Raw genomic sequence first — 72,089 nt, forward strand, 5'->3', positions numbered from 1 at the left:
ATACCAGACTAATCGTAATTTTTTCCAGGCTATGGAAATCTAAAAATTTATTTTACCAAGCTCTACTGGAGATAGATATTTTCAATGGAAGATAAGCTTAAACCTTAAGTCAAATTTGTAAATATCGCGGAACAAACTAATTTTTAGGGTAATGGAGCATTACTTTCACAATATGTTGCGAACTTCAATGACAAATATGACCTTTCCAGATTTTTTTTCCATTATCTCCCTGAAATTCCAATTATTTCCAAACATTATGGACTTATATGACTTATCTTACCTTTCCACGTTTTACAGAAAGGTGGCAACTTTGCTTTATGATGTAAATATTAAATTATACTAATAAAAAAGTAAAATAATATTAGTTCACCGTAGCCCTTCATGCCTCCCGTCCTAAATCTAGTTTCTACGGCTCTAATATGTAAGCCTGGTTTATACTACAAATCCAATGCTGGAATACGATAATTATTTCTAGCAGTCATACCTGGCTATTGCGATAAATAATATCTGGGCGATAACTTTCGCCATTTTGGATCCAATAAATAAATAATAATAAAATATAGTGATATGTTTTATAATTACTATATTATCTATATTATATCTATAATAACAAATATATCACTATATTTTATAACTATATATACAAAAACTGTCTTCCAGTAAAAAAAACATAGAAGTATTTCACCCAAAAAAATTCAACTCACCACATTTTGGCTTATATCCGATGATATATCGAGACATTGGATGCCCATCAAAACGAATTTTTAAAATATTTAATCATGGTGTATACGGCTTCCTTTTAATTCGGCATTATATTGTGGTTTGAAATTATAATTATCATGAATTCTGCATATATTCCTCGCAGAGATAATCTTGCAAAAGTGGGGAGCATACAGGAAATTTGTTTAACCTGCAGCAGGTGAGTACATATTTATACGGCTAAGAAAAAGTGTATAAATCTTTTATAAATATTTATTGACTGCTCTGTGAGATTAATAGATCTATTCCGGGATGTGAAGTCATTGTATGTGGGTACATTTAAACGACCACGCGGTAATCATATCTATCTCTCTTATCGACCACAGTTGTCAGTCAAATAATACGTAGTGAATTAGTAATCATGGAAGGAGTAGACAGACACATAAATAATTCTTGAATCGTGACCCACGGAAAATACGGGTCAAAATTTTAAGTTTAGCCTTGACATTCAGCAACCATAATAGGCATCTTAAAGCAAAGTGTTGAATATAGTATAGTGTTGAATTTATCTTGCCTAGAAACTTTTATTTTCCAGCATATTCCTCATTTTTACTCCACAGTTTAATCGTCATGTCTCTTTATTAAGATCATTCAGATGAAAGGGATGCTAAAAAACAACTACGCAATGTTTAACAGTGAACTGTTATGAGAATTGAGCCTCTTAAATTCAAATTCAGATTTGCTTATTTGCGATTGATGATGATTTGTTAGTATGGAACATATTTTTATGCTCGAATTCCTTAATTTAAATATTATTTCTATCAGTGAAATCTGAGGATAAACGGAATCGTTTTTGAATTTTTTTGGCATCACAAAACGTACAATCATTACTTCAAAGAGAACTGATTATCAATCATTTTCTCTATCCATTTTACGTATCTAAATTCCACGAACATCAGCCAAAAAACTGCCTGCATATCCATATCAGGAGTGTGTCGTTGCACCTAATTTTTTTTCTTGTCTTGACCTCTATTTGTTAATGATCAAAAGTTCCTGGAGTTTAGGACAAATGATGAAAAAGTGTTTTGCCGACGTTTCCATTTATTTGTAAACCATCCTTATGGCTTTAAATGAAAAACAAGTTTACAATATTGATACATGTATAAAAGGTTACAAGCAATATTTTTACAATAGTATAATAAAAAGAGGGTAGACACAAGAATGTTGACATACCTAATTTTTGCCCAGGGTTGTTTACTGACATTAACTAAGTTATTACCTAATTTAGTTACCATTAATTTCGATTAATTAAATAGAAATAAATTTTACTAAAATAAAATATAATATTTTTTTTATTTGGCCTAAACTAGAAGAACTTTTGATTAATATTGCACCTAATGTGCAAAGAACATCTTATGGAAGGGTTCAGTGTAACGGTAGGCCCTTATGCAATATAAACCTGCAAATATAACTTACCAGCAGCGGATAAGGTAAAGGAATACGTAATTATGATAGATATTTACGGGTAAAATGGGGTTAACAGTTAAACAATTGGAAAGACGTATTGATTATTGTGATTCACTCGCATAATCTTAGAATTACCGACTGATAAGCTTTCCAAGTCCAATGACCTAAGTCTTAACTTGTCCCATGTCCATAACTTAACCATTGTCATATAGCATCGCGCTATCAGACGGCTTGTTTTTAACCTTTCATATCACACTTGTCAATATTGCTTAAAAAATTAGCTCGAAAATTCCCTTTTACCGATGTATTCTAATATTTAAATTACTCTCATTAAGTAACACTATGCCGAATGCGAACATACGTATACAAACCATAGGATTCGGTATATTGGTTTATCTTTTAAGAACTTTCAGCTAAGATAATGAGCTGGAATTTTCCCCATATGTATAAATTGAGGAATTCTCCTACTCTTTGTTTATTTCCGTTTACCGCTCCCAATTGCCTGAATTTAACGGTATTAACTGAATTACGCTGAAAAATCACTTATTTCACTTTGGAATCTCCGATAGAATATTTGCATGACAATCAGTGTTTGCGAGAGACATCTGGTTTTGTATCAATTATATTTTAAAATGTTTAAGGGTAAATAAAAATACATTATAATAACAAATTGAGATTTTGATTTAGAAATCATATTAGAAATTTAACACCATACTTATTCGAATCGCTTAGAGCAACAGAAGCGTGTATGTGTAACAATTCCCCTTCCGATTAGTAATTAGTAAAATAATAGGCTGAAGAATAACGCTCCTGCAGCACCGAGTCTGCCAGGTTTTCCTCGCGGTGAAAATTTTTTCAGTAACACGGCATGCTGTAAAGTCTAAAATTTAACATATCAAAGTCCATAAAGCTTTAACTTGATTTCAAACCCAATTGCTAGTGTAAAAATATATTTTAAAGAGTTAAAAAAAAATACTAACTACCACGGACTGTTAGACTTGATTCATATCTGATTACTCTAAACTTACCTCTACAATATGAATTGGTCCCATGAGTGGTAATTCCGGTGAGTAGGAAGCCAAAACCGTAGCTCTAGGCACGTATCTCGACTCGCCTCAAGATGTGGATGAAAACCATTTTTCAACACCTGCTGTTAGCAATGGCGTAGGCAGAATGACTGGCTATAAAACAGCACGTGGTAGAGCGTGCAAAAATGAGCCCATTCTGAAAAAGGAAATTTTATCTTACTCTCCAGTCCAGACCTTCAATTTTCTCTTGAAAGGAAAATGCGTAACTGTTCAGATTCAAGAACTCTGGTCCGTTAACTTTAATTCACCCTAAAAGATGTAGTTCACATGTAAATTAAAGACTTCCCATGTTGACGGCTAAGCACCATGATCATACAAAAAAGTTAACACATCATGTGAATGAAAGCGGTTGTTGATACATATTTAAATCGAGAAATGAAGGAAATGTAAAATTAAAATAAACAATTTTTCCTGTTATCAAATAAAATATTCCAAACCAGACACTAAAGTTAAGATATAATGCTGCAACATATAATGAGAGCAACAGCCAAAACTGTTAAATTAAATGAAGCTATCCTCATCATCCCTTTTTCGTTGTTTATTCCTTAATAGTAATATATTTGCAAACATTTTTGAGATTATCCGTCTTGTCAGAATTTTTGTGAACTTATCTCCAATGAGGCTACAGGATAGAACTTTTGCGTAGCATGTGATAACAGTAAAATCTAATAGGTATCGTAATTAAAGTTTTGATGAAGATTTGTTCCTCGAACAGTGACGAGTATATTATATATTACTTCTACCTTAACTCTTATCCTACTTTAGTGCAGTAAAAATCAATTGATTTTTGAAAACACCATTTTAAAAATAATTTTCAACTTTCTTCGAAGTACATTCTTTAAGAGGAACTAACTTAAAAGGATGGAGATTCAAATGGCGTAAGAGAAAAGATTCGGAATGAAAATGAGCCAGAAAAGTTGGATTAAATCGTTCACATGACTAGAATTTACGATAAAAATTACATCTAAAAAAATTCACAAACTATGCATTTAAACTTCATCTATCACTTTATCAGCATCATAAAACCGCTGGATAAACGGTTTGTTTTCCAAAGGTGTTTAATCACGATGGGAAACAGCCCAGTGGGCTAAAGCAGTTGTACGTATTGTTTGAAAAGCTGTCTATCACACCATTATCTTTCGTCCATTAGAGTGATAGGAAACATTTATTATAGGGAGATCAAAATATTGAACCCTTGAAATACATATTCGGAATCCTTAAAAAGGGCGCAGATGATCAACATTTATTTTATTCAATACTCTCTCCGAAATAAGAGAATGAAATCACCTTGACCTAAATTCGCTTTAGAATGGAATGAGAAATCAGGTGTTTCCGCTTTTTCTCTTTGGTATATGCATGCAGCTTTTGATGTGTTTTGAAACAACTTAGCACCTTGTCAATCAACAAGATGATTAATTTTGCAGAACGTCGAATGAAAGCTGAATACAGCACTTCTACAGTAAATATAATCAAAATTTATATTTCATTTTCTTAATACCACACCTGCATGTTTCCCTTAAAAAAATGAGAAACATCTTTCAACCAGTAAAAGAAACCTTCATATTACGAATAAAATATAGTAAATATTTGCTCACTATATTGGATTCCATAAGAAAATAAAGCATCGAGAAAATGGATTAATTTACATATGTGCTGTAACCTATACTGGTATTATTTTCCCAATAATAAAGAAATTGATTCATGATCGCGTATGATGAAAAAAATTCAATCCTATCAAATCGGCAAAAATAATATATGTCTCCAAATACGGTAGGGGAGATGACACTAAGATACCAGCAAGGCGCACGGTGGCTTGATTTTTGAGTTTTAATGACCCAGAATTATCTTTAAAGTAATATATAAAATGCATCGTCATGTATAAATCAGAAAGCTTTAAAGTAATCATGGTCACATGATTGGCAATAAATCTGTGTTTTAGTGATAAAAAACTGAAACTATTTGAAGCATTACATACTGTTATTCCATAATATTCAGTGCTCTAATGAATTGCTTTAAATATAATTTACAGCTGCTGTCTTCGTAAATGGAACTGAAAAAAAATCGCTCGCAACGAATCGTAGAGTGGTATTTTTCAAAACGCATCACTAGTATCGGGTCGGGTCTAAACGCTGACTTATTTTACATGATACATATATCTGGGCACAAAAATAGCATGGGAGAGAAGAGAAAATAACGATATGGGATTAAATGGGACGCAAGTTGCAAAAAAATTAAGTGAAAGTAAGTTTAATTCACAAAAACCCTCTAGGGTCATAAAACCCGACGCGATCGTTAGGAGTGAAGTAAGGAATCCTATTCCAGTTTCGACGGAAGTATTTTTTGAATGTATCCGATCTTGGGTAATTTACAAAAATTTTCCAAGTAAGCTTCCGCGGAGATTATGATGAATTCTGCTGGTTTTTCCGGGTTCCAGTTGGCGAAATATCGTCCTACAAATGGATAAACGCGGAAGAATACCCGGAAAAACCAGCAGAATTCAATTTACAAAAATGATAAAATTCACCATGAAAAATTATTTGGCGGAGGCGGAATTCGAACCAGGATCTCCCGGTTGCCGGTCAGATATATTACCTGTTACAGAACCAAGCCATATTTAATCTCAGACTGGGTTTACTGAATATGGTGTTGTCGTCTCATGCCATAAGGTGGCACAGGAGATATATTTGCTAGCAATGCCACAATCGGAAAAGTAAACCCTAATTTTTCGCTATACCACGACGGACGTTTTCCGGAACATTGCATGAAATAAATAACTTTGTACGCATTAACGCGCTCAGATGCAAGTTATATAAACCACGAACAAAAATCATCATGATAAAATGTTTTAGCTATAAATCAATTCATCAAGTATAATATTTCATCAACATCTACACACTAGACCACAAGTCGTGTCAAAACACGTATTGCGGTGGATATTAGGCCAGCACGCATCAACAGAAAAGAAGAAGAAAAATAATAGGTGAAGATACGCGTACTGAGTTCCACCTATCATTTATTTTGTATTATCCTTCTATTGTTTGAGTTTAAAATGAATTCCTGCACACATTCATTAAAAATCTCTTATTTTATCATTTATTTTTCACGTATTCAATCGAGGAAGAATACTGTAATAATCGGTGAGAATGGTATTAGAAAATATTAAGGAAGAAGACACATACGCATAGTTTCAAGTTCAACGCAAAAAGAGCCTCTCTCCTGTTGATTAATCCAATGATCCAGAGAAATACGAAAAAACGAAGAAGTGTTGAGATTATTTTTTTTATTAACGCAGCCAATTCTTGTGGACGGGGACGACAGAATTGGAGGAAGGCTGGGGTAAACACAGAATTGAACCTGGGACCCTTGGTTTAGTAGCCTAGAACTTTACCCTGTGGGCCTTATACTATATATATTCTTTGAAACCTCCATGAAGCAATTATCTAATGACAATGAAACAAAGCATTGCCCGACTAGTGCATTCTACCTAAAAGGTGCAAATAAAAAATTACACTGCCTACTGCTTTGTAATAAAACCGGGCAAAAATGATCCAATTTTTTAAAAACTGAACATTCTCAGAGACAATTATGTGAAATCATTCCATGACAGAAATTTTATGAAATAGCAAATTTCACTTATGAGTTTTAACTATTACGCGAATCGGGTTTCATAATTTATCATCTTCAGGAAATATATTGTCTCATCTTCAGGTGATGGTATGTGCCATCTTCGAGTAGTAATGAATCCCGGATCGGGATAGTTATAATTCAAAAGCTAAACCCATAATAATAAGTCCGTTTTATTAAAGCTCATTTTTGTTGGTTACATTATGAGGCACGATGGCCTAATGAAAACAAGCATAGAAGAGCAAGTTGTGGAGAAGAATGGTATAAGACGGCTCCGAATTACACAGGATAGGTTGTTAAGGATATGAAAGAGAAGAAATACGTGACAATGAAAAGGCTTGCGGATAGGAGAGAGGAATGGAGATGCGTCACACCAATTTCAGGATAGTTGGCTTACGATATCGGTGAAATTTAACTCGCAAGTTTTGTTATGTTTCCGTTATATTCACTTATCACTATCTTTCATTTATCGTTGTTGTTTATTTTTTGGCGTGATATCCATAGAAACTAGCGGCAGCTGGCTGCATTATGTTAAGAGGAAAAAATGTAACAAGAAAAAAAAATAATAAATTTCTGCCGTAACCGCACGAGCCGCCGACTCAGATTGGCTAATAGATGGCAGCACGTAAATTCGGGCAAGGCGGAAAACTAAATAGTTTTCCGACAATAAAAATAACACATTAGTCCATATTGATTAAGAAAATCCTAGTGACCACCTCATCTCCAATTTTTCACCCACCGCTCTTGAATCAATGCTGTTATATTGAGTTGAAATTGGATTAGAAAATACAAAAGAACGAAGCACTTGTTCCCCATCCTTCGCGCAACAAGAGCATTCTTCCCGTTTGGTCAATGCACCCGAAAAATCAGGGAGAGTGAAGAGGAGGCAAGGTTTATTTTTTTTTGGACTTTCGCAGCCGATTCTCGTAGTGGTGGACTCCGTAGAGGCTGAGACCGGAGGAGGGGAAGGGGAAATTCGGGCTTCGGGGAGGACGAGGCTTGAGCAGGTGCAGTGAATGCTGTAGAGGTCGGAGTTTGGGGAGTCTGTGGACCCGGAAGGGGGAGTAAGGCTGGGAAGTAGAGAAAGTGGAGTGAGAAGCACGGCGAACCCCATTCCCCCTTGCCCGAATTTACGTGCTGCCATCTATTAGCCAATCTGAGTCGGCGGCTCGTGCGGTTACGGCAGGAATTTATTTTTGTTTCTTTTTTCATGTTACTTTTTTTTCCTCCAAAGATAATGCAGCCAGCTGCCGCTGGTTTCAGTGGAGATCACGCCAAAAAATAAACAACAACTATAAATGAAATATTACGGATACAATTGTGTTCATATTTTTCGTTTGTTCTTAAGTTCACATCTCATAATCATATTTCAATATCATACAGCAACAGCAGGATAACTAGCGACGGGAGAAGGCAGAAAGAAATTATTAGCAGAACAGTCCAAGCGAAGAGAGCATTCCACCGAAAGAGAGAGCTGCTTACAGCGGGAAACTTAAATATGGAAGCAAGGAAACAATAAGAACCTACGTTTGGAGTATGCTCCAATACAGAGGTGAGGCATGGACAATGATAGCAGCGGAGAAAGCAAGGAGAGAGTCCTTCGAAATGTGGTGCTACAGAAGAATGATGTAGATCAAAGGGATCGACCGAGTAAGCAATGAGGTAGACCTAAGAAGAGTAAGAGATAAGATAAGCCTCATGAAAACCGTAACAAGAAGACGTAACATCTTTATGGGCCATATCTTGAGATATGATGGCCTGATGAAGACAAAAGTCGAGGGAACAGTGGATGGCAAGAACGGAAAAGAAAGACCTCGAACAAAATATATGGAACAGGTAAAAAAGGATGTGAAAGAGAAGAAATACGTAGGAGTAAAAAGATTAGTTGATAGGAGAATTGAGTGGAGAGCTGCTTCAAACCAATCTTAGGATTGTTTACAAGTGGTGATCATGATGATGCCAGCAACATCGGCTGGTATATTTGATGAAATTCATTCGGGCTTCCACCCAAGTATGAGATACCTCCATGACGACGCCTCAAGAGCTCGCTTCCATAGGGTCTGAGCGACACTTCGTTTCATCTTAATGGATACTCCGTACCTGAGGATGACAGCATGGAGCCAATTCTAACCCGGCTGGAAGCCCGAGAGAGTTCCGCCGACATTGCACACCCGGGAAACCTCAAGTCATAAATCGTATCACAGTTTTCATTGATTACAACGTTCTGCACATCATAATATTTCAAACAAAGTGTCCCGTTGGGTACCTTCGTTTTGTCCATTACGATGTAATTTCGAAAAATCCAGAAATATTTTCATCAGCATAATTTTGTGCTAAAAGAAATGAATGAAAAGGATTATAAATATGTCGGTGTGGATGTAGGCTTCCGCGAAGTGGTGCAGTAGACACACTAAGGTTTCCGGGTTGTCCTCCGCGTAAATTTATCTTCGTGACGACATGTCGCGACAATTTTGACAGTTCTAAGATGCCTGCTTCAACGCCGGTGGAACTGTCGTAAAGAAGTCAAATCAACGTGGAGGGTAACCCGGAAAACTTGCTGCGCCTACAGAAGTGTACCTACCGAGGCGTGTGAGGAGAAAGGGAACTGTGGAGCACTACACGCCATAGAAGAACCAAGTGGATAGGCGACTTCATTGTGAGGATCATAATGGTGGGAGAAGTTGAAGGAAAAGCACCAGCCCAAAAGGTAAGTGAGAGCTTAGGGCAAATAGAAGGAAAAAATGAAGAAAGACATGAGGTAACAGAGGAAATTTTTTATCTCTCTTCGTGCCACCGAAATTTGGCGCTACTATAATCCTTTTCAAATATCTTTGCCATTGACCCGGTCGTGCAAGCTCGGAATTTTTCGAGCGGCGTCGCATAAGGAGGTCGAACCTACGTCACTAGGGATGGGGAGGGAGAGAGTCGGGAGCTGCCATAACTCTTCATAAGCTTAAGTTAGGGAGTAGGACTTTATGATTTCGATTCAAGTATCGAGTCGAGTTGAAAACTACTTGTGAGTATCGAGTCAAGTCAAGTATGGTAACTGTGGACCAGGCAATACAGCAACGCATGCTCCAACATAAATGATAATAATAATTATTTGGATAATTTTTTATAGTTTAAGAAACCAAATTAATTGTAACAATGAGTCTTACCAACCATTAATAAATAAATCGATACTCAGCAACCCGAGTCAGAGCTTGAAATGTTGGGTAATAAGGATAGTTTCACCCAGTGGGAATCTCGATATGAGTTACACCTATTCTCATTTTCCCCATTCCCTTGTGAATATTCCATTATGAATGCTTAGCTTGATGTAAAAGGGGAAGAAAATAAGGTACGTTGATATAAATTATGTCCAAATTATGAGATGTATTAAAATTAATCTGTTTTAGACTGTTCTATAAGCACAGTTGAAATTAATTAACCCGTGGTAATATTTCGACCATTTAATTAACATACGTATCAAAACTGCAAAAGAGCTCTCATTGAAGGCATTTGAACATTTTTGTTATAAAGATTACATGTAAATGATTTATGCAGAAAAAACAATTGTTCTGCTTGCTTAGGCAGCAGGTTTTGACGCCTCTATGTTACAGTATTACTGCCTGAAAACACATACTTTTGTGGCTGGACAAGTACTTTCTTGCCAACGTTGCAAGATTTGGTAACATTGGAATTTTTTATTCAACAACTTTATTAGGCATTCGAACAACTTATCGACTTTAAAAACGATATTATTACATGAGTTTCATGATAGCGCCTCCTGTCAGAAGATTTCTGATCATACTGGCCTCAACGGCTCTATAACCGAAACTACTCGACTCGACATTCGTAGTATTACTCGAAGCACTCGAGTCTAATACCAACTACTCGACTAAAGTTATATAAACGGTTTTTATGGATCCAGAATATTCATGAAATTTAAGTGAAGGAAGTGAATGATAGAACTGAGAAATAGCTTTGTGGACCAAAGCATTTTTTTATCACTTCGTTTAATTAACCATAGCAACTATTTTTTTGTTAGTTCAAGAAGGGAACTAAAGGCAATAATAGAATTCGCGATTCCAGCCCGGAAGACGCCAACTACCGGCGAAAAATGTAAGCAGCGCGATGGTGATGGAGTGGACTGTTTGCGTGTAATTCATGTGCCGAATCATGGCCCTTATATAAGGGCCTTGTGCCGAATATAGGCTGCGTAGTGCCTTATAGTAATCCCTGGCGCCTGTTGGCTTCTTTCCTGACAATTATCCCTCTTTAATAGATCTTTCGCTTATCTCACATTTCAGTGATACCTCCAAAACTGTATATTTTATGTAACTCTTAACTGTAACGTAACTGAATTTTCTGTTCTCACACCTCAGCCTCTCACGTATTCGAACTTCGCTTGCAGTCATTTCCATTATTTTTTCTCGGAAATTAACTGTAATAACCTCTTAATAAGTCTCAAGTATTTATAGTTTAATTCCTTTCATTCCTCCTTCTTTATTTTACTTTCGTCGTACATTTCATATGTATCCTATATTTCATTCAAGAGGAAAATGATCGGCAAGGTGATTGTCTCTCGGCGTCATGGACGCGTTTTTTGGTGGAAATTCTTCTTCAAGAAATATTATTTAGGGAGAATGTGTCCTCTAAGCTAGGCGTAGGTATAGTTCCTGTTGGCGCTAAGGTGAAGAGAGAGGATCGCGATCCAAAACACATTCATTGTATTTTGATATCCTAATTGGAGACATGGTGCAGTGAGTTAAGTTGAAACAGTTCATTAGATTAATAAATTTTCTTACTTGATAACGTTCTTCGTTTGAGAACTCAGTGTTAACTTCACCTCATAAAATCAAAGATTCCTTATAGTTTTCAGCACTTAATCAAGCAGGATCATTAAATTATCTACATTAAGGTTAATATCCCCATCCGGAGTATGATACATACAGATGACAACAACATATAAATAAATAAACTTAACAATCGAAATATCAAAAGGATTGTGCATGGGAATCACATTTTTACGGCTAATTGATTGAAAAAAACACCATTTCTAACTGATGCAAACTTTCTTCCATTTTTAATCCCAGTTCTGCAGAAGTAGCTTCCCACAGAATAACCAAGTGATATTACTATAGTATATTACTATCACCTATAGTTGACTATCCTTTAGGACATTCATATTCTCTTATTCATTCTTTGGAGCTCCTTAGAGTATATGATATTTGATGTAGAAATCATTTATATAAGTACCTAGTTGAAATATTTTCCATTTGTTACTCTCCCTACTATCTGAGCAAAATAATAAACCACCACCTTTGATGATAATAATGTATCTTATTGTAACCATACGTCATGTACCATTTGGTTCACTATGCTTCTTATATATGCTCCTACTGCCTAGAAGAAGCATCTCAGTATCAATAGGTACTCATATAGCTCTGATAGTTGTTCTGTAGACACTCTACTGATAGTTGTGTGTTGGTTAACATACTCTCAAACGATGACTTGAAGTCAGGTCTATTCTTATAAGGCCAGCTGGATGCCTTAACATTATTTATGTCTTTTTGATGAGAAGTGCTTATCTATAAGTCTCCAATGAAGAGTAAGGTGGATTAGAGAGGTTAAATAAGGTAGAAGTGCAATATGGATATGGTGACTGAATAAGCCAATGCAATCATTTCTTCCAATTGCACCTTCTCCTTCATCACTCCCTCCACTTATAGCTTATTTTACCTCTCCACCTTGAGATTTTTTGGTTTTTCTCCAGTAATTAATAACTAAACATCCAGTTGGCATGCTTAAGTACAGACCTGACCTAATGGTATCATTCAGCTCCTGTACTTGTGAGCAACCATTCCAGCCCACTTAATTCTTTCTTACTTCCTACTCACTGACCGCTTTCCCTTAAAAAAATACTGAAAATAGACTCAACCTGAACGATTTTACTCTCATATGTTGACTAAGCAATTTTGACGTGATGCTTCCTATCATTGGTGGTGAATACAAGTTTCAAGTGGGGATGGCAATAAAATATTTATAGAGAGTTTACTGTTAGAGAGGGGTCTGAGAAGTACAGAATGTTTCTGATTATTGGTGGGCAATCCTTATCCCTAATTCCTACAACTGCTTCACAGAGGAAAAGCCCTCTTTTAAAATGATGTACTGAAATTGGTAAATTAGAATGCAACAAACCCCAACTGTACTGATAATACATTCCTAATTATAAAACTTAATGGCACCCCTAAAAAGCCTATTTGGACCCATTGGGACATCGAGTATTTTAGAAAGTAATTATGTACAATAACAACTACCCATGCACTGGAGAGGATAACCATCTCAGGCAGTTCTTGAACCCATGACCTTCAGCTTGCAAAGTGAGGCCTTTGCCCCACCACAACAAGGCCAGCATTATTGAGTTTAATTTACAAATACCCCTCGATGACTATCACTTGGTGTGACTGGACTCTTATAAAGTGATGGTGGAGTGGATAGATTAAATAAAGTTAAGGTGCAACATGTAGACAATAAACTATATTGACTCAGGATCAACTGTGTGAACACAACTTATTTTAACATTAAAAGAATACAAAAAAGTTTTTCTTTTCATCTACGATACAGTTGCAATTGCTAAGTTGGACTAAATTCTTCTCCATACTGCAACACTTTGTTTACTAGTACTTACCTTAACACCTACTTTTTTTACCACTCCACTCCAATGTACTTTTCATCATCACAGCCCACTTACTACTTTCTGTCAATGTCCTCGACTCTTTCCCCCATTATTCATCAAAATTAGCTAAGAACAAGTAACTAGGTAAAATAGATTCCATGAGCTAAGGTACCAGCAATACCACAGAAAGTTAGGATGGCCTTAAGCAAAATTGATGAAAATTTTATGTGAATTCAATTTTTTATTATACTTTTTGGACATTTTGAAAACACGATACAAGAAAGAGGTAGGTAGAGAGTACCAAGGTTATGAAGTTTATAAGAGTGTTGACTATTACTTAAGTGATGGGTTTTCTACTCAGATCAGGGATGTAAACTTGGGAGGAAAGAAAAACATTTGTGGTACACTACATAGAGAAGTGGCGGGTGGATAACATAAAGGACTTTTAAGTCAATATAAAATAGGTTCAGTTAGCAAGCTGGTTCATAAATACAAAGCCATTGAAGTCAACAACAGTGAGGACATTACAATCACAGTTCAATCATGGGCCTAATCATCAAACAAGTGATTTGTTAGGAGGAACAATGATAAAATGTTTATGAAGTAAGGTTCAGTTGGCATGCAGGTTCAAAATACAAGGCCATTGAAGTCAAAAACAGTAAGGAAATTAAAATCATAGTTCAATCATGGGCATAATCATCAAACAAGTGATTTCTTAGGAGGAGCAATGATAAAATGTTTATGAAGTAAGGTTCAGTTGGCATGCAGCTTCATAAATATAAAGCCATTGAAGTCAACAACAGCGAGGAAATTAAAATCACAGTTCAATCATGGGCCTAATCATCAAACAAGAGATTTCTTAGGAGGAGCAATGATAAAATGTTTATGAAGTAAGGTTCAGTTGGCATGCAGGTTCATAAATACAAGGCCATTGAAGTCAACAACAGTGAGGAAATTAAAATCACAGTTCAATCATGGGCCTAATCATCAAACAAGTGATTTGTTAGGAGGAACAATGATAAAATGTTTATGAAGTAAGGTTCAGTTGGCATGCAGGTTCATAAATACAAGGCCATTGAAGTCAACAACAGTGAGGAAATTAAAATCATAGTTCAATCATGGGCATAATCATCAAACAAGAGATTTCTTAGGAGGAGCAATGATAAAATGTTTATGAAGTAAGGTTCAGTTGGCATGCAGGTTCATAAATACAAGGCCATTGAAGTCAAAAACAGTAAGGAAATTAAAATCATAGTTCAATCATGGGCATAATCATCAAACAAGTGATTTCTTAGGAGGAGCAATGATAAAATGTTTATGAAGTAAGGTTCAGTTGGCATGCAGCTTCATAAATACAAAGCCATTGAAGTCAACAACAGCGAGGAAATTAAAATCACAGTTCAATCATGGGCCTAATCATCAAACAAGAGATTTCTTAGGAGGAGCAATGATAAAATGTTTATGAAGTAAGGTTCAGTTGGCATGCAGGTTCATAAATACAAGGCCATTGAAGTCATCAACAGTGAGGAAATTAAAATCACAGTTCAATCATGGGCCTAATCATCAAACAAGAGATTTCTTAGGAGGAGCAATGATAAAATGTTTATGAAGTAAGGTTCAGTTGGCATGCAGGTTCATAAATACAAGGCCATTGAAGTCAACAACAGTGAGGAAATTAAAATCATAGTTCAATCATGGGCATAATCATCAAACAAGTGATTTCTTAGGAGGAGCAATGATAAAATGTTTATGAAGTAAGGTTCAGTTGGCATGCAGGTTCATAAATACAAGGCCATTGAAGTCAACAACAGAGAGGACATTAATATGAAGTTCAATCATGGGCCTAGACGTCACTCTAGTGATTTCTTAGGAAGAGAAATGAAAAATGTTTATGAAATAAGGTTAAGATAGAAAGCAGGTTCATAAAAACAAAGCCATTTAAGTCAACATAAGTGAGGACATTTAAATCACAGTTCAATCATGGGCCCAATCGTAACACAAGTGATTTGTTAGAGAGAGCAATGATAAAATGTTTATGAAGTAATGTTTAGTTAGCATGCAGTTTCATAATTACAAAGCCATTGCAGTAAAAATAAGTGAGGACATTAATAGCACAGTTAAACTATGGGTATTATAAGAGGAAGTTTATGGAGAAACCTGTTTCAAAAACGGAATCTGAAGGGAATGTATGGGAACGGAGTTCCTATTTCAGAGTTCGATAAGACCACCGAATAACATTGAGAAACGCTTAATTTCTCCTCATCGTCGTTTTCCTCGGTGGGACCATCGCCTTGTTAGTGTTTTCCATGACGCTTTACAAGTTGAAAATTACGATAGAGCTCTAAAATGAAGTTAATAATGAACCAGCGGAATAGATAAATGTGCACCAATGTAATGGAGAGTGGTTCAAAAAACGATATATATTTTGAATGAAAAAGAGCACTACATACGGAAAATCCTCTGTACTGTGACGTGCAAATACGATACTTAATAACTCGATAGATATTAAGAAAAAATATAGCAGAAGATGGAGCAAAATAGCCATATAACGCTCGTTGCGATCTAATCTAGCAACACACTTTATCACCAGTGTGTCCGCCATCTTGGAAAATTACGTCACCGACGCTAGCGCCGCTAGTGGTGATTTGAGTCGCCAATAGACGAAAATTAACAGCGGACGTACTTGGTACTCAAAAAGGCTAATGTATGGCACCCACTTGTGACGTCAAACAGCGAGAAAAACAGGCTTTTTCCGCTAAAATGTAAAAGTCGGATTTATAAAAGTATCACATAACAAAGTATGAGCAATAAAGCGGTCCAATAGCGATTACGCCGCCGCGCCGGGACGAAAGACGGTCGTAGCAGTATTCGATGCAGTAGCTGACGAAAAGGCCCCCACGTCGACTACTATATTGGTTGACAGCTACGTATACAACAAGCTGAATCTCCTACGCCAAGGCATTAGAACAACTTATCGACTTTAAAAACGGTATTATTACTTGAGTTTCATGATAGCGCCTCCTGTCGGCAGATTCCTGAAGTTACTGGCTTCAACGGCTCTATAACCGAAACTACTCGACTCGACATTCGTAATACTACTCTAAGCCATCGAGTCGAGTACCAACTGCTCGACTAAACTCGAATTTTTGAGGACTCGCACATTCCTAGTTTTAGTTAGCAAATGGAAATGAAAGACCGTCTCAAAAACTCTCCTCCCACTTGGCAACACAGCTAACTTATTAACGAAGCGTTCACCACGGAGGTTTGAAAGCGACTGAATTTCCCGGAGGCTTGGCTCCGCCTATCGCATTTTGGTTTGTTTACAGTAATTCACGTGCCCTCCTTCCTCAACCGCAAAAAAACTCGGGCTTGCCTCTTAGTTGCAAATATATTTTAAATGACCTCTAGCGAAAAGTGCCAAAGCAAAATTAAGAATTTTGTCGTAATTTATGAAAAAAAAGCACAAAAAAGTTACTATCTTCGATAACAAAGTATTTGTATGTTATATTTTTCAAAGGAGAAATTATTTTTTGGTTATGTAGTTTCAACAGATTGGATACGGGGTAAAAATGCACTAACTTAATTTGATGTTAAATCCGGTCTACGCTCGAGTCAATATATTGGCTTGTTGCATTTCTGTGCTACCAATCCGTTCTCAGGAAAACGCGATAATTATCTCAGAATAGTACAAGAAAAGTATGCTCCATGAAAACATATATGCCTTCGAAATGGTGACTAGGGAATACGATAAAGCAATAATACTTTAACGGTGGAATTCATGATGGAAATAAGGAAGATTATTAATTAATTCAATAATATTTCGCTGCATATGAGTTGGAATTGTTGGATAGGTAACTTTAACTAAGTAACTTACCCACGATTCTTCTAAAGATATCACGACTTGCACATGGACTATAAAAAAGTAATAGAAAAGAATAAGTATGGAATGTTGTCCGTCAGCAATTCTGACAATGTAAGTAATGAGTATAACTTTCTTTTTCCTGACCTCTAAATTTTATATACAATATTAATAATCATAAAATTAATTGAAACGCTCGCTTTCCATGCTGTACAGTTTCCATGATTATGGGAAATGGGCCGGTATTTCATTATATACGCACTACCTCGCAGACATACGTTATAGAAATACGTTCTAATAAGCGTAATAAGTAGTTTATGGGCCTCAGTCGTGAACCCGTTTACGTAAGTACTAAAATGTTTAGGTGTGGTCGTCAGAAAGTTGGCTTCTGGAGTTTTGCCTTGCATTTAATTATGTCCTTCAAGAAATTAAAGGAGCATTAAATCTGGATATCTCTCCGTTTAGCAAGATCTCTTATTATATTGCTTCTATTGTACCTTATTACGGTTGCATTGCACCTTAGGTATGCACAAATTTCCTTTCATTTCTGAGGTAAAAACTGGAATAAATAACATCTGTAGTCATACAAGATGTACTTGAGTAGTTAACATGCCATTAGAGGACTGTTTATAAATTTAAAGTAATTTATTTCTCGTAAACTCAGAATTAAAACTTACGAATTTCACTATAAAGTCTACAAAAAACTTTTCATGGCAACACGTCACCTTTTTATCTGTTTTGCATTCTTTTCAGTCAAAAAAGTGTCTTACAGCATAAAAATAAAATTTGGCTGATCTCCTCAGCATTTTTTTGTATTCATGTGAGAGTGATTGTAGTTGAAGATTGTATTATCATGAGGTATCGTCATTTAGCGTAAACATATGTTATTACTCCCGTATACAGCCGCGTGGTGATTCCTTACTGAGCCAGTCCAAAATTTCTTGAATGAACGTAAATTCGGACGAATACTGACCTGGCTGTCCACGCGGCAGACCAATCTGTTGATCCACCCGGGTAAGAGAAAGGGAGCAGAAGATTCATTCTCGTGAAAAAAATCCACCGAGAAAAAAATTATTTGTCTTGACCGGGATTCGAGCTCGGTTCCCCCGATTTCCGGTCTGGTGGTCTCATGGAATTACCAGGTGCTTTAGGTTCAAATCCCGGTCAAGGAAAATGCTTTATTTGTGGATTTTTAGGACAATTTTTGCACTGCGGGTGACTCCGTAAAAGTTATCACCGTGGACGAGGTCAAAAACTATAATATAGTAATAGATAAGAGAAGGAATATGCATCGAACGATGTCCGCCAGCATTTCTGCCAATAAAAATAATCTGGAAAATCATAATTTGAATTCCTCGCTTTACACATTCTACAAGTTGTCCATGGCTATGTCTCCTAATGCATCCATCATGTAGTGCCGAAATTTAATGTAAACGTAACGATACCTATTGTACTCAGCCGCATGTAAGAGCGTCCAGCAAAACTTAGGGGAAATGTCTTATCTCCATGGGATGAGAATTAAAATTTCCAGTAAAAGTAAACTCTAAATTTACCGATAATTTTTATATTCATTGAACCAGTTAAGCTCTGATTAATTTAGTTTAGGCATACACTTAGCGTCATAATCAAGGTACTATGATATTAGCGTTGTGTGGTAATAGGGTAGTTTCCTTCATCAAAGAAAATGAAAGGCATTGATTGCGATTCGTTACCCACCATTAGTGTATTCATAGTATACAAATTATTTGCTTTTAGACATCCCAGTTTAGACGAATGCTAATGGCCAATTTTAGCATCATTTGAAAAAGGCCTGATTGGCGCCCATGCGATACCACTCCACATGACGTCACAGGGACCTAGATGTAGATAAGAAGATATGAGTTTTACATCGTCTGAAATTACCAATGCATGCATGAGGCACAGAGCACAGGGAAACATATTTTAATAATCACCCATTAAAATTGCCTATGGTCGGTAAGTTTCCTTCGTTTGATAAGGTATTAATAGCCCTTATTTAAGCCTAGTGCCACCAGCTAGCACCGTACTGTGCTACATGCTAGCAAGGTACTCTGCTTCCTGCATCGTAGCGACGCCCATATCTTCGTCCCAAGGTCGCCTCACATGGCGGCAGCGGGAACCAGAATGTCACACGGGCTTTTTCCAGCATTCATACTTAGCCGTCGCGTTTTCGCGCGCTTGAAAATTTTCACCTTTCATGTAATCGCGAAAAATAGATATTGTCATTCAAAAATCTAAAAGCGTGAAATGCGTACTCCATGGGTAAAAATCTTTCCAATAAAAAAATAATAGGAAACCACCCTATTCTGTGGACTCATTTTCATCCTCTATACACAGCCGCGTTTTGCTTCCATAATTGTTACCTTTATTTATTCATTCCTATTCCACCAAAAACAGCGCGTAAAATCCTTTTAAATTGGTGCTTCAATAAATATTAATAATTTTAACGTGCACCATATATCCTGTCCGGTATAGGGGTAACCTACCCAGGCGGGAATCGAACACGAGACCTCTAATTTGGTAGTCGAGGACTTTACCACGCCTCCACTGAGCCAGCCCATCACTTCCTGAATGACCGTCAAATCGGGCGAACACTGACACGGCAGTCCACGCGGCAAACCAATCTGAGGATCCTCCCGGCCAAGAGAGAGAAGAAGAATCTTCTTCCCTCTTCGGAAGAGGTCAAAAAATTACGGACGAACCCAAACATTGGGGATTTAAATCTCTGAAGTGGGAGAGTGTGGGGAAATATTATGGCCTCAGAAATATGTGAAAGGAGTATTCTTTTTTGTGGAGGGGCGGGAGAGGGAGAGGTTCTGGGAGGGGAGGAACAGCAGGTGGGAGAGGGAGGGGGCATGGGTGGGGCAGGACCCACCGCGTCGGACCACCTGCCCCCCCTACTCCCCGCCCGGGGCCGGCCGTAGTTGCCCCTTGTTGCCCGGGCCGCCGCCCCAGAACCAATTCAACACTCTCGCCTCATCCTCACCCAGCTACAACCACCTTACTGCCACTTCGGAAAGCCACCTTCATTTTCCGCCCGGCCGAGAATTATCAGATAATCTCATGCCCGTTTCACGTAAAGAGTGGAGCTATGCGCCTAACCACCAATATCGCGAGTTCGCACGATATTCTCATCACGAATTGAGTCGAAAAGTGGTTGTTTCAGGTAAGATGTGTTGGAATCGCTTCTTCAGAAACGAAAGATACAGAATTTCCTATATAAATTAATAAAATACCTGACAATACCTACCAAAATATCAGTGGATGAGTGAGGATATGAATCTTTGCAGGAGTGCATAGCAATGTATGGACTATATTTAATTTGTTTATTCTAAACCAAGTGTTTACAGGATTGTAATGCAAAATATGAGCTAAATTTATTTAATAAATTCGAAAATAAGTTTTTCTCGAAGGATGTGAAAAAATTCCTCGAGCGAATGCGCTATACTTAACACGTAGACTTCTCTCTTGAGAATTAATACGATATTCTTAACGCGAACAATGTAAAAACTAATTGTTTCATGAGGGATTTGTTGGTAAGTTTTCATCACTTGTGAAATAGGTACAGCGTTTCGAATGGTAGAAGGCATTTCTTGATTGAAGCTTTCGCGGCTCATGATGATTAAAAATAACTCACATACGGGTGTATGCCGCGTGTCGTACTGGAGATTGCCCCGACATTATTACCTTGAAAAAGTGACCAGCAGTCGGTCGCGAAACGTCGGGGCAATCTCCAGTGCGACACGCGGCATACACCCGTATGGTAGAAGGCATCTTCATTTTCTGCGTAACCGGGAATTATTCGATAATCTTGTGCCCTTTTCACATAAAGAGTGGAGCTAAGCGCGTAGCCATAAATATTGTATAACACAGGATTCTCCACTGCCGCGATTCGATTGATTTCCGCCGTTCATCGTATATTGTGGCGTTACAGTCGCTGTGATACGTGTCAATATACCTATTAGCCCGCAGCAGATATGAATGAAATAGATGCTGAAAATGAAATCGTTTATTGATAAATTTTAAGCTCATTTAATCTTCTATGAGCATATAGTAATATAAACTCTATCCGCGTAGCCTTCTCTCTATCGAGATCACGCGATATTTGAAACGCAAATAGTCAAAACTGATTGATCCAGGTAAGATGTGTTGGAATCATAAGATGCAGCTTTTCCAATAAGTTAGGCGAGATAGCATGGAAATCTTTACAGATTTGTAGAGTAAAATAAATGATGAATTTACAGAGTAAATTCAAAAATAAATTTTTCTCAAATGACGCGAGAAATATGCTTCGTTTACCGCCTCATCCATTCGCCACTTTGGAAAGCCATTTTCATTTTCCGCCAAGCCGAGAATCATCAGATAAGCACGTGCCCGCCTTACGTAAAGAACAGGGACAAGCGCGTAGCTATCTCTCTCGCGAGTTCGCACGATATACATAACACGAATTGAGTAAAAAAAAGTGGTTATCTAGGACTTCAAAAATTCAAAAATATATTTTTCTCAAATTACGTTAGAAATATACTTCTCTTACCGACTCATCCATCCGCAACTTCGGAAAGCCACTTTAATTCTCCGCCAAGCCGTTTCGATGGAATCATTTTGTATCATCATCTGGGCCGATGAATAAGGGTTCCTTGCATGCTAACTTTACTTTTCTGGTTAAAAACTCTTCGTTTCGGGTGAGGATTTGTTGGGAAGGTTCCATGAGAAGGGTTACGGTGTTTCCAATATGTAAGACTAGATAGGAAGGGAATATTTACCGGACTTTAGAGTAAATTATGGGCTAAATTTTACCTAGTGAATTCGGAAATATGTTTTTCTCAAAGAAGGTGAAAATATGATTTGTTTTCCGCTTCAACATTCCACAACTTCGCCTAAACATCTTATTCCGCCCAGCTTAGAATTATCTGATAAACTCAAGCATACTTAAATTGCCATGAAAAAAATCCCTATTCCTGACACTAATTGAGTCAAAATTTTGAAATCATATGATGATGATAGAGGTAAATTTGGCATTAAATCGGAATAAAAACATTTATGTTAAAAGTATAAAGTGTTAACTGCTAAACAACTGAAAGAATGGGCAATAATAATGAAAAATTATTATAAAAAGAGTGTAATATTCAATGTAAAAACACACTATGCATGTCAAAAAGAAATTCCCCAGTAATTGTAACAAATACACATTGTAATTAATACGGAAAAAGATTAGTAAAACACTATGCACAAGACATTTTTTATTTTATTTTCTAAACACCTTAGAGATATAAAAGGAATGGAAGACGCAAAGACAGAGGTTTATGCATGGTTACTGGAGGAAATAAAAAAATTTGAACTAGTTATGTTCATCACATTCGGTATGAAAGATTGTGTCTTCAATAAGTGAAATTCCAAAATGCATTCTCTGTATTTAATGTTTACTAGTTTTAATAATCTTATTTATTGTTAGGTGTTTTGTTAATCATTCTGTAATTTATCTCTTGGTATGAATATGTGTGGAAATTTCTGACAAGCCATATGGCTAAGAGGTACCGTCTATGCTAAATGCAAATATGGATGTAGTAAAAATAAAACTTGTTGTTTCAGGTAAGATGTGTTGGAACCACTCCATCATAAGTGGAAGAGATACAGCGTTTTCAATATTTAGGCGAGGGAAGATAGGAATATGCACTGGAATGTAAAGTAAAATATATGCTAAATTTACTTGTTACATTCGGAAATACGTTTTTCTCAAATGATGTGAAAAATATGCTTCGTTTATTGCCTAAACCTTCCGCCACTTCAGAAATCCACATTAAAGAAATAGGATGTATCATTATCCCTCAATTGGCATTTTTCATGACGTTATACTTATTCAAAACTTACGCTATCACTTCGAAATTTTCAAGGTATCAACAGCATACCCTTGTTTCCATTTGCCTGTGTCTTAAATAAAAAAAATAAACTCGACGTTTTCTTGAAGATTAATGTTTATATTTGAGATAAACATAAATAAGGCTTCAGTCTATAAACCCCGAAAATATCAAGAGTATATTTTAAATATTTCATGCGTCAAGGTGGAGTTAGAGTATGACCAGCTGAGATGGAGTAATGATTCCAGGTAACTTGACGCTCATTGTGTTACCAGTTTATCAGAGACAATTTCCTAAAAAAATTGATACGTTGAGGTGGAATTTGCTAAAGAGAATTGACTTATGGAGACACAGAGCTAAAAGCCTTTATCACTTGACTCGGAATAGATGCAATAGGCTCTATTTACATATTCATGGTGAAACAAAAACCAAGTACTGTTTCACAAACTTTTATTTTCTGTCGACTAGTTTCAGTAGCTATAGCGTCATTATCAAGACAAACAGGCAGACAGATAATGACGCTATACCCATTGTAACTAGTCGACAGCAACTTAAAGTTAGTAGAACAGTACTTGTTTTTTTTTCACCATAAATTACTCATCGCTCCACCAAGTAACGCCCAAATCAGTTGATTTTATTCTACATACGTACTTAGTAATTACCATAATTGTCAATACTAGCTCTCTTCATGAATCAGGTTGGTGTGGTGGCTAAATTCCCAGCTCAATACTCCCTCCGTTCATACCTTCTGTTTCCTCCGTATCTCATCTAGAAGCTGCCTCTCCTCACCCACCATGCCCAGCACTTCGTCGTTCCTCCTCCTCTCCGTCCACTTCACCATGTCCATTCTTCGCCATATCCACTTCTCGAATGCCTCCAGTCTTCTCTCGTCCTCCTTACTAAGTGTCCACTGAAAACGAAACATTAGCATAGTAATTGATTCATGCATGAGTTATAAAATGCCAATAAATTCATGAATGGTATGGTATTTGAAGGAGGCGACCGACAGCTTAGGTCATTTGCGCCATGAGGGAAGGGCAGGTAAAGAAGGGTAGAGAGAAACCCGGCGTCGGCATTAGCCTACTCTTACGAAAGGCGCCAAGGGGACCACGGCTTTACGTCCCATCCGACGGACGGAGTGTTGCGCTTGAAATGTTCTCCACACAGCATTCAAGCAGGGATCGGGCAGTCTCTGAAAACTTTTCTGCCACCGCCGGGATTTGAACCCGAGCCCACGGGGTTGGAAGACAACACTCTAGCCACCACACCAACCTGATTCATGAAGATAGCTAGTATTGACAATTATGGTAATTACTAAGTACGTATGTAAAATAAAATCAACTGATTTGGGCGTTACTTGGTGGAGCGATGAGTAATTTATGGTGAAAAAAAAACAAGTACTGTTCTACTAACTTTAAGTTGCTGTCGACTAGTTACAATGGGTATAGCGTCATTATCTGTCTGCCTGTTTGTCTTGATAATGACGCTATAGCTACTGAAACTAGTCGACAGAAAATAAAAGTTTGTGAAACAGTACTTGGTTTTTGTTTCACCATGAATATGTAAATAGAGCCTATTGCATCTATTCCGAGTCAAGTGATGTCGGACAATCACATCACCGCGTTTAAAAACCCAAAATAATTCAACTACAGCTTTCGTCAAGTACTATTAGAGGTATTGGGATTCCATTGCCCGTGATGTAATGCAAAAAAAAACGTCTGCGGTATCTTCGAGGTTTTTTGGGGCAGGTGGTGCAAGACGGGCAAGGGATGCACATACTGCCCGCACGTGTCGGGGCGAAAAAGCGGTTGGGACTTGTTCACGCTGCCAAGAATGCATGTGGGTTGACGTAAAAAAAATGAAACGTCCTGGGTTCCTCGAAGTCAACGAAAATTCTTGTTCGTTGCAATATCAGCTTACCATTCCCGAGCACATGTACCTACAGACGAGCATCACAGGAACCCCTTCAATTCACTCCTTGTCAAAAGCAACTTGTATTGGCAAGCGATTTACATGATATCTAGCCAATATTGCATGTATATCTTTACTACTACTTTCAAATATGGGATTTCGAATATTTGAGATAGGGAGCCATCATCATCATCATCACTGGTCAACAATCCTAGGATTGAATATTCAAAAATGCCCACGGTAAGAGAACTAAAGAATACACATATATGGAACTGTATTTTCCCAAGATGTTAAGCCACCTATCTAATTCAATGAAAGCAATAGACGAAATTCCAATATTAAAGCTACCATTAAGACATTGATTTTATGAAAATTATAATAAATTTCATAATTGAAATGGTTGGGACTATAATTTTATATTTATGAAACGTCACTGAAGTTTTAAAAAATCAATAATTTACAAATGTCGAAGATTAATGTGACAAATGTGATTTTTTACTTGACTCGTTCGGCATGCGTAAGCTACCAATCAAGTCGGTGCGAAGGCTTCCGCGGTGCGCTGGTACTATAGGCTGCATTTTCCGGGTTTCACCGCGTCGTGGTTGCGTTGGTGACAACAGTTTTTCCTGCATTCCAGCAGGCGTCTTCAGGTCGAAGTGATTATGCCGTGTTTTGGCCGCCGTTATATAGGCAGCCCAGTGGTGTAGGTTCGCCCTGATTCATGGTCCTTAAAAGCACCGCAAAGATAGAAAGAAAACTCAAGAATAAGACATCAAGTCCAAAAACGGAGAAACCCAAGGCAGCGGGTTATGCGACAATCCCCTATGTGGCTGGCACCAGTGAAAAAATCGCGAGACTCCTCAAAAAATTCGACGTAACAACACGCTTCAACTGTGTTAAGAAGACAGGAGAACTTCTTCCGACTCCTGAGGACCGTATCTCTTCTCACGCCTACGAGGGAGTTTATGAAATTGAATGCAGTTGCAGTATGTCATACATCGGACAGACTAAGAGAGCTGTGAAGTGCCGTATTCAAGAACATAGAAGAGCGGTGAAAAACAAACAATTCCATCTGTCGGCTGTGGCCGAGCACACTCTCAGTGAACCTGGACACGACATCAACTGGGAAGAAACAAAAGTTATCGCCAGAGAATCCCGATATTTTCCGAGGATCATCCGAGAGGCGATTGAAATATCCAAACATCCTCATAATTTCAATCGAGAGGATAGCTACGCACTCCACAGCATATGGAAGAGACTCTTCGCCCCATACCCCCACGCTATTGGCCGCAAGGCGACCAATCAGGGCGAACCTACACAACTGGGCTGCCTATATAACGGCGGCCAAAACACGGCATAATCACTTCGACCTGAAGACGCCTGCTGGAATGCAGGAGAAACTGTTGTCACCAACGCAACCACGACGCGGTGAAACCCGGAAAATGCAGCCTACAGTACCAATCAAGACGATAAATTTCCCTCAGATTTTTATGAGGTGATTGGGTTTATTTCCTTCGGCGTTCCTTGGTACCTACGCATTGGTTTTATCAAGCTAAGCGTGATTTCTTGGAAAACTTTAGCGTGCCGACGAGGCGTTAATAATCAAGTGTCTGCAACATCCACACTGTAGTATCAAGTCGGGGAAAGCTCTACCAAAACTGGAACTTGCCATCGCTCTCCGTTGGTTTGACGACCTGAGCGGAAGAAGGGAAGTTTGTTGCCTGTTAAGTGCGACAGAGAAGAAAAGGCTTTGATGGAGACCCATTAGGCATATTACCCTGCCATACGGTGATGGGTATACACGACGGTTGCTAGTAAAACTTCTTTATGACTTCACCCCACATGAAGCCCCTGTGGCCTAATGGATAAGGCATCGGTCTCCTAAACCGGGGATTGGGGGTTCGAGTCCCCCCAGGGGTAATATTTTTGTTCTCCCTTCTCCATCGGTATATAATTAATTATATCTTCACTTTTCAGTCTTTTCCAAATTAAAAATCCGAATTATTATCCTTGTCTCACAAAATTATATTAATTTATGTAATTAAAATGCGTTTTTTTTTTCTTCCAAGGTATTTTTGCTTACTTCAGCACGCTTTCGGTTCGATCTATCAAATGAGCCATAAATAATTGTAGTGTAATTAAGAAGAAATTTTTAAGGGACGGTTAGAAATAATTATCCGTTGTTTGAGTTTTCCTGAAATCTAAAACAACGAATGTAGAATTAACGTTAATATTTCTGTCAAATATTGCGCCTTCCCGGGTGTGAACTATTGTATGAACGGCCTTGGAAGGTGGCTCTTAAATTTGTTCACCCTCTAAATAGCCTTACGGAGAAATAGAATCATTAGATATACGCTCTCTAGCTCCACTTAGCCTAAAAGATCGCAAACTCTCCCGGCAATACTATTCATGAAATATTTTGAAACATTTCGACGAGAAACTGCTCCATCGCCTTTAGGACTAAGTCAATCTTAGTTGTGTTGACTATGAGGCAGCGTCTCATCGAAACGCTGGACTTTAACAGCCCCACCCGATGCCAAACCAAAGAAGATTTCATTCACTAAGCCTGTTTACTGAATAGTATTTTTGCATAAGGAACCTTAAATCTAGGATTTTTTGTGAAACCCTATAGAAGTTATCGGAAATAACCATAGACGAAGCAAATGCAACTGGACCATGCAATCGCATGCTGCATGCCAATTAAAAATTGTTAAAATTTGCTAGCCATTATTTTCACAACTGCAACACCGTAAAATACTACTCAGCTCTTCAAAGCAACCTCAAGTCCTTAACAATACATTCAACACTTTCCACTAAATATGAATGGAATTCCTGAGATGCCTCCTACCTTTCACCTGGAGGATATTTTTGGTTGGGCTTACTCATAGAAAGCTATCTTTACTAAATATTTTACAATTTCCTTTCATCAGGTTTACAAAGAAGACGATTCTATTCCCAAAAAATTGTCCATGACCTTTACCCTAGTGACACCATACTTCAAGAACTTAAGCGAAACGTCGGCCAGCATCGACCGTCTGATCCGGTGTAACAGTTGAGTAGAATTCTTCTAAGTTATTCGACAGGAAATATTGAAATATTTTATAACATAAAAACGTTCCAAAAAATAATCACAGTTTACTGGCAAAGCGTTGAGAGTGATCTGAACGGTACGAATATCTTGAAAAACGTGTGCTGCGGAATAAGGGAGAATTCCAGACTAAGAAAAGTGGAGACGGAAGTTCATCGCTCTTCGTAGGTATACCGAGGTAAACGGGATATAATAATTTTAGCCTTTAAAGAGCTAGAGAGAAGACACAGATAAGCGATGATTATGTATCCCTTATAAACACTGCCATAGACAAGCCAATATGACCTAACTTATTTTAAATAATTTAATAACTAATACTATCGTAAGATATTCAACGGCTTCTTATGAATTCCAAGGGAATCGGAAAGATATTCGCTGATTGGCGATTTCCGACGATGATTCTTGAGGAAAGTCCTATTTTTCTATTCAGGTGACATATATAATGATTATATCTCCCCTTATAAACACTATCATAGACAAGCCAATGTGGTCGAACTAATTTAATAAATAATTTTATCGCAAGATATTCGACGGCTTGTTATGAATTCCGAGGGAATCGAAAAGCTATCCGCTGATTGGCGACTTCCGACGATGATTCTCGAAGAAAGTCCTATTTCTGTATTCAGGCGACGCATATGATGATTATACATCCCTCATAAACACTATTATAGACAAGCCAATGTGGTTTAAGCATTTTAATAAAAAACTTTATCGCATGATATTCAACGGCTTGTTATGAATTCCGAGGGAATCGGAAAGCTATCCGCTGATTGGCGACTTTCGACGATGATTCTCGTAGTAAGTCCTATTTTTCTTTTCATGTGACAAATGTGATGATTATATATCCCTTATAAACACTATCATAGACAAGTCATTGTGGTCTAACTTATTTTAAATAATTTAATAACTAATTTTATCGTAAGATATTCAAAGGCTTCTTATGAATTCCAAGGGAATCGGAAAGCAATCCACTGATTGGCGACTTCCGACGATGATTCTCGAAGAATGTTCTATTTTTCTATTCAGGTGACAGTTTCTAATCTTAAGAATCAATTTAACTCTTTCGAAGACCACGTGTTCAACCACCGGCGGACCAGTGCACTTAGCTCCCCCATGTAAGAGACCGCACGCATTCCGATATCACTTAAAACCATTTGAAACACTATTCTAAGCTTCCGTTCGTCTCACGTGCAAGACATTTTCCATCCTGGCGCCGCCTCGCCTGTGTCACACACATGAGCTTCCTTCCTGCGTCGTGTAGACGACTTCACAAACACGTGTGCGACAAATAGCACGTGGTAGGCTAATGGACATTTAAGTATTTCCCGAAAAAATTTGAAAAAGCGAACGTCCGAAGAAATGCTGAGGAAGTCCTCACAGTGACAGGAAATGTCTCGGAGGAAATTAATAGGACGATCATATCCTCAAAAAATAACCACGACCTTAGACCTACATTGAAGGAAATTAAGGAAGCTATTAGCAAACGATGCACCTGAACCCAAGAGGTCAAGCAATCCGTGGGTATAGGGCTAATTAATTCTTGATTGGGAAGGCGATAGTTGAAACTTTATGACATGTTACTGGATTACCACAGAAGTGGAATAAATTTGGATGCATTTAAGCAACTTTCTTTCACTCATTTGTTGGTTTTCACTGGTTATTTCTCGGTGTACGAATTATTAATATAGCAGACGTCCCTCAAGTATTCTAAACACAAATCGTGCATGGTGAAAAGAGAAAGTTGGCATCATATTTTTCGAAATGGTAAACTAGGTGTATATACAGCGGGATATTTAAACGCAGAAGTAGGGAAAAAGTTTACAAGCACTAACATTTGGAGTATGCTCCTCTACGGAAAGTGGCATGGACAATGATAGCCGCGGAGAAATCTGGGGTAGAGGCTCTCAAAATTTGGTGCTTCAGAAGAATTTAAATCGAAACTTGTAGCTTTCACGTGGTGGAAGGGCTCCATATTAATAATGAATGACACTTTGTTTCTTCCACAAGTTTATAAAAATTTCTATTTTATTACCGGTTTCATGTATTTCACCATTATCAAATACCCATTCATTTTCCCCGGGTATTTGATAATCGTGAATAGCCGAAACTGGTAATAAAATAGAAATTTATATAAACTTGTGGAAGAAATAAAGTTTCTTTCATTATTACAACAGAAAAATTATGAAGATCAAATGGATCGACCGAGTAAGTGATGAGGCAAGCCTAAGAACGGCAGGAGAGAAAATAGGCCTCATGAAAATCTTGATGACGAAAGAAGACGAAACAACCTTTATTAGGCCATAATTTGAAACATGATGGCCTAATAAAGACAATCGCTGAGGGAAAAGTAGATGGATGATCCTACCTATTCGCCTACTGGTCACTTAATCCTGATCATTCCTTTCAATCAAACCCTTCTCCCTCATATACTTCTCGACGCAATATCGCCATTTTCTCTTTGGTCTTCTCCTCGTTCTACATCTACATAATCCCTCGCTAACCGCCTAAAAGGCGTGTGGCAGAAGGTGTTAGGACACCGGCCGTACTTACATAAAAAGGAATTGCTCTAAGAAAATTACGACTAGCTTTATAAGTCCTCTATGGTTCTGGGGAAAACGAATTCCCACATCCACCCGTTCGGCAAAACATCTCTCTTAATTTATTGCTTCGGTCTGTTCTCTTTCCTTCTACATGCAAATTTCGAATTTTCTTCCCCAGATACTTCTCATCTCGTCTTGAAATACAACTAAACCATTGCATCCTTCCTTCATGCACCTTCCTCGATATCTCAACAACCCTTGCTACCTCCATTATTGTTTAACTCCTAATCATATCTCTTCTTGTTTTCCTCACCGCCCACCTTAGCATTATCATTCTTATCGCTTTTACTTAATCCATAAATTGTTTTCTCTTCCCCTCCTTCCTTCTTGCTTTTATTTTTATCCTTCTCTTAAGCCTGTATTAATCAATATTTTTTTCGTTTCTTCCGAGCAATAGCTTCAGCTATCTCTGCAATGCTGGCCGAAGCTATTCTTCTTTACACTCATGTCTCGATCGCCCCAGTATTGTCTCAATTTTCTCAGTTCCAACATTTTCGCTGCGCAGGTGCATGTGTAAGGGCTTGGAGGGCGGGCCCCGCCGAAATGACGATTAAACTTGTATGTAATCTGTTTGCCGCCCGCCAAATTGAGCTGCCATAGTGCTAACAATTTATGCATTACTACTAAAGCATTTTATATTTTTCAATTTACTCCAAAAAGGTTATAAATAAGGCTAATTTGACCAATTTAAAATTAATTAATTATATAAGATTATACCTAATAATTATTAGGTATAATCTTATATTCACCATTGCTCCTCCGAAAGCAAATACACGTTGCTACCACATCGTTAGCGCTACACTCTTAACTACATCTACAAGCTATACTGCTAGTCACTTCAACAGGCATGTGGCAGGGGATGTTAGGACCAGGGGCGCAGCTAGGAATTAAGGCTGGGGGGGGGGGTTTAGGTGCAATTAATACCGGGGTGTGTGGCATTATGGGATACCCACCAGGATAAGCGGTATGTGCGACATAATTAAACTGCGGAATTTAGAATATAAATGGTTCAAAATGGTGAGTTTTACGGCTTTCTGAGGGATATTTTATTAATCCTTATACTATACTATTATTAATATCAATTCAATTAAGTAAAATGGATTAAACTTAAAAATTTCTCTGAGCTCTTGGGGGAGGGATATCCCCCAAAACCCCGCCCCCCTCGCTGCACGACTGGTTAGGACACCGGCCTTTAAGAAATAAAAAGAAAATGCTCCAAAGAAATTCCGCGTAGCAGTTATTAAACTCCAGCGTTTTTTGGGGGCGTAAAGAATTCCCATACTCACCCTTTCGTCAAAATTCTCTCTTAATTTATCGTGTCTGTTGGATCTGGAAATATAGTTCTAATGTGGTTTTCTCCGTGTTGCTCTAAAGGCTATCTTTTCTCAATTCCTCATGCAATCTAGGCCTAGCGGGCAGGCTCCGAATATCTAGGGACTTCCTCCCTCATTCGCTTAACATCTTTGTGACGCTTTCCGTACACCAATCACAGTGTTTGACAAATCGGGTAGATTTTTTTCGACTTTATTAAGTACACGGATAAAGTCTTTCTGCGCCGTATCTCACATGCTCACGGCATGAAACGCGCAACATATGACATTTTAAGGCATCGATTTTTATTCAAAATTCTATCGCTGCCGGAATAGTATCAATAAAATCCAAAATCAATCAATTTTAACCTTAATTGCTCAAAAAATCAAGGCCTAAAAATACTCCTGTACAAATAAACTACACCATATCAATAAACTATGGGTACGTTTGCTATCATTTATAGCAGAGCAAATGGTTTTCATTGATATTCATCATCATCTTCTGGTGTTCTGCCCGTCGGCAGATCCCCCGCGCCAATGCTGTCTCCATTCCCTCCTGTCTCCGGTCATATCTCCTTGAAGTCTTCATACCTGCCAATTTCTATGTTGTCGATAAACTTCAGCCTTCTCCTTTCCCTTCTTCTCATCTCTCTTCCACCGTTCCCTGCAAAGCTACTTTCAAAATTCCATTCCCTCTCATTAAATATCCCAGCCAGTTACCCTTCCTTTGATTTATTTTGTCCATCAACGTTCTTTTCTCCTCTATCCTATTTAACACTTGCTCATTCCTAACTCGATCCGTCCACCATATTCCCTCCATCTTCCTCCAAACCCAAATCTCAAACGCTCCGATCCTGTTCCTGTCTCTCTTCCCCATCGTCCAAGTCTCACATCCAAAGAAAAACACACTCCACGCATAGCGTTTCACCAATCTTTTCCTCAATTTTAATTCCAGTGCCTTGTTACACAAGGCTCTTTTCTTCTTCTTGAAATCTTCATTATTATTATTAAAACTTCATTGGTATTATCCAGTTGAATTCCTAGAAAGGCCTCGAGTAAAACTTAATTGAGATACCAAGCGTCTGCCGCCCACCTTCGCATTAGCGGTCGTATTTCACAATGCCTACAGTGAGGCTACGCATTGTTTCCCGTAACCGCACTCAACGGCCCCACGGATAATAGAATATTAAAGCGATTTTCAACGGTGATGATATCTCCGAACTTAAAGGGTTGCTGGAGGTTGGCCAGGGCAGCCGGCCCGACGGCCCGTCGATAAATAATTCGCTTCATTAGCATCACTTGAATGAGCGGAGCCCCGCTAAGGGACCCGGGATCACGGTAATTTCAAAAACGATCCCGCAGTTGCGTTCAATGACTGCCTTTGCCGCTCTGTTCTTCCGCTAAAAGCTCCCGCTGCCGCAGTGTCATGACGACGCATTATCACTTCCTCTTTATCCGATGCTTCGAGCTAAATCCACGCCCACTATCCCGTATTCGCAGATGGGCGAGTTCGATGGGTGATTTCCGGCGTCATCCTTCAATGATCAAAATTAATCAATTGAATCCTGAATCAATGATGGGAGAAGAAAATGTTCATGGGCACAAAGCATCGAAGATTGGGCAGCAATTTGAGATACTGGGGTCATTTTTAAACGGACAATAGATCGACGCCTTAGAAGTCAACGCACAGAATAGCACACCCATTAAGGCGAAGAATCAATGATGGACATTTAGATATCGAATCGAAGCTAGAGATTTTTATTATTTTCTTTTTTACTGCGCCAAAAATATTACCGTGTACCTGATATGCACTGAAATAGATGACTTCTTCATAGTAGAACAATGCAAAAACAAAGTACTGTTCCACAAATAATTCTATATAGTCTATTATTCTCAAAAGCTTAGCGTCATCATCAATACAAACAGCTAACGACGCTTTTGAAACTGGTTGACAGCATTAAAAAAACTTTCGGAAAAGTACCTACTTTTCTTTACTTTATTCTACCTTGAATATTAATTTGTTCCACGTCGAAATCAATTGATTTCATTGACAGTTTTTTGTTCACTAGTTAAAATATTTGACATATTAATCTGAAATTTTCATTTCCTTATCATAATACTCTGAAGCAGATCTTATACATAAGGAAGGTGAACATTGTACCATTCGCGATTCAATTGAATTAAAATGTTAAAATTTTCAATACCAGATTGTTTGAGTGATATTTTTTGGGAGTGAAGTTGATGTATTCATATTTCATGAAATATGTCAAAAAAATTAGGAAGCAGCTGAAACTGAATACGTATTTATTACAAATGAAGCATCCTTCCCACTATTTCTGTCTTTTTTGATTACGAGATGCTAGTTTTAAACCTGTGCTACCTTGATATTTTCAGTAACTTTTACATCGAAAATTGTCGGCATTTCACCCAATCTCAACTTTGGAATATTTTCCATTTTTATTTTAAGTGAGAGGAAAATGTTGAAAAAACCTTTATATACGTTTTCATATGTCAAGATGATAGATTGGGTTTTAAAAATAAGTAAAACACCAATATAGACAATATAAAACCGGTTGAGAAGAGGTGATGCGCCATTTTAAGACACGTCCAGTTGTTCTTGGAAAACAGAAAATCGCCTACCAGCTCAGAAAGACGGAGTTGGGAGTCCAGAATTATAATGTAGTAATAGAAGCGTTTCTGGATATATTTTATAGAGAAAAAAATTATTGGCTAGCATTTAGAAATTCAATCAGCTAAAGGTTAAATTTGCACCCGTGCGCGTGACTGCGTACAAAGTCACTTGCTCCATGCAGTGCTTTGAAGTGAAGTGGTTGTGAACAAGGCTTTAGAGCTTTGAGAAATTTTTTTTTGCACCAGAAAAACTAATATTATGAATGGTAAGGAGAAATGGAGATAATAAAGGCAGGAGGGACATTTGCCAAGGTAGCCGAAGGGAATTTCTCGTGAACGTTTTCGCGGGTGGCCCGAGGGAAACAATTTACTGCTCTGAGGTGATCCTTTATTATCGCTCCTACTTAAATTTTGTCACAAAAAACGAGGAAATGACTTTTTTGATGAGCGTGAATGCGTAAACGGCTCCAGGTAATGTCATGAGGAAACGCTTTTGTAAGATTTCTGATCGATAGCAGGGCGGAGCATTGCTACGTTGCTTGCTCGAGAGTAAGCACACCGGCGTTTACATACATTACAGTTTATTGAATCAGATGTTACAGTGAAAAAAACGTAAGTCTGTTTTTACTTCCTCGCCTCTCCCTGAAAAAAACTCGAATAACTTTCACCTGCTTCTTTCCTTATTGGCTTAAAACGGATCTAACCCAGTAGTTTTAGTATAGAAGTTGATTAGTTATTAGCACAATTAGCCCCGTGAAGGTAATTAGGATACGCAGAGATCTACAGAGCTTCTACTTCCACTTACATCATATTGTTTCTTACACGAGGGCCGTTTCCTTTCAACTTCCGATGGCTCATGAAATGAAGACGAAGTGATTGATTGAAAATTATTTCATGGCTAAATATTCAGCACACTTATAGTGTACTTTCGACACATTGCGATTGAGGAATTGGTCTTGCCTATGGTTAAGTTTTACTATGTTTTCTTCATGGGATGTTGCCGCCAATGACTTCCAATGAACTTTGCCTTTGTCCTGAAGCCCATCGCCCGAGTGAGAATGCTTCGCTCCCAGCCAAATCTGTATTTAAGCGTAAATATGGAAGTCACACAGAACTAGGTCAACAATGCACGGCGCGGTGGGTGATCGAAAGTGTTCCATTGAAATTGCTCAAGCAGCAGTTTGGCTGCATCAGCGCTGAGATGACGGACGTTGTCAAGGATAGGAACACTTCCAGAAGTCAGCATGTCTCTTCTTTTGTTTTGCATGGGAATGTACGTAATGTTTCACACTGAGCAGCTGCATTAACGCAAAAATTCTCTTTTATCGACATAAAGGTCAAGACATGTCAATACTGAATCCATTCGGCGAGTTTTCTGGCTGTCGCTCCGCAGTGCTCACTTGGCGGGAGAATCAATTGAGGCAGTGTAGTCAATGAGATTGCCAATAACCTTAAACTTACACTTACGGTCAGAAATGACTTAAAAGCGTGGTGCATAGGATGTGCAGTTGCCCTATCTGCGCAGTGCTCGCCTGTCACTTGTTTGGTGTTTTTGCCGAGCGATCGGAGATTGAAAAAAGCCGCCCTCGTGTTTTGCCATTTTATTTTTCGCTGGTAATTAAAAATTATGAAAGGGAAATTAAGCATCTTCATAGGAACTTTTTTTTAATAATAATTAGAAATTTTGCATTTTTCTATCCGTTTCCCGCTATTTAGTTTCTGTGGCAGTGAAATGGAAAATAATTCTTATAATTTTATAGAGGAAACTGTTTAAAAATTACATTATATCGAAGCTAAAATTTTCCACCCAATATTAAAAAATCTACCTCAATTCGTGAGTAAGGAAAAATTTATGTATATATATAAATCGTGAGAGACCACCATTATGAGGAGAAAGACTCGAATTATACTTTTTTATAATCGTATTACCATCTTAATAGTGCGAAAAATCCACAGAGAAACAAGTACACCAAAATCCTGGTCAAGGCACATGGTTTTTTCTCGGTGGATTTTTCGTACAATTTGTGGATTGCGGGTGACTCCGGTATAAGTTATCACCGTGGCTAGTCCCGGTATACTAAACAAATTACCATCTTAGGTTTGCCAATAACATCTATTACATTACATTATGTACTTACTCATATCTATTATGAGCTCTAAACCCAGAATATCTATTCCTAAAAGATATGCGCTCAATGAAATTCATCATCTGCGTTTAATGTTATCCTAAGAATTTAAAAGTCAAGGATTCAAGTCCTTTTGACACGGTAATTAAAGCATCAAAGCATTTATCCACGCATGAGACAAGAGTATCATGCATTTCACGGCCATTTTTTTCGTGCAGCTGAAGACGGAAGCACTGGTGAACCCGATTCAGTTTTATCGCCGAGTAAACGCGGCACGCGCACCAGAGAGCATGAAAGAAACAACACCTTTTGGAAACGCTCCATTATTCTCATTACTCTTGCGCTTCGTTCGTCTCGCCGGGATGATGAATAAAAACGAGATAAACCCCCTCCCCCCTCCTGCCAATCTTCTTTATTAGGTACCCAGATGCTCGCACCGGTTCTTCATTGCCTTCATTAAATCTACAGCTTTTTTTTTTACTTATACTCGAAATGCCTGAGTCTTTCTTGAGGTCCATTCCTCCTCAAATATTCTTTTATTCTCTTTCTAGAATTGGGGATGACCATAGCGAGTAAAGGGGGAGGGATAAATGTTGAAACTACCCCTCTTAAATGTTCGGAAGATCATCATCAATAGATAGATAGATAGAAAAATATTTATTGTTCAGAAAATATTCCGTATGAAAAAAAATAATATTTAATTACATTTTGCAAGCACGTTAAATTAAATACAATATAAACGATTACAATGATGAATGATCATAATGATATTCCATTTCATAACACAACCGATGATAGCAAATGCATGAAATATAGTAAAAAACGACAGATTGAGCTATGATTCCAAGCCGGATTTTATGCGAGCACAAACAAAATGTCACATATTCTTAACTAAACAAAGAGAAAACATAAAAACGTTGCAGAAAAAAATGAACCATAATAACCAGAACAAAAATTTGAAAATTATTTTTCGAGATAATAATATTATCGAGATAGTAAATAATCATAATATTTTAGTTTAAAGGCTTTGAGAGATATGCAATTTTTGACATCAGTTGGTATCTCATTCCAAATCCGACAAGCGGTAACGAGAAAAGATTTACTGTAAACAGTAGTCCGATGACCAGACAAATATAACACATTAGGATCAGACCCAATGTACATTGTAGAGACAGACGGACAACTAAGGAAAAAATCTTACAGATACCTTGGTGATTTGTTTTTAAATCGTACAAGCAAAAAGAAACCAAGAAGGTATTCTCTACGGTATTTGACGTTGAGCTATCTTAGTCGCTTATAATATGGTGTAGTGTGGACGTCTCCGATCATTAGTCAACAATCCTATGGTTGGTTTGGTGCAACTCGCTATTCCTCTCTCCGCTATCCGCTAACCATTTCATAGTGACGTATTCCTTCTCTTTTATATCCGTTATTACCTGTCCTATGTTACTCATTCCCAGCAGTGTTTAATAAATATTTATCTATGTTCTATTCTGCATTGGATTTGGTGCATGCAAAGATACCTGATTATATTGCTGTTTCGGACTATAGTGAAATTGATAATTATAGATCATCATTACCATTGGTCTACAATCCTAAGATATTTCTGACGCAGATCTCCATTCATCTCTCCTATCCGCTAGTATTTTCATAGCGATGTATTCCTTATCTTTCACAATCTTTATTACCTGTCCTATGTAACTCGTTCACTGCAGTGTTTACTAAAAATGTATCTAGGGTCTATTCTGCATCGGATCTGGTGAATGCAAAGGTACCTGATGGTATTGCTGTTTCGGCCAATAGTGAATTTGATAATTATAGATCATCATCACAGGCTATCATGCCCCAAAATAAAGCAAAGTAAGTCTTCTGCATAAGGTTTTAAGGAGGCTTCTCTTTTCTCCCACTCTTCTTAGCACTTCCTCGTGACTTACATGGTCGATCCATTTTATCTTCATCATTCTTCGGTAGCACCACATTTCGAATGCTTCCACTCTTGACTCTTCTGTTGCTGTCAACGTTCAAGCCTCGCTTCCATAGAGAAGCATACTCCATATGTAGCATCTTATGAATTGTTTACTTACTTGTATGCTTTTTTTCTCAGCTGTAAGAAGATTTTTCTTTTTGTAGAAAGCCCTCTTCGCCTGTGCTATTCTACTGAGTATTTAATTCTTGCTTCGTCCATCGCTGGTAATTCGGCTTCCCAGGTAAAAAAAACTGTTTCACCTCTTCAAGCTTATGCTTTCTTAGGTTAATTTTTGTCCAAGCCTCCTCTCTTTTGCTGCATACGAATACCTCAGCCTTCTTTTCGTCGATTTTCAGCTGATATCTGGCCATTATTCTTTCCATATTTGTCCAAGTCTTCTTTAAATACTTCTATGTTTGGCTATGAGTGCTATGTCGTCAGCAAATAGCAGCATATTATTTTTTTTACCGTGGTTATTGACACCCAAAGCTTTCTCTTTGATTTCATTGATGGCTTTCTCTATGTTCGGAAGATACATACACAATTTTAACTCCAACAAACAACTCCAAAATGTTCGTTAAATAAATACATGGGCGTCCTCAATCCAAAGAAATAATCTCAAAATATGCTTAAACTCCATGTGATCAACACCCTCTATATTTTATTCTCGTTTTGGTATTGTTTCGCGTAACATTCAGCACATATGAACGTAAAAAACCACACACGAGGACTTGTGCATGAAGGCCATGTTAAGAGTCCGAATATAAATTTGTGGCTCATGCGCGGATGTCGGTGATGAGTAATGGATCATGTACAATAACATAGACCAACAGGACTTCATAAAGGCCTAATTCCATCCCAATAAGTTTAATTTCTGTTGCCACTTCGATCGCATTTAAATCGGCTTTCAAAAATGTCCGCGGCGCGGTGACGAGAGCAATGCGATCCAATTATTTTCCATTATTTTGCAGTGTGGATTTTTCAAATGAAAGGAATAGCGTTGAAGAGTTATGAGTTTATTAATAACACCATCAGGTATGTAAATTTCGGTTGACACCTCTAGTTACAGCTTATTTCCCTGCGAAACTCGGATCAATTTGTCCGCCAGCGACGCGAATGGAGACTTTTGCAAACCCATCTAAATGTGCTGTGAATGACAACACATTTATAGGCCAACCTGAGGATCCTCTTTGTAATATTCGTGGCATAGGCAATAAAAGCAGCAGATAAGTGAAGGATGTAAGTATTTGAAATGCGGTGTCACAGGAGAATGATGGAAATCAAATACATTAATCGTTTCAATAATGTGGAAGGCTAGAAGAAGAGTAGGAGACATGATAAATCTTTTGAAAACATTGAGAGGAAGAAGTCGATTTCCTCAGTTAATACGAGCCACGGTTGCTGTCGTCGAAGGACAAGTGGAAGAGAAGAATGATTGTGGAAGGCCTTAGATGAGATACATGAAGCAGGTGATGAAGGACGTTGAATAAATGAATAAAGTTAATGTGAAGTGACTAGCTGATATGAAAAATGAGAGCAGAGCTACGACAAACCAAAATACAGACCGTCCAATTAATCGTGTGCCATTTTAAATCCCTAATTTTTGTCACCATAAGTATGTTATATTTTGATGAAATTTAGCACACACGCCATAAAAGGTTGTGAGTGATGTATAATGTAAACCAAATTTTATAATGGTACGGTTTAATTTGGAGGAGGCAACCGACAGCTGAGGTCATTCGCGACATGAAGGAAGGGACGTAGGCTGGAGAGAAACCTGGAGTTGGCATTAGTCTGCTCTTAACAAAAGGCGCCTAGGGGACCACGGCTTAACGTCCCATCCGACGGACGGAGTGCTGCGCTTGAAATGTCCTCCACACAGCATTCAACCAGGAATCAGGCCGTCTTAAAAAATTTTCTGCCACCGCCGGGATTTGAACCCGAGCCCAAAGGGTGGGAAGCCAACACATTAGCCGCCACACCAACCCAATCCCCACAAAATTTTATAATTTAACTCTTTGACCTCATGGTGTGGGTCAAAATAAAAATTTCGATTTCGTCTTATGGGGTTAATAATTCTGATATGAAGGTTCTTCCTTGATATTGATTTCTTCGATCATATTTTTTAATATTTAAACTCGATTTCCCCATCACTGCGCCGGTGCGCCAACGAATTCTAAGGTAAAAACCATAGATTTCAGAAACTTTACGTTTTTGTTTCCTTGAGATCCTACTTGAAAGTTAGATATACCTTTTAACACGCATCGAAGCTCTCAAGGGGTGAAGCTAGCTTTGGACTCACGTCAAGATTATTTGACCGTGAGATGACAGACAAGCAAATGACCGCACAGTTGATAGCTCTCTTAATAACTGTTGACCTTGATAGCAAAGGAAATCTCAGCCGTAAGCAAATAGTAAGAGTGTAAGACCAAGAGAGGTAAACCGAAACGCTTATAAGGGGAGAGAAAAAGACAACCAATGAATAAGGGTGGAAGTATGGAGTGAAAGTTGTGCTAAGGTAAGCTAGTCGGTAACACGTCAATTCGTAAACGGCTATTTCGTAACTGACATCTCGTAACCAGAGCAATTGGTAGCCAGACAATTCGAAACTGACTATTTCGTAAACACAACAGTTCGTATAAAGACTTCCCGCAATAGGAAGTGGTGTAATCAACTCATGGAGTTTATGAGAAATATTTCTACTCAAACTGTTAAGTGTGCCCCAGCTAATTGAACATGCACACTTCAGAATTTTTTCCAGCCCCTGAACATGTTTTCGTTACGAGATAACTCTAACCTTATCTGAAACGTTTTTAAATGATTTTTCTAATCCATTGCGGCCGAATTTGCCGTTACTGTTACTTAATATTTGGCAGTTACTTTTATACCATCAAACTATATGAACAATACAATGCTTAAAAATTGACATATTAAAATAGGTGCTTCCGAATGACTTCGTGGAGATAAAGCCAGATTTGATAATATTTTTCTATACTTTTGACTTTAATTGTTTATACTATGAAAATAATTTGAACAATTAAATGTTTCAATTTTAAAATTAATCAAAATTGCTGTTTCCAGATGATTTTAAACCGCTGAATCCGAAGCTGCAACTTCTTTTCTATCTATAATTACGACTACAAGCTGGTGTAGTGGTCGGTGTATGAACCTACAATTAATGACATTCTTGTAGAGGTTTTCTCGGTTAGGTGAAGATGTAGCGGATGTGTTTACGGGATAAGACCCACTAGTGTTCATCTTTATACATAATATGAACTAGATTTTGGAGGATTAATTAGAGAAATAGGCCAAGATTAATGCGAGGATTACCAAGGGTTAGAATATGTTCGGAATGTTTGTTACGTGAAAAACCCGTTCTGCCAATAAGGTGATGAGAGCTACCACTTGCGAAATGTTGCCTGGGCTATTACGCTGATAATATCTTTCTTGATTCACAGGCAGATAGTTATCCTGCATCCAAAATAACATTATATACTATAAGTAATAGTAGCGGGCGTGACTTGGTGGGAATCCTTTATCGTAGAAATTGAAGGAATATAAACTTTACTTTTCCCATGATTTTTTTCAGACCACGGCTTTCTAGGTGGTTTTCCATATTACCTTGAAAATTGTATGCTGTAATGAAATCATGGTTGGGCAAATAAATGACCATGTGGAAAAAGTAAATTTTTTATTCCTTCAACTCCAACAAGTATGTGATATATGTACAATAGAATATAATATTCCACGTGAACCCAAAACCACTAGAAAAAGACGGCAATTCCCATTTAATACCGGTCTCGCCTAAAGTTTATGTCTAAAAGCAGTAATATTAACCGGTGTTGGGGCATCTTGGCCATGCGACCCACCCAACCCGCGGCGCGTATCTTTTCAAAAATTCCGAGGGGGAAGATAGGGGAGCACTTCCTCCCCCATTTGGAGTACTACCCCTACTCCTTTTCCGAACCTACCCTGCTCACCTGTTCCTCTCCCACCTTCTTCCCCCGAACCCACTCCAGCCTTACTCCTCCAATTCCATCGGGCAATTTGTCTTGGGATCGCCGTCGGGAAAGAAGAGAATGAATAGGAAGACTCGGAGAGAGAAATAAAGGAACTCCTTCCCTCGCCTCTATATATCTGTTCCCGAACACTTTTTCCGTTATTTTATGCGAAGGCTTTGTCATCGAGCACGTGGTACCTCTCAGGGCGTTAGCCGCAGGGTAGCAGTGCCGGGAAGTTCATTTTTTTCCTATTCTTTTTGGGAAGAGATGGTGAGGGATGAAAAGCGGGAAATTGGGTAGGTTCCTTAGGTTTACTTGTTCCTTTCACTCGTTTACGCTATCACATAATCACAATTGAATTCAATGATTGTAGACGATGTTTGCAATTTAGGCATGCTGAATCCATGCCAAAATAAATTACGGATGCAAATTTACATATGTATTTATTTCACAGTGAGTCGGTTTTATGATGCCTACTTTGTGGTAAAGGTAAGATGATACGATCTTCAACTATGCATATCGATGACTTACAGTTCTGGTTCACTTGAAGCCTGATATTATGCAGAAGCTAACCAGAACTTTCTACCACCTCTTGGTACAGTTAAAGGATATAGCGTTTACAATTCATCATAAAACCAACCGTAAATCTAGTGGTTGCACTTAAAATAACATGGTTACGAAAATAAACGCAAATTCGTCAATGTAATTCTTTATCAAATGCAAAAACGAAAATTTTAATAGGAATTTGTGAATTTAATATTGCATACTATGACTACAATGAAAATGTTTTACATATCCCCTAAAGGAGTTGGTAACGATTAAGGAGAATGAGTGTTGCCTCCCTTAACAGCCGTCCCATGTGGTCTAGTGGCTAGGATATCTGGCTTTCACCCAGAAGGCCCGGGTTCGATTCCCGGCATGGGAACTTTTCAATATCCTAAAAGTTTACCTTGCCTTACGTTTCGCTTCCTTGCTAACAATTTTTTTGCCGGCCTCGATGGCGGCGGGGCAAGATCCTTGTCAAATTGAAGGTCACAGGTTCGAGTCCCGTTCGGGTAGGGTCTACTTGCCCTAATGCAGAGCATGGGCGACTTTGACTACCCTGAGTTGTTGTTTGTTATATTCGCGCGCGGTAAAGGCCTTAAATGAGCTGTTTTCTGGCCGGTGGAGATAAATAAATTAAACGAACTTTTCAATCCAAACAGTTGAAGAATATTGCACCTATAACTTTGACATAGAACTATGTGTATAAATGTTTTTTAAATATTGGGAGTTGTACGCCAATTTAGACTGGACATCATATCCTGTATTGAAATTAACAATGTTTTTGAAAGACACCGTTTGTTTGCATTTCAGAAAGGAATAAGGCAAGGGGAAATATTAGTTGATAAGCTTCGAGGCTCACCAAAAGTGATCAGATGTATATAAGTGAAATTAATCAATCGATTTGTCTTTGACAGTCCCCGTGTGTTTATCTGATGAAAAGAAACCTAGAGAAAAATTATTACAATTTGTGATTCTAACGTTTTCCCATGCATTCGTCTCAGGAATGATCAGCCATATGCATTCAATCTAGTATTTCAACTGATATTTGCTGCCACTACGAATAGGTTATCATGGTCGGTGGGTTAGGTGAATAGCTCAACCAAAGTAAGATTTTCTACATTCTCTGGCAACTGTGAGCCTTCCCACCGGTGCCATTGCGGTGTTATGGAGGGTCATCATAGCGAGGTTGACAGTCGAGTGAGAATCCCTTATGGGAGGCTGTTCCATCAAAGATTGTGGCTATGATGACGAAGAGGAGGAAAAAAAGGGACTCCACGAAAAGGTGGAACTTCTTCCTTCTCTAAAAGATGTCTTTTCTTTTTATTGAGAATTGTCCGAGGAAATACGTTCAATTTACGCAGGAAGTGGAGTTTTTGAGTTATAGTTCGGCGTGAAATGACTCTCACACCGTCCCCACCCCTGTTCCCCTTCCTTTACTAAGGAAATAACAGTGGGTGGGGCAATAGGCCACTTTGCTCAGCCACTGAAGGAAAAAAAACATGGTACATATAACACGGTACTAATGAATTGAGAAAAAGATTACACATTCACAAAAATGATAATTTCCTTCCGCTAATATATAAATATTGCCACAATGTTTTCAGGTGACACTATTACGACTTAGCATCTATAAAAAGTGTAAATAATAAATTTAGTAAAAAAAGATGACTTTCATAAGTTTCGATTGTCTTCACTAAATTTTAAAATAAAAGTACTAAACATAAAAACGACCCAATTTCATATATTTTTAACTGATGTTCTTTAAGTTTTATGGGATGCATTTTTTCGTATATGTCGAGCGTAACTTTGCTTTAATAAACCACTCCTTAGTAATTAGTGAAATTGAAAAGTAGCGTATCCTTTTTTTATTTTTGTATTTCATGATTCATAAATGCCAATGGGTAATAAATAATCAACACAATCCTACATGTGTCAACACATTTATACATCTTTCTCTCAAACTTTTCGACCCAAAGTTTGGATGGGATTGGGGGGTAAGAGTTCATTCATAACGCACATACTGGTGAGGTTTCAGTAAGTACATTTCCCTACGCTACGCAATACGATTGACTCTCTTTAGTGCATCCGGAGGGTTCACCATAACTTGAACCTGATAACCTTCGATGAATGGCCGAAACACAACGCTAACACGTTACCTTATGCTATTTTAATTGCAGAACTAGAACGATAAGACAATTGACTTTATTTAATCCAAGATAACTTGGGAATAAAAATTTAGTTTTAATAAAGTTGAAGGGTTGGCAAAGGGAAGGGTTGGTAGCCTTAGGAAAATTTCCTGTACAGAGAATCAACGTTACTCAATAACGGCGCGCTAGCCGTGGATGGGCTACAATGACTGAATCTAATGTAATTTATAACTTACGTAATACTTAATAACGCACGTGACTCTGTATATCCATATGCATTCATTCAGATAAATTCAGAGGTAGGGAACGGAAGGGATAGGAACATATAATAGAAAAAGGACGAGAACAAGTAGCATTTTTACCCTCTGATTTCTGGCTTTTTCCATCTACCACAGCACCGTTGTCCTCGTCCTATTTCTATTATATATTATTATCCCTTTCTTTCCTTACCTCTGAATTTATTTGAATGTTTACGCTTAAGGCGTCGTGTGAATTAATATAATGTGAATATCATGATTATGGGAGCGTGGCAGTCTTCTGGGTAGAGCGCATGGCTGCAGATCAAGAGGTCAAGGGGGTTCAAATCCTAGGTACAGCTTTGGGACATTTCCAAATAAAATAATTCTTGAATTGCGAGGTGGTCTTAGGAAAGGCGTTGGCCCCTCTACCCTGAATATGTGAAAACAACACACATGTGGCTTAGTTCGGGGTGAGCTCTACCCTCATATATTAAAATCAAGCTTCGGGTTGAAACACTGAGTGAATGAAAACTTATTTATAGTTTTTAAAGATAGATAGAAACTTATGTAGCAGTATTGCTATTTTATAATGATTTTCCCTTTATGAATTGGATGGGTGAGGCAGATACTTTGTGGAGATCCATTATGGGATATGAAGTGAAACACTTTGCACTTTCCACATAAAAATGTATTAAACTACAGTCGACATGTTTCGCTGCACTGCAGCATTATCAAGACTTTCTTGTCTCTTCTTGGACAAGAAAGCCTTGATAATAAAGTGCAAAGTGTTTCACTTCATATCTCATTTTCCCTTTAAATGAAATACTGGGCGAATATTAAAATCAATAAATTAATAAAACATTTCACGCACCTTTGCATACATCATCGATAGTAGGACATCAGGACAAATCGCTACAATTATTTTTCGAGGAATACTGTTATCGCTAAGATAGCCCCCAAATGAGTGTAATGACTTATTCATCAATCCAGTGTGCTTACATAGCGCCCCTTTCCAGTCAATTCCACCAAACCAGTCACTTCCTCTCCTTCCCCTGCGCCCTTTGCAAACATTCGTTCCCATAAAGGAGAACCCGCATGGCGGACTCCCAAAGACCCACCCTTCCCATCCCTACTAGTCGCACACATTTCCACTTCTAGGACCCACCTGCCACACCACTGCCGCCGTCACAATAAGCAACGGAATGGATTCCTTATCCCACTTTGTTTTTTTTCTTTTTAATTTATGCTTCACGGGAACACCTTTCCGCAGCATTATGATCGCCCAAACGTCAATCTGCCTCACGACTTCCTTCGCTGTGCTTGCCGAATCACACGCAAGTCGGAAAAAATGAAACGAATACGTTTGATTTCCAAAAAATCTTGGTCCTACGGAAATTAACTAAAGACTACTCCACCCTGAATTTATCCGTTTCTCTCGTTATATCGCCTCCAATTTATATGATCAATCAAGTTAGCGTGTAGAACAACAAAATCACAAAGTCAGAAGAATCATTCTTTTGTCAGTCTGCTGTTTAATTTTGTATGTATCTCCATTTTCATTAAATACCCGAAGTTTTCCGTTTTTCTTGTTATTTCACCTCCAATTTCAAAGCTCAATAAAGATAAAATAAAATACAACAAAATCACGAATTCATAAGGACCATTCTTTTGTCTATCAGCTGTTTAACGTTGTATGTATCTCCAATTTTAATATATTTTTTATTGCAGATCTTATATTTTTATATTTTACCTCCTTCCCTAGGCTCGTCGAGTCACAGTCTAGTTGAAGAGAGACTGAGATGAGATTACACGAATAGGAACATTTGATTTCAAAAAAATCATAAACCTTCGGAAAATAATTTACGATCCGGCCCGAATTCAACGATTTTTCTTATTTCGCCTTCAATTGATATGTTCAATCAAGCTGAAATAAAACAAAATCACGAAGGCAGAAGAACTTTTTTGCATCTATTCTCTTGTTTGCTATTTAACCTTGTATCCATCTCCATTTTAATTATAGTTTTATTTATTGTATCTTATGCATTTTTATTTTTTCACTTCCTTAACTGGGCTCGCCGATTTACAGTCAAGTCGAGAAGAGACTGGGAGGAAATTTTAAGAATAAATTTGATTTCCAAAAAAATATATATCTTTCGAAAAATAACTTAGCATCCACTCAAAATTCATCATTTTTATCTTTTTCCCCTCAAATTTCTATTCTAAATCAGATTAGTATGGAATAAAACAAATTCAAGAAGGCAGGAGAGACATTATTTTGTCCGTAGGCAGTTTAACTTTGTATGCATCTCTAATTTCAGTATTTTTTATTTCATCTCATGTATTTTAATTTTTCAATTCCTTCATTGGGCTCGCTGATTCACAGTCAATTTGAAAAGAGACTCGGAGTAAATTTGAAGAATAGGGACATTTGATTTCCTAAAATAGTAATCATGCCGGAAATAACTTACGATACGCCCAAGATTCATCCGTATTTCTTGCTGTTTCGTCTCCAATTTCCATGCTTAATTAACCTAGCATAAAATACAACAAAATTACAAAGGCAGATGAACCATTCGTTTTCTTGTCAGCTGTTTAACTTTGTATGTATCTCCGTTTTAATTACAGTTTTATTTATTGTATCTCATGTATTTTTCAATTTTTCGTTTCCTACACTGGACTCTCCGATCTACACGCAAGTTGACACGGAGGAAATTAAGCAAATACATTTGATTACCAAAAATATCTTTATAATTCGCAAAATGATAATAACTTTCCATCCTAAATTCGTCCTTTTTTCTCGTTTTCGTCATTAATATGCTCAATCAAGCTAGCATGAAATAAAACAAGATCACCAAGCCAGATGAACCGTTCTAATGTCTGACAGCTCGTTTAACTCTGTATATATCTCCATTTGAATTATGGTATTATTTTTGTACCTCATGTATTTTTATGTCTGAATGCATTAAGTGTATCATTGTGATGTATCCAATTGGCAAATAAAAATAAAGAAACCAGCGATTGAGACGCTAAAGGACATGGACAGCAGTGAGAAATGAAAATTACTCTTATCATAAAAAAATATGCTCAGTCAAGAGATATTAAAATTTTATGTATATTTAATTTAATATCAAAAATACTTTAAGCGTACTCTTAAATGAAAATTACCCATAACTTCATATGAGTTAAATAGATTCAATTTACAATAAAAATTTGCTATCAGTGGAGCAGCTTGGTGGGTGGTGAAATTCTTCGACAAAGGAAATGGAAATGGCCTCTGGTCAGTAGGGGCCAAACATTGGTGGTGGCAAATTGGTCCAAACATATAAAAGGGAATGTTTTTCCGCGAGCGGCGTGCATTATTTTGCTAAAGCTCTTGCCGAGTGTTTGGGCGTGAGAGGAGCTGCTCCCGGGAAGCGACCAAAGGCACCTTTTTCGGCCACCGCTAACTCCTACAGCCAAGTTAACAATCCTCCATCCCTCTTTCTAACCTCGCCTTTTCCCCGAGTGTTTTAGTTGGTTTCCTGGCTACCACAGTTCATGAGGGTGATTTTTTTTGTAAATCGACCATTTCTTTGTCATTAAATTATTTGACACTCGTGTTCAACCGTGCCTTTTCATTTTTTTTCTATGGTCCCTACCGACCGGAGGTGATTTCCTTTGGCGGAGGATTTCAACACCCACCAAGCTGCTCCACCCATAGCGCAGAGTGAAGCACGGAGTATGTGAACAAGGCAAAGGAAATATAATTCATGAAAAATGTAAAGATGAATATGACAGAAGAAAATCATGGGTGTGAAAAGATTAGCTGATAGGAGAATTGAGTGTGGAGCTTCGTAAAACTATTCTTAGAATTATTATGCACCGTCGATGGTGATGTTGTCTTGACAGAGTCAGACACGGAGATAAAAGGAGCAAGTTATACAGGAAGATGGTTAGAAACGCATAAATTCAGTTTGAATCAATAAAATATACAACTTGGACACCTTACTATATTTAAATTAGCCTATTTAATTAAAAATACACCTCCACTATAAAAATAGGATTGCAAATCATATTTTTACTAACCAGAAAGATGGCTAGCAACGTATTAATTTAGTTTAAATCAATAAAATATGTAACTTGGACACCATAATTAGCCTATTTTTTAACTAAAAATACACCTCCACTATAAAAATAGGATTGCAATTCATATATGCAGTAGGAAGGAAGATGGTTATATAGGAAGAGGGTTAGCAACGTATAAATTCAGTTTGAATCAATTAAGTATGCAACTTGGACACGTTAATTAGCCTATTTTTTAACTAAACATACACCTCCACTATAAAAATAGGATTGCAATTCATATTTGCAGTAACTATGCAAAATAAAAATAAATTTTTATAAAAAAAAAAACGTTTTTATGGCGAGTTAAGGAGCATGAAGTTACTTCTCCTTTAGTAGTTAAAGGTTTTTTCATTCAATTTTTCCAAAATATTTGATGAAAAACAAGTTTTAAGTTATTGATCCTTATTATTATTGTTCTTATAAATGATCACAGCCCTGCCATCGGATTTTGGTGGGAATATTTTGAGCTAAACTCCATATTTAATTTTAAATTCTTAATACCAATCGAGATATCGTTAAAGCGACAATGTAAGTATAACTAATAACTTCAGGCTTTACTTTGTGAAACCTCTCCATATTGGAAGTAAGGAAATAAAACTTTGTAAGGTTCACTGCTATTTAATTATGGGCACGACCCGGGTTTCGTAACTTGGTTACATCGTCAGGTGACTGATCTTGCATGCATCATACATTTATACACAAAGTACACAAGTGACAGTGAGGACATCTATCGGAAAGGAAAAGGGCTGGTTTAAAGGGCGGGGGTGAGGGTTAAACACGGAATGGAATAGTGATAATATTGCATTGTCTTCTGGTTCGGAGTTATCCTGAAAAGTTGAGCTTGATAACTAACGGGAAAATGGGTTAAAATTGAATTTGGTTTGGCACGATAAAGTTGTCAATAAACTAAGCCAGTTTAGAAAAAGCATAAAAAACAAGTCGTTTTAGCGTGAATTGATAAAATATAATGAGTTTGTTTGCCTCTTTTCCATTTATAAAGAAAAAGAATGCTATAGGGAGGACAATGGACGTTATTTACTCCCAATAACTCGAGAACAGACATCTATTTTGAATAAAGTTGAGTGGTTGTCCAACTTAGTCTTATGAAAATTTCCTTTAAAGATTATAAGGAGAGAATAACCAGTATTTTATTCTTCCTCAGTCTGCAATAAAAAAACTTGTTGTCGTATGTACGTCGGATTTTTATGAGCACAGGAAATGAGTTTATTTGACAAAAGTGTTCCCTCCACTTCCTTCGATTGCTTTTATGACCAAGTAATACAATTTTTTTTAGATACATATAACATTTTTGATTGACACGTGAATGCATTTGATAGAAACAACTAGATCTGTAAGCTCAGACAAATTTTCCCGCAGCCAATGAGTTGACATAACTACTTTACAGAATGTCTAGAAGGCAAGCTTTTATCAACCCCAATGGAGTCAAAATACTTTTTATTGCTGTGTTTTCCCAAAAAATACAATCGCATGTTTGAGTTGGGTAATTTATCCTAATTGTGTTCTTTTTTAAAACCTTGCCTTTATTCATTTCTGAATTCACATTTCTTAATCAATCGGAAATTTAGCCCTTAGTTACACATTAAGCGGGAATTTTGCAGCATTTTTCAAAAATTCAAAATTGCGCTCTTATTGCAAATGGATCACTGGCGGAAAAATTTGGTATTCTATTCCTGCATTTTTTCCTCTATCAAGAACATATGTTTGCGTCAGTGTGACAAACAACTATTGCGCTAGAATCTTAAAAAATGAAAACAGCGTTCTTGTGGGTGATTTTCCGCTAGCGCGCATTTAAGACATACTAGAACGATACATACACGATAGAACTTCTGATAATAATCTGCCGCTACCGGGGAACCATGTAAGTATAATTTATATTTCTATACTACATTATGTAATGCTGTCTCATAATTATCATCCTTTGAAGTAATTTGTACTATTATTTAAATTTTTTTACTACTTCATTATTAATATTACTATTATTTGAGTTTATGCACTTTCTCAGCTGATAAAAACCAGCTGGAAATATTCACCTATCCCAAGGTCAATTTAGGATTAGGCTCGGATGCTAAGGAAGAGAATTCACCCTATCATACACTGTCCGATCATGCCCGACCCAGGAATCTTCTCACGATCTGGCAGGTCTGTAGTAAAACAGCTTTTAAATGTTAATCAGTTGTTTTTTAATTCCCAGGTCTTCGACTTCTTTTTTGAATCTTTTAGACAGGACTCCCTCCGCAGAGATTATCAGTGGGTGTATGCTGACGTCTTTCAACTTCCAAATATTTTTTATTTCACCGGCTAAATTCTGATATTTTTGTATTTTCTCTCTTTCCGTAGACTCAACATTGTGATTTAGTGGCACTGCTACATCGACTATGTTTGCTCTTTGCTGTAATTTGTGGATCAATAAAATATCAGGCCTATTGTAATCTATGGTTTTATCTGTAAGTATCGGTCTATCCCAGTATAAGATGTGTGTATCTGTCTCTAGTACGGCGGGAGGATGGTATTTGTAATATGGTGGAGTATTTTTTAAAAGTCCATAGGTAGTTGCTAGGTTTTGGTGGATAATTTTGGCCAACTGGTTGTGCCTATTGAGATAGTCATTACCAGCAAGAGCTGAGCACCCCGAAGTTATGTGTTCAATGGATTCACCCGTTTTCCCACATTTTCTACATTTATCTGCAATTTCAAGTTTTAATATATTTTTTTCATAGTTGTGAGTTCGTATAACTCTGTCTTGAATTGCCATCACAAACCCTTCAGTCTCCGGGTATAAATAGCCATCTTGGAGCCATTTCAGAGAGGCGTTTCTGTCAACCCAATCCTCCTGTATGACTGTTGAGAACTTTCCATGCAAGATTTTAGACTTCCATTCCTGCTTTTGTTGGTTTAGTTCTGGTATTTGAATCCGATCTTGGTTCTCTCCAAAATTCAATGGTGTGTATCCCACGTCAGCCTTTATTACCTCTTTCATTAATGCATCTTTTGACGATTTTAAGGAGGATTTCATTGACTGTTCCTGAGATATTACTATTATTATTATTGTTATTATTATTATTTGTATAATTAATCTCAGTTCGTTCCATACTTTTGTCCTCATCTTATCACTAAGTTTTGATTCCTAATTACCTCTACGATTTATGTGGTATTCACAAATTATAGAGGCTATTTGAAGTGAATGGAGTGAATATGAAACAAAGATTCCAAAAAAAATCAAAAGCTAGGATTTGTGATAGATTGGGCATTTATAGTACTATTCTCTGCTCAGTTATATCATTCTAAGTTACACTATTCCATTATATCTAGCAAAGTCTCATTAAACTTAAGGATGGTATGCATCTATACGAGCTCCGATATGCACAAAAAATTATTAATGAGTCCACATTAGCTATTCAAAATATCATGGATACGGACGAGTTAAAAGTGATTTCCAGAAACTATAGCACAAAGAGCCTATTTTTGAGAGCAATAAGTCGATGGAATGCGTTTAAAAGTGCACATTTTGATATTTTATAACAAAATATATAACTCCGAAGCCAGATTATTGGCTGGTTATATAACAATCATTGGGAGAAAGAATGCGTTTTAATATGTACAAGGACGTGGCAAGAGTGATAAATGCATTAGTAGAAGAGTACATTTAATAGTGTAAGTAGGGATAGCAATTGAAACTAGACGTAAGTAAAAAACCAGTAAAATTTCAATCGGTTCGTTCCCGGTAATGAAATGTAGAAAAGAACCGAAATCGATATAAAACGAGGGAGCTAAACTCAGGGTCGAGAAACAATCGGAGTCAAAACTACCTACTACGGGTCCAAACTAAACAAAAAATCTAGGACAAAAAGAAACGAAGATAATGTTTCGCACCACGTAACATTTCGATCACATGCTTCACCTTCGAACAGTTAAGTTTCGACTCACAGACCGAATACGAAGTATGGTTGAATGAAGTATAGGTTAGGCCTACCACCATTAGATGCATGGGGCACTCATATTATCCCCACCAACAGGAGAACGGTGAACGAGAACCTGAAATTAGATTTTTAAGTTCAATGTTTTAACCTCTCTACACGTAAGTAATACGTAATGGGTCGATACTATTCCCTCTTACACTCCTCCATTCAACTTCTGGGATCGAAACTTAACAATGAGCTGCGGAGTTTCGATTAATTTAGTTTCATTCCCCGGAGTCAAGTTTCGTCCCGGGTTGAAACTAAACTCCTTGGTTATTTTAATTACATGCGGGAACAAAACTAAAACCTTGGCCTCGTATTTTCGTTTCCCTCCGAAACATTTTAGTTCCGTTTCACTTGCCATACCTGAGTGCAAGTAGAGAATAAGAACGATATTTCTTCTTCTTAATGCTCTACAATATTTAGCGCGTTGGTGGCTCCGACGTCGTTTTCTTGTCCGTTGAAATAGGTCCCCATTATCTCAAATTGCTGTAGAATGTCTAATGCTTTGTGCCCATGAACATTTTCTTACCCCTCTTAAGCGCTTTCCTTCAACTCCCATTTCCAAGATCAGTCTGAGGATTACGGACTTTGTCCCTCTCGGAATGTGTCCAAGATATGAGATTTTCCTCTCATGAATTAACTTTCTTAGAGAGCGATCGAAATCTGCTCTTCGCAGAACCTCAGTGTTTGATACTCTCTTGATTCATGAAACTTTGAGAAGCGGTCTTATGAGCCACATTTCAATTGATTCCAGGCTTTTCATTGATGAGTGGCGTAACCCGGAATTTCGTTCGGGGGGTCCAGAACTAGCGTAGAAAATTAATGAAACAGGGTACTAATTGTAAGTAGAGGGTTTAGAGACTAGAAGACTAATTTTAACACTTAACATAATCGAAAAAAACTTCATTTTTCAAAACCTTTTGTAAATTCCTAGTTTTTCAAAATTTTGTTTTCTTTAATGAAGGAAAGAAATTGTTTTTATATTTCGGGGGGGGGGGGGCGGACCTCCCCCTTCGCTACGCCACTGTCATTGATGTATTTAATGGCATACATTGTTTTAACTACAATGTCATACATGTGAACTGTACATTGTTTTAAGTTGGTAACATGACTCAAGTCAGGTGGTTCCACAAGGTACGAAATTGGCCATGTTTTTTTCTTAACTTTCTATGCTCTCTCTGACAACATATCTACTTAATAATCTTACGTAAATCATCTCGGTAGTCAATTCATCATTTATTTATGGAATTATTACGCTTCATCAAACCTGTTTTGTGCCTCAGAGACCGGCCCACTGCAGCACTCACCACAGGCGTATTCGCGGTTTTGGCCTCAGCTGTTGGTCGGGTGCGTGCACTACAAAGGAACAGGGCAGTAAGGACTGAAACAGACCACAAGGGCGTCACTCCAGCGCACAACTGCCAATAATTATTTCCTCCGCGACACCCCTTTGTGATCGTAGAAGACAATGGGGATACGTTTCGCACGCGGGCGCCAGATCTTAGCGCCGGTATCGCCCCCCGTAGGCCAAAGTCGACACCTGGCCATAGTCGTAAGGAGAGGCAAATATACGGGTATTTAGATGCACGTATCATTTGCGGCAGCTTCGGAAAGGTAAAGGCAATGGATATTCATGATTTTCATCTACGTCTAAATCTATATACTACACCAACAGCCGCCTCAATAAGTGTGTGGGTAGAGATATCAGGACACAAGCTATCTTTTCTGGTAGTTGCAGAAAAGTAAAGACAACGGGTATTCCTGATTTTTAACATCTAAATCTACATAATGCAAGTAGTGCCATGGTGCCGTACTGTGACGGAACGCCGTTTCGGCACTGGTTAATAAAAGGCCTAATAGTCAAGTAACACTTTTATAAATTTTGTTGCCTCAAAATTTCTAATGCATACATTCGTAGCCCTAAAAAATTTTTTTTTATAAAATGTAAATAATAACTTGTAATAAAAAAACACATAGTGTAACATTTCACTTCTAAAAATAAGTTAAGTAAAGTGCATTCCGGCACAGCTAACTTTACTATGACGTCACTGCATAATACGTCGAAATCCCCCTCAATAGTTGTACAGCTAGACAGGAGCACAGCTTGGAATTATGACTAGGGGGGTTTTAGGCGCAACTAATACTTGGGAATCTGGGGGGGGGGTATGGAATGAGTCCACTACTTTATGATCCTACCCTGTTAGTGCTGCCAAAGAATAATTTATTGTTATTTCTCCCTTAAACCATCCTTTATTCAGTTTTCAGTTGATGTGAAAATGCAAACGCTCTTATTTAGCTCTCAATTGCAAAGTTACGCTAGGTTGTTACGCTAAGGATGGGGTCGGATCCGGAATTTTTTTCTGATGGGACACAAGGGCCTGACAGGCAAACGGTTTCATTGTATTCGATATTTAAAACAACATACAACAATTACCATGCGACATATATTCTCTTTATTTTAATATCATATTTATTAATGTGAAATTAAATGATTAAGGATATGTAATATACTAAGCAAAACCAGTGGCAGATATCTATGGGGCTATAGCCCCCTCCCCCCCGTGGGTATCCAATTTACAATAGATAAAATGGTAATTTTTTCCGACACCACATCTACTGGAATTTTAATCCCAACTTAGCCCCCCCCCTTTGTCTCTTTCCCGGAACCGCCTATGAGCAAAATAAAAGTAATGATGTCTGTATTAAAAATAATGTCTATTTGTTTAAGCGTATGGGGGGGGGGTTTAAATCTGCCTATGGATGGGGATTAATTAATTAATTATTTCAATTTTTTAGTGCATGATAGCACGGGCGTAGCTAGAGGTCATCACGGATTCACTATGAATATGCTCTGCGGGCTGGAGAATATTGGAGGATGTGGGCAAACAGGTGGAGACTTGGCCGTAGCACCTCAACGAGGTTCATCCTCACAGCTCCCTTCAGAACAGGATTAGAGGCGCGAGAATCACCTGGCCATTCCTCATTGGTCGTCAAAACTGATACACGGGAGACCTCGACGCGTAAGGCTATCAACTTATCATGGTGATCTTTGAAAAAATGTCCATTTTGGCGAGGTTAATGCTGAATGGGCGAACTAAAGTTGCCGTGGTGGCCTCATTCAAAACAGCTTTAGTCGTATGACTTCGTCCAGTTTCCTAATGAGAAAATAGTTATGCTCCACATCCTTAAAAATATTTCAAGTTCGCAAATTGGGATGCGGTTTTTGTTTTGCAAATTTGAGCTGCATCATTTAACAGTTATCCCTAGGATATAAAAATGAATTTTCATGAATAATGAGTCACTGAATGAAGAATCACAACGAGCAACAACTGGAGGAGACATTTTCTTTGTACAACAGAAGCACGAAAATGGATATGAAGCGGTGTGTTACCGATGAAATAGCCAAGAGCTCTGACCGGTTTGCCCGGATAAATTTAACATTCGATTCTAACTCAACATTTATCCCTCTTTAAATTGTATCGATTTTGTGTAATAAGTTATGTGATGATGGTGATGTACCGACACATGAATGCGTAGCCTCAGGGATGGAATTCATGAAGACTTACTTAAGATGGTATTCTACCGATTAAGGTAAGTTTCAATGCTTAAGTGCTTAAGAAGAATTCCGGGAGCCTCCCCTTTCATCATGCACTTCCCTCTTCATTTCACGATAAGATCTACTCCCTTTCATTCTATCTAAAAGCCCTATTCTTTTCCTTCTTCTCCCTCGTTTACCTAACATTCTACCATCTAACACTGTTTTCAACTTCCACTCCCCGCTAAGTACTCGCTCCATCCATACCCTCTGTCTCCTCCGTATCTCATCTAAAAGCTGCCTCTCCTCACCCACCATGTCCAGCACTTTGTCGTTCCTTTTCCTCTCCGTCAATTTCACCCTTTCCATTCTTCTCCATACCCACATCTCGAATGCCTCCAGTCTTTTCTCGTCCTCCCTCCAAAGTGTCCACGTTTCTGAACCATAAGGCGCTACACTCCAGATGAGACACTTCACTAACCTTTTCTTTAAATTCTTGCATAGCGTACCTCTCATAAGCTCCTTCCTGTTCATGAACGCCTCCTTTGCTAATCCAATTCTCTTCCTAATACCCTTAATAATGTATCCGTTTCCCTTTAACGTATTACCTAAATAGCTGAACTGCTCAACCTGCTCAAGTTTTTCACCACCCACCTTAATCTTAAGCCTCACATTCCTCGCTCGTGATGCTTTGCAAAACCGCATAACCTTGCGAATAAAATCAACTGATTTGGGCGTTACTTGGTGAAACGATGCAATGTCCTCGGTGAAAAAAAAAACAATTACTGTTCCCCAAACTTTTTTATAATTGTTGTCAACTAGTTTAAACGTCTATACCGTCATTATCAAAGGAAACAGTACTTTGTTTTTATTTCACCATGCGCATAACCATGGTCTTCTTGTGATTAATCCTCATCCCATATTTATTTTAATAATTATCATGAACAATTATTAATAAAAAACAGTAATATTTGAACATATATATAAATCTCCTAGGATGGATTCAATGAAGTGTCCCCGTCGAAGAATTAATTTCAACTGACATTTTCAAAAGTCTCCAACCTGGCGTGTTCCGTGCACACCTTTAAAAATTCATAAATCATGCGCAACCAATTATTTCCCACCGTCTTTGAACAGGCATAATATTCGGTATTTATTGTATGTTTCAGCGACTCTTGGTAGATCATTAAGATTGGATTTTGAAATAATGACTCTATTTTAACCTGATAGTTTCAAGTGTCTTTCATGTAAGTGCAATAGTATTTTTTAAATGTCCAACAATAAATGTAAATACTAAATTTTAAGCTGGTTTTTGCGTTTTCAGCACGTTTGGAGACTTAAAAATCTTCCAAGAAGGCAATTTTCAAAATAAATTGAGATAATAATGGTACTCTTTCGTTTTTCAATTAATTTTTTCAATATAGAGTGCAAAATATGAAATTACATCATAACAGGAAATTTTCAACAATCAAGCAGGATTGCCGTCCAAATTATGTAGATTTTAGAAATGACTGTTTTCACTAGCCAATACGGCCATTTTGAATTCAGTTAAGTAATATTTTACAAATCTAAAAGTGGAAATTTTGTGAACTACTAAGGTTTCTTGGGTGAATTTATATCACTTATACCACTAATTTTTCAAAATGAAGCAAACCGGGATTTTATCAATGGGTACCCATCATTTCCAGGCATAAAATATTAATTTACATCTTACATTGATGATTTTCCATCGAATACCGGATCGCTTTATTTAAAAAGTGGTAAAAGCAATGGATATTCATCCAAGAAACCTTGGAATGGAATTCCACATAATTTAACATACGTTAGTGAATTCTGTAAATTACTTTCAAAGACCTGATTATTACATATTATTAGTTTTATACGGTTTTTGAAGTTTTCTTGTTATGATATAATTTCGTGTTTTGTAATATATGTTAAAAAATAAATATATATCTTTTTGAGAATGCAAGATGGTGACCCCGCATATTTCTCAGGGAACTGCATGGTTTTGAATGAAAACGATCATTAAAGTTACCGGCACGGAATTCTGCACGAGTTAGACAATTCATTCACATTCCGTGAACTCGACCATCGGGAAACGTTTACACCTGCCGAAAAGAACGGAGAGGTTTAGGACCCCGGCGGGTTTGACTGCTCAATTGCCTCTGAGAGGGGAGGGTAGGGCTATACGTGGAAGCATGGAGAAACATCGGAGCGAATTCGGCAATGAGGGCTATCAAAGTAAATGCCCATCTAAAGCGGGGGCAGGATTCGCGCATTTTAAGAGATATCATTAAAAAAATAATGTCCGGAGAGAAGTAAGTCCCTAATTTGTTGCGGGATTAAATCAAGAGTTTTAAGAGCCCGGCGGAAAGGGATCACCTGCCCCAACAAACGGGATTCTCAAGAACGGATTATGGTCGTCTTTTTTTTCGGTTTCCGCCGAAAAGTAGGCCATGTGCTGAGACGAAAAATCCTGGGAAATGGAGATAAGGGTGTTCGTTCAAAATTCCTCTTATATAACATATCAAGGTGCAGAGAGGCATTGAAAACAACGGAAAATGAATCAAATGAATAATTTCTGTTCAAATCTCGCGGGACAGGCTAAGAAAAATCCTCTATATTATTTCTACTGTATAGATATATTTTTCTCAACTTATACGCAACCAAACTCTACAAATAAGGTACCAAAATGCACAGAATTTATCAGAGAACATGCGACGGCATATCTTACTTCCTAAATATTGCTATTGTTTCCTAAAATTGGTTAAAAATATATAATAATAATCGAAAATAAAATCGATTCCGGCAAAATTGTCCTCATCCCAAGAATACAGTTGACGCCGTCGGATCCCAGAGTGCCTTTTAATTTGACACGCAGACAATTTCCCGTTAAGGTTTCCTATGCGATTACTATTAACAAGGCTCAGGGTCAGACTTTGCAAAGAGCTGGCTTATTCCTGCCTGACCCTGTATTCTCTCATGGCCAACTTTATGTAGCATTCTCTTGGGTAAGACCTTTTCAAAAATTTTTTTAAATATTAAGGAAAACGCTAAACAAGTATTAACAGAGGATAGTGTAATTACTTCCAATGTTGTGTTTAAAGGGGTCCTCTGACCTCAATTTGTACATGAACATTCCAATTAAATTTGCACATAAGACCCTGCTTTTTTTTCTACATTTTAAAATTAGAAACGCGCCCATACCTCTGTGGACCTGCATTGAAAAGAGCGGGAGAAGCCCGCTGGGATCGGGCGCATCACGCTCGATTTGCTTATTGAGATATTTTTGTCCAGAATCTATTATAAGAGCCGCTTCCTATGCTTTTGTTGATTCACGATTGCAACATGGCATTTTGTGTTGGGGTGGTGCTTGCAGCACAAGTATGAAGACTATGGTAATAGCTCAGATAGAGGTTATAAGAGTAATTTCGCTTATCTCAGGCATGACTAATGCCTTTCCTCTATTTGAGAATTTTAATATTCCACATCATACCATTGAGAAATTTAACTATCTAAAAGGTTGTGAGAACTTTTTATAACCGGGGTGGTGAGCAAATTAAGCCCAGGCCTTATGAATTTAGATACAATTACAATTTACTTATCCCTAGGCCATACGAGGACTTACACAGAAAATCTTCCCAGTAATTGGCACCAAAAACATTTTGGTCACTATCACTGGATACGACCAAAATAAGTGGTAAAATGAAATTTTTGAAATCGGTGTTAAGTTGGTAGCTTCATACTACAGTGGTTGTACTTTTACACACTTATTTAGAGTAGGAGCAGCCGCCAACACACAGCAGGGGTGTTGTGGAATGCTGTAATATTATTTTTTAAACTCGTTTGTTTGTTTGGTGTAATCAATTTCCATTTTCGTGCATTGTGTTTTATGGATCTATTTGGCATATTTTGTTTTTGCACTCAAGCAGTTGGGTGATAGTGTAAAAAAGAATGAAATACGTATGCAACACAAGCAAAATTAAAATTTAAAATTTGGAATTATTTGTCAATAAGTGAGTTGGCAACCCAAAAGCGAGGTGAATATCTCAAACGGTGTCAAATTCAAAATTATTTTTTATATTTTTTCGCGTATTATTTGAATTATGTGGAATTTAAATTATTATTACTCAGGAGAAAATGTTTAATTGATGAATTAGTATACGTATGAGCTATTAATTAGTGAGCTTTGAAGATATACGGCAAAACATTCTGCTTGGATTTCATAGGTTCAATAGCGAATATCGAATTCGGGTAGGGTGTAGGTAGTATGGGGAGTTCATCAGTTCAGGGTGGGCCACGTCCTTGGAGGGCTGCGTGGCCCGAAACCGGTCGTTTGTTCAGCAATTTCGATTCGCAGATATAAGGCACACCCTCCCTCATCAACGGTGCGTGTGCTAATTGAATCGGATAGCCACCTGCAGTCCCGCCGGTGCAACGGATACCTCTCGCTTCAATAATGCATGAAGGATGGATGGCGAAATTGACGAACGCTGAAAATGCTCCCAGGATCAGATCGACTTTCTGGCAGGCCTCATTACCCAGCGTGTTAACAACCGCTAAATCCCCATACTTTGAAGCCATTGCTCTCTCGCCCATCTTAATTTCCGTGCAACAATGTATCGCGGATACTGGATAATGATTTTTGAGATTGTTCAAAATTGGCGGGAGGAGGCATTTATAATGGCTTGAGGTAAGTAGAGCGGAATGAGCTGAATTCAAGTGATGTACCTACCCAAGCTACCGATTATTCACGCAAAGGAGTCACCAAAATAATATAAACTAAATAAAACATAATTAGGAATGAAATGTGAGAACAATTTTGCACCTAAGCACAATGAAAACGTCAAAAATGATTTTTTTAAAGGTATTTACAATAGTCAACTTGTCTAGTATCAACACTTCTTTTAATTTTTGCACACTGAAATATTGACGACCTTTTTGAGTAGCAAAGTAGGATTGGCGATTTATGATGAATTCACAGCATTTTTGTAAGCAGTAATCCCAAATGTTTATTTTCTTCTCCGTAAAAAAGGGTGGGCAATGATGTTACCAGTAAATAAATAAATTTAAGTTCAATAAAATCTATTTAAATATTAAGTAAAGTATTGCTACTATCAACTGTTTTCAGATACGTAGGTTTTTGCAGTTATCCTTAATATTTTTTAAAATAGCGATCCATACATCACAAGTGGATCAACTTCTAATCTTTTTCTGGAATTTTCCACGGAAGGTAAGACGTTCTATTGGAGAAATAAATAGAGGAATAGAATATCGAACCTATCGCCGACCAAACACATGTTTACCTGCTTTTAAAAAAAATTGCAACCGTAGCACCACTTTGAAAAGCAGGGAAAATTCTTGCCTTAAACAATGTTCTTACATGCGAAGGATGCAAAGTTGTCGGCAAAGGATGAAAAGAATATTTAGAAATAGGCAGAATTGTGATGAAACAACCGTTCCCATTGGATAAAACTCCTCTCCTCTAATTGTAAGAGATAGCGGAATTGCTGCTAACACAGCAAAATGTAGCTAAATCAATTAATGTTTTCGTGAATTTATTTAGTATTTATCGTATTCTATTTGGTTCATTGTAAAAATATTACGAAATTCCTTTGTAATTATAACTTTCGTATTGTTATGCTAAAAAGTAATAAGCTATACATTTTGGGATGGTAGCCACACCACAGATATTTCTTAAGAGGGTACCTAAAGCTTCTCTTGTATGAAAAAAACTGTTAAATATTAATGAAGATTTTTTCTGAATGATTTAACATTTTTCCGGGTAAAAATTTATTTTTAATATATTAATAATTTATCTGTTATGTTTTTATATTTTATTTATCACAACAAATATTTATTCAGTAGACTTGAGACGGATCCCGAAACGTCGGTGCTCATGCAATTTTATTACCCGCGCGCAAACCCGATAAAGTTTGTTTATTGATGGTCATTCTGCTTTTGGAAGTTATACATATAAGATATAGAGTTTATAATTATTATATATTATATACAGCACTTAAAACGCACCTGTTAAGCCTATCATAAGAAAGCATTTAAAAATTACAAGAATGCACACAAGGTTTCAAAATTTTTATGAAATGAATTTTTTTCGGTACAATGTATTTGACATAAAAATTCACTAACGAAAAAAGGCTTTTTTTGTTCAATGCAAATTGATACGCAGCATAAGCTTTTCTTATGCATATACATAAATCTGTGCCTTGGTAGTGTAATTATTACCCAAAAAGTTTCGTCATTTTCTCAAGTTTATTTTTTACTAATTGAATATTTAAAATTATGCAACGACCGCCGCGAATTATATTACAGGGCAGTTAGAAATTTTAAAGTGACACAATGCCAGGAAAAATCTCTCAGAAACGAATATCTTTACTCTATTTCGGCGTTCGTTTCAAAATTCATCACCTACGTTAAGTAACAAGGTAACAAAAATAAGATAAATTACGTCTGGTGATAATGATTACTCATTGAAACCCGCCTCGCTTTGTGTATAAAAGTAATGATATAGTTTATGGTTTCTGGCGATACTTTTTGGCATTTGCTGAGCATTTTGGATTCATAAAATTTTATTTCGTTTTACCGCAGAATTTTTATTAAAACAGTACTTACCATGGTTTCGACGAAAAACGTCATCTTCTGGTATTGGAGACAGTAAAAAGTCATTATATGCAGTGACGCAGCGAGGGGGGGGGTTTGGGTGATAACCCCCCCCCCCCCCAGAGCTCAGAGAAACTTGTGAGTTAAATCTATTTTACTTAACTGGTTTAATGGTTTTATATCACTTAAAGAATAGTGTGAGGATTATTAAAATATCCCTCAGAAGGCCGTAAAACTCATCATAATGTATCACCTATCTTAAATGTTTCTGGCGGAGCGCCCCCGCACCTCCCGCTTACCCTGGCGGGTATACCACACCCACAGCCCCCTCCCCCCGCCTTAATTCCTAGCTGCGCCTCTGATTCTATGGACCAGAAAATGGTGTTAGCCGTTGAAACTATGGTAGTGATTTAACGAAAATTCAGTGTAAAAAAGTAGCTAAATGTTAATATAAGACACGGTATCAGGAGTTACTTTGTAGAATTGCTTCATCATAGAATAAAATAAAATAACTTTATTTTATTCCACACTTTATATTAAATAGCACGACCCGGGTTTCAGCATCTAATGCTATCATTAGGTCGTGCTATTTTCTAATATTTACACTTTCTATTCTATTATTTACACTTTATTTTAAATAGCACGACCCGGGTTTCAGCATGTAATGCTATCATCCTGATGATAGCATTAGATGCTGAAACCCGGGTCGTGCTATTTTATTTAAAATAAAGTGTGGAATAAAACAAAGTTATTTTATTTTATCTATAGCCAAATGTTATTCATATGAAAAAAGTAGCGGCAAAAGTAAAAGTACCAAGAAATCTTTGACATGAGCCAACTCTCACTCTTAGCCGCCCAGCACGTTTTGTTTCGCAGCATTCTCCCCGTGGCGGTGGGGTGAGGGAGGATGCATTTGGTGGCTGCAGCGCAGGGCAGTGGGGTGAGGAGCCTCGTGCCGCTCTCAACGGCTCACCTGCGCATCTCCCTCGGATTATGGACCGGCTGCTGCTGCGAGAAGATTCCCGAATACTCCCCCCACCCCACTCTCCGCCGAAATAAACTCCAGACTGCAGGATGGTGAACGGGCTGCATTGGGAGGGAGAGGAAAAGAGAAATAAGACGAAGAAACGATTGGATTGGCGCCCTGTGACGCGCTACAGGTGTAGTACTAACAGGTTATTACTAGCAATAAACACCAGAAATGACATTTGTCGGGAAAATATAATAACAATAAATATTATGAATATAAATTAATTGATGAATTCATAATAATAATTATAACAGAAAGATAATAATACTATAATAATAATAATAACAGACCGGACATAATCTGGATTAAAATAAAAGAAAAGCAGACCGTTATAATAGAAATAGCAGTTCAGCTGACCACAACTTTCAGAAGAAATACGAGGAAAAGAAACAAAAATATCAAGACCTCGTAAGGCAAATAAAAACTATGTGGAAACAAGACGTTGTCACCATCATCCCAATAGTAATATCAACAACAGGAATAATGCATTCATCACTAAAATTTGGAATTGAACCATTAAAAATTAAAAGAAATACACTATATAACATTTAAAAATCTGTAATACTGGAAACATGTAAAACAGTTAAAATGTAAATTTTTTAGTTAAATAAAACCAGCTTTCACTTCGTTTTATGCATATAGTACTGGTTCTCACCAATGTAACTTAGTTTTTGTGTGGACTGGAGATATTTTCTCGTGATGTGGCAAGATGAGATTATTATGGCCGTTTTCAGTCTAATGTATATATTTTGATTAAGATTATGAAATTTAATACTATTTTGTATTTATTTTGTCGGCTGCTGCAAGATTCCCAACCACTTCACCCCGAAATAAACTCCAGACTGCAGGATGGCTAACGTGCTGCATCAAGAGAGAAGGAAATGAGAATGAGGTGAAGAGACGATTAGATTGACACCCTACGACGTGCTACGGGTGCAGTTCTCACAGGTTATCACTAGCTATACACACCAGAGATACATACATTTGTCGGGAAAATCTAATGGTACCTATTATTATTTATGATCCATATATTAATGCAATATTGTTATAACATCGCATAAGTTGTTGTTCTCCATCTCTTTCTTTTGTTGATGTTTAAAGTACTATCGTTATAATTTTAAAAATGCATTACATATGTAATGCAATCAAATTTCATTTTACTTTGCTCTTTTTGTAAAAACTTACATTATATTGTTATTTGCTAAATGAATAAATTTTGTGAGGTTACATTATACGATGCTCTATACCCTCCTTTTCTGGGCCTTGCGCAAGGTTCCCACAATTCTTTGTTATCTGCCCATAAAAGTCAAAACTTTGCCAAAAACTTTACATTTCTCATTCGTATATCAATCTGTTTACTGATTACTTCTTATCCAAATTTCTTCTGAAACATTTCCTTAATTTAAACTGACTGACTTACCACCTTTATTTGCGCGAAATTTCAAAGCCCATAAAAGAGATACTTCGAAGTCTACCTGTTCATGTTTACCGACCACCTTTTCGGTCCTATCTCTTTACCCAAGCCATTAAATTATATTGTAGGATCAAAGTGTATTCAAGCGATAAAGTTTCCTCGATTGTAGAGTGCGCTTTTTTGTTATTTATGCCTTCCCGTTTCTTTTTCACTGCATAATCATCAAATTGTATCTGATTCCTTCGAGTCAACGAGGTAAGTGTCCACTGCTGCTTTTATGCTTTAGCTTATTCTTCAACAAAAAATTAATCCGTAATATATATATATAATTAGGGCATACCTACATTACTTAATTTTAGCACTATTAAAAAAATTACGGGATGAAATTTGAGCATAAAAATTGGGCAAAAAAAGAAATGGATTTGAGGTCAGACTTAAAAAGCGAAGACCCTTATCGACTTCTCTGCCCCTGAGAGAAAAAAGACACGAAAAAATATGTTACAGGGAATTGTTCTCACTTCCTGATTTCGACTGTTCCGCTGAGTTGCCGATTTCTCTCCGAAGTTTTCCAAGCAGCATAAAAATGAATAATTTTTTCCAAAGTTTTTCTTAACACCATTATCAATTTGGGAAAAATTTGACGTTATCTAATTAATATTAGTAAAATTAGACATTGCAATATTTCCACTGAGTTTTGACATGACACTACGCGTTTCGTCGTGGCAAACAACATTATCTAGTTGTTTGTACCGTTAGTAGAAATATTGCAATGTCTAATTTTACTAATATTAAGAACTTCCACCATACCGTGCCCAACATCATGCAAGATATTATCTCATTAATATCAATTTTCATAGTAACACGTTTTAGGAAGATATCCTGCCAGTAGTAGATGCAAATTCGCTCAATATTGAACAAGATTTATCATGACAGGCAAGTTTTTCGGTTGAAAAAAGAATATACCTTGGCTTCGAAATGCCATGGTGAGATAAAAAAATCTGGGAGCCACAGCCATTTAGGCACACTTGTATCAATGACCACTCAAGCAAGGTCATCTCCCGGTCAACAGTTGTACAAGAAGAAACAGAGGGAGATACTATATTTTATCTTGAAACACCCGTTTGCAGCAATTCACCATGTCCTAGCACCACGTGGAAATCATTACTGGGATAAAATAAACAGAGACAACCTCATTCTTTTCGAGAAAAATATCACGAGTTGCATCGGTCATTGCGCTATTATCATAATACCCTTCTAAAGGCGTGTACTTGTGTCGTAAAGTGAGCCGTCGATAAATAAGAGCATGCATAAGGGTGGGTTAGCAACGTATTTCCAATCTTCTCCCTTGCCAAACTTCCAATCAGACCTTTAATAATCTTTCGGTCACTCTTCGGCTTTGGGCACTTTTATATCTTGCAGTAGACGGCCTAACCGTGAAAGAGGAAAAAAGAAGACGTTCATGATGTAACCCAGCCCGCATACTTTCCTGGTGTCGATGATCTCTGGACCAATGTTATTATTTTTTTCCTCTCCTTTTATGGTTCGCAAAAGATTTTCAACCGCGATTGTCGTCACCTTGCAGTCGCAAAAGTGCACCGAGAACGCCCGTTAAACTCCGGCGGTAACCGGGCATAAAATGTTCAGGCCCGGTGCAGCGAAGGTAGCAAAGAAAACAAGTAGAAATACGAGCATGAAACGAGATAAACGCCAATTTCTTGGAGCCGCCATGTTATAAAGGTGAAGATTTAGAGGGCCAAGAAGTTTAAAACTTAATTACATAGCTAAATAGGCAGTGCAACGAGTTACAAAACACGTTTTTGTCAACGTTTTTATTTTCCAGCAAACTTTGTCTTTACACTCATCTATCAGGACAGATGATAGTTATCATTTCATGTTCGTGCATGTTACTCGATTTTTGTCTTTGTGGTTCCCTCTAGACAAATATTGACAAAAAAATAAAATAAATATTGGCATCCCAAATTATGAATTCTTATGATGATGAATAATTTCACTAGGTATTTCGTTGGAATAAAAGACGAAAATTTTGTCATTAGCTTCACGGTTTGGATGCAAGTCAGTTGGTTATTAATGATCTTCTGATACTATTTTTGGAGTTTCAAGAAATTGAGAGATACAAGAATTATCCAAGGATTGGTCTTCCGTTGTGCTACCAAGCATTGCTTACTTCCTGCACATCAGTACAAAACATTTTCAATTTGGCCGATGGTCATGAATTTTGCAAATGTTTTTGTTGCTTGCAACGATATCTTCTATCTTGGAGATACAGAAAAATATTTCATGCAAATGGTGAGCATATATTTGGTTTCCATAAATCAAAACTACAAGTTATTAGAAAGAAAAATATGGTGATACCTAAGAAGATGAGCTAAATTTAACGCGAAAATAATGTATGCAGCTTAGAAATAAAAACAAGTTGAAGGCATGCGAAAGATGAGGTAGTTTTTATATATCTGGTGTAAGCAATGAGGAATAAGGACCAAGAGTGGGAGAAAAGAGAAGTCTTGTAAAAACGTAAAGGAGAAGACGGAGAACTTAGCTGGTCATATAATAAAGCAGGCTAGTTTGATGAAAACAATAGTAGGGAAGAAGAGCAAGGGACGGACCCGAATGAGTTACATAGGGTAGGTTATGAAGGAAGCAAATGAGATTAAATACATCCCCATGAAAAGGCTAGCGAATAGGAGAGTGGAATGCAGAACTTCATCAAACCAATTTTAAGGTTTGCTGGCATATGATGATGATGAGTAGTGTGGGAAAATAACAATCTTTCTCATGTTTATTTTTCTGAATTGAAATTTTACCTTCGATTAAAAATTAGAGAGTACCTTCGATTAAATATTAAAATCCTCAAACTCATGTGTATTGCTTATTACAGACCGCAGTGTTTTACGGAATTTATGATAGCTATTGATGCTTGCTTTCGGAGACTAGTGACATCCGTTCCAGCCACCAAAAACCATATTGGTATTTGTAATTTCAGTTGTGATCTATGTTTACATCTTTAAGGCCGATGTTTTGTCCTCGTTGGATGGCAACCAAACTATTTTACTGATATTGTTCCAGCAAAAATACTTTATTATGTGCTGTTCTTGAATACAAGTGTGAATCAACCTGAGATGAAGCTTATTAGCCACCAGCATACTACCAGACATTACTCGGGAAGAACAGTATGGAACTTTGGATAAAACTTAGAATTCAGGGCCACGTGGCAGAATTTTTAGGTAAAGCAGCAAAGAAGGTATGAAGATGTTATACATGTGTAATAGCAAAACATAGTGAAACCGTTTTCCGTAAACCGCGCAAGGGATAGGCTTATATCGGGACCAATGTTATTATTATGCAACAATTAACCATGTCCTAGCACCACTTGGAAATCATTACTGAGATAAAATAAACAGAGACAACCTCATTCTTTTCGAGAAAAATATCACGAGTTGCAGCGGTCATTGCACTATCATCATAATACCCTTCTTAGGGCGTGTACTTGTGCCGTAAATTGGGCCGTCGATAAATAAGAGCATGCATAAGGGTGGGTTAGCAACGTATTTCCAATCTTCTCTCTTGCCAAACTTCCAATAAGACCTTAGAGAGAGCTTATATCCCGCTCCACAAAATTGATCATTATATGTGTCCATGCGTGTGCTGACCGAAAACATCGTTTGAATGGTAGTGAAGGCTGTTCGGGTGCTCCAACGGGAAATCTCCTTCATGGCAGCCAACGTTCCGGGGTACGAGTCGCATTCTATCCTCAGGACTCGTTTCTCGGAAAGCGTTCGTCTTATGTAGTGGTGCCGGGATCTCAGGTTCCCTCTGATTAGTCCTTGGCATTAGCCAATCGGATTCTGTGCAATACAGATTTTCAGACGTTACTGAGGGAGTAACCGCCATCACTATTGAAGTTCTGGTATGGTATGGTATGATATTTGGAGCAGGCGACCAACAGCCGAGGTCATTTGCGCCATGAGGAAGGGGTAAGGAAGGAAGGGTGGAGAGAAATCCGGCGTCGGCATTAGCCTGCTCTTAACGAAAGGTGCCATGGGGACCACGGCTTAACGTCCCATCCGACGGACGGAGTGTTGCGCTTGAAATGTCCTCCACACAACACTCAAGCAGGGATCGGGCAGTCTCTGAAAATTCTCTGCCACTTCCGGGATTTGAACCCGAGCCTGCCGGGTCGGAAACCAACACAAGCCACCACACCAACCCGATCCCTTGAAGTTCTTGTCTGTTAGCCGGATCTCTATGGCCTCCTTCGTAATCCTTTCCCCATATTTCTTCTCTCGAGAGATGATCTTTACATCTTCCTAATGAATGGCATGGTTTTGGTCGGCAGCCATGAAGGAGATTACCCGGTGGAGCACCCGAACAGCCTTCACTTCCAGCATACGCCGGGAAAGCATCAAATCTTTTTACATCGTATGAATGCATACTCCAGCAAAAAAGGTTCATACCGAGACGATAAATATCTAAGTGTAGAGTTACGTTTCACCTTTGAGGGTAGGCCTACACGGTGGATGCCCAACCGCAGAAGTCACATGACGTGGCGTGACAAACGGTATTTATAAAATGACGTAAAGGACGCATTGGACGCCGCCAAAGGTATCACTAAATGGTTTGGGAGCATGAGATCAATCTATGTACTAACTTTGGTCGCAATCCGTGCAGCCGTATGGAAGAGCTTAGCGGACAGACAGACAGGCATCCTTTTTTATGTATGTAGACTAGGGTGCCTCGTTTTGCCACTTTTTTTAGGACGAATCGTAATACCCCGCAAACGTTGCGTACCCGGGTGGTTATTTCAAATATGATTTTTTTTCAAAATCGATTAATATCTTCTGTTCGCCATTTTGAGTTGAAATTGCGAAATTTTTAACGAAAAAAGTTAAAAAAGTAAATAATTTAAATTTTGTTATAGCGAGCACTCATTTTTTCCAATGATGTATAACATTTCTTCATGTCTTTCCTTGATATTTTAGATCAAATACGTCAGCAGCTCTATTCCTTCTAACTATCGAGAAAATGACCTTTTATCGTGTCCCCGAAAGCAGGTTTTTAAGGCAACCCGCAACACACAGTCTCTTTCTACGATATGATTGCGATAAATGACGCGAAATAGAGATTTTTTCAGTCAAAAACGTATAAATCATGTCGCGACTCACTCCTAAAAAAGTTGAAAAACGAGGCACCCTAATGTAGACTCCAGCTCTTCTGGAAGTGGTCAGGAAATTTATAAACGTGAGTTAGTGAGTGCGCTTCACATGCCGTTGTAAATATAAGGGGGGATTTACGCTATAAACAATGTCTTCCAGCGGAAACATAGGTTCAAGACGAGAATTTAGAAAACCATAACACACGTCAGCGTCGCAAGGAAATGCTGGTCCACTCCCTTGTCCGAATAATGCAGCCGCACCCCTTACTGCAACCGAACTGCATCCAGCCCAATTTCATGAGCGCGGCAACCCTCCCAGAACACACGACCCCACTGCCCGCGCACGACTTTAAAGCCTGGAGGCACCGAACATCGAACGAGAGATTTCCCACGAGGAAACCA

General features: G+C 37.7%; 2 non-coding genes across 2 annotated transcripts; both read left to right on the plus strand.

Moving 5' to 3' along the window:
* The first annotated feature begins 27,029 nt into the window (after positions 1 to 27,029).
* Positions 27,030 to 27,102, plus strand: Trnar-ccu. Its single transcript has one exon. It is a non-coding gene; the product is annotated as a tRNA-Arg (tRNA).
* A 16,655-nt stretch (positions 27,103 to 43,757) lies between these two features.
* Positions 43,758 to 43,829, plus strand: Trnae-uuc. Its single transcript has one exon. It is a non-coding gene; the product is annotated as a tRNA-Glu (tRNA).
* The last annotated feature ends 28,260 nt before the right edge of the window (positions 43,830 to 72,089 follow it).

This window comes from Ischnura elegans, chromosome 12, assembly GCF_921293095.1.
Source record: "Ischnura elegans chromosome 12, ioIscEleg1.1, whole genome shotgun sequence".
NCBI lineage: Eukaryota > Metazoa > Arthropoda > Insecta > Odonata > Coenagrionidae > Ischnura > Ischnura elegans.